General features: G+C 37.7%; 5 protein-coding genes across 6 annotated transcripts in view; 2 read left to right on the top strand and 3 right to left on the bottom strand.

The window, feature by feature from the left end:
- Nucleotides 1–410: 410 nt before the first annotated feature.
- On the bottom strand, nucleotides 411–11,623 carry Pgm2a (phosphoglucomutase 2). The gene is made up of 4 exons (XM_073957615.1): nucleotides 11,565–11,623; nucleotides 10,255–11,479; nucleotides 1,318–2,316; nucleotides 411–670 (listed from the first exon to the last, which is right to left on the bottom strand). Exons 2-3 carry the CDS (start codon nucleotides 11,263–11,265, stop codon nucleotides 1,486–1,488), a joined length of 1,842 nt encoding a protein of 613 aa, XP_073813716.1. The 5' UTR covers nucleotides 11,266–11,479; nucleotides 11,565–11,623; the 3' UTR covers nucleotides 411–670; nucleotides 1,318–1,485.
- A 5,745-nt stretch (nucleotides 11,624–17,368) lies between these two features.
- tsu (40S ribosomal protein S12 homolog tsunagi) lies at nucleotides 17,369–18,227 on the top strand. Its single transcript, XM_073989200.1, has 2 exons — nucleotides 17,369–17,528; nucleotides 17,602–18,227. Exons 1-2 carry the CDS (start codon nucleotides 17,468–17,470, stop codon nucleotides 18,039–18,041), a joined length of 501 nt encoding a protein of 166 aa, XP_073845301.1. The 5' UTR covers nucleotides 17,369–17,467; the 3' UTR covers nucleotides 18,042–18,227.
- Nucleotides 18,228–37,660: 19,433 nt separating this feature from the next.
- Nucleotides 37,661–40,238, bottom strand: Mys45A (SDA1 domain containing protein Mys45A). Its single transcript, XM_073990757.1, has 2 exons — nucleotides 39,920–40,238; nucleotides 37,661–39,854 (listed from the first exon to the last, which is right to left on the bottom strand). The coding sequence occupies exons 1-2, from the start codon at nucleotides 40,109–40,111 to the stop codon at nucleotides 37,830–37,832; spliced, it is 2,217 nt and encodes a 738-aa protein (XP_073846858.1). The 5' UTR covers nucleotides 40,112–40,238; the 3' UTR covers nucleotides 37,661–37,829.
- A 12,048-nt stretch (nucleotides 40,239–52,286) lies between these two features.
- Nucleotides 52,287–60,756, top strand: Snx16 (sorting nexin 16). 2 transcript variants are annotated; one of them, XM_073957610.1, is made up of 3 exons: nucleotides 52,287–53,871; nucleotides 54,338–54,474; nucleotides 59,966–60,756. In XM_073957610.1, the coding sequence occupies exons 1-3, from the start codon at nucleotides 52,714–52,716 to the stop codon at nucleotides 60,000–60,002; spliced, it is 1,332 nt and encodes a 443-aa protein (XP_073813711.1). In that variant the 5' UTR covers nucleotides 52,287–52,713; the 3' UTR covers nucleotides 60,003–60,756. The 2 variants fall into 2 exon arrangements, with proteins under 2 accessions (XP_073813711.1, XP_073813712.1); XM_073957611.1 differs by lacking the exon at nucleotides 59,966–60,756 and having other exon boundaries at nucleotides 52,335–53,871; nucleotides 54,338–54,478.
- A 19-nt stretch (nucleotides 60,757–60,775) lies between these two features.
- The window catches only part of Dlish (Dachs ligand with SH3s), a 6,042-nt gene continuing 5,869 nt past the window's right edge, over nucleotides 60,776–60,948 (bottom strand). The window contains exon 3 of the mRNA XM_073957612.1: nucleotides 60,776–60,948. This exon is cut by the window's right edge and continues 120 nt beyond it. Coding sequence (XP_073813713.1) covers nucleotides 60,904–60,948 — 45 coding nt within the window. The 3' untranslated portion in view covers nucleotides 60,776–60,903.

The raw sequence follows: 60,948 nt of genomic DNA, 5'->3' as shown, positions 1-60,948 counted from the left end.
TTAATTAGCAGCTTTTTAAAAATATATATAATGAAAATATTTTATCGATTTTAATAAATGAATATATAGTTAGTTTTGTAAGATAAGAAATAAAATAAAAACAACAAAAAACACGCACTATATCAATAATAAAGTATTTATATTTATATGAAAGTAAGAAGAAGAAAGATTTTTTAATAAATGCTAATATAATTTTATACAAAATGAAAAAAAGTGAATGTGTTTTTCTTTCCATTGTATAATTTTGTTCCATGTTAAGGTATGGGCTGCAAAAAAATTGTGGGGAAGAATGAGATTATCTATCAAGTGATTTAAAGAAATTACGATTTTTGGTCCCAAAACAACTTAATCAATCAAATAAGCTTAATATGCCCTCCCTCTATTTCTGGCAAAAAAAAAACTGATTTTAATTGTCAATTAAATAAATTAAATGCCTTTATTTGTATTTGGTACTACATTGCAAAGAGATACATACGTATAAACAAATAAATACAGAATAGTCTGTGTGCGTCACTATGGTTAGGGGGCTATTTATGAAAATAATAATAGTTATATAAAATAGCTAAAAATTAACTAAAGTAATTCATTAGAAATATGCCATTTGAGAAACACATACACACAATGGAATGCGTATTGTCAAGTAAAGATTTCCATACATATTATATAGTATCTACCCAGCAAACACAATGTCGGACGTCCGACGCGTCTGCTCAAAGTCGGAAGTTTTTTCCGACGCGTCTGACCGACTTCGGTCCGAACTCTGTCCGACTAGTCTGACGAACTTTTCCCGTCCTCTCTCTCCCTCTCTGAAGGGAATTTTTCTATTTTCTCTTGTGATGCTTTGGCAAAATTAAGTGTAAATAAGCAGAGAGAAAATAAAGTGTAATTGTTGATGCAGTACGAACGAAAAATTGAGTGCTCAGGTTTTAATTTTTGTATCGGAGAACAAATTTGGTAAATAAATCAGAAGTTCATACGATAGTTCATCTGACTTCGGACCAAATTCGGTCCGAAAGTCGACAAACACTTTCGAATGTCATAAGATTTTACTTCCGAATTCGGAACGATATCTGTCCGATAGTCGGTAAATAAATCAGAAATTTATACGACAGTTCATCAGAGTTCGGACCGAATTCGGTCCGAAAGTCGGCTAAAACATCCGATTTTCATCCGAATTTCGGTCAGAGAACACGTCAACCACGCCATATGACTTTCGGACAGAGTTCGGACCGAATTCGGATCCGAACTCGGACGTTTCATCCGACTTTCGGACCGAATTCGGTCCGAACTCTGATGTTTCTTCCGATTTTGGTTTGCTGGGTATGTACAGAGAAGTGCAAAGAAACAATAAGTAGTTTTGTTTTAATTTTGTTCAATATACGTAAAAACAAAACGTACAATTGGTAAAACTAAATGTTGTTATATATATGAGTGGTTGCTTATAAAATTCTGCTAACTTAAAATATTGTTATTTGAATTGATTTTTCAATCACTTTTGGGTTTTAAATCATTAACGGTTGGCTGTAGAAACTCTTCGACAATACCCTCAACCATACGATCCAGTGTGGCACGTAGGGCTGGCCAATTTTTCTCCTCTGGTTTGGCACACAACTCGGCATAGTATTTGATTTTTGGTTCTGTACCACTTGTACGCAATGTTATAACCAAACCATTTTCAAATGTAAATGTTATCATCTGTGTACTGGAACTAACTGGAAGTGTGGCTTTGCCATCGGCCTGAGAGGTATCAACACCTGTCGTCAAATCTCTTACATTTGCTATGGCAAATTCTCCATTGAGAATTGATTTTGGATATGTGTTGGGTTGACCATTTTGGAAATTACGCAAACGATCAAATATCCGTTTAATTACCGGGGCTTTGTCACAGAACAAATACGAACAGTTGGTGCAATGGTAGCCGTATGTTTCATAGATTTCTTGAAGTTTTTCCGTTAGGGTTATGCCGTGAGTTTCTTTGAGGTAACATGACATTGTGGCAAGATGAGTGGCCGCACTTACACCATCCTTATCCAAGACAGAGGTAGAGAACATAAAACCGATGGCCTCCTCAAAGGCAAATAATACTTGTTTGCCTTGTTTCATCAGTTGTATGGCTTCGTTTCCCATCCATTTGAAGCCTGTCAGAGTTTCGACGAAATTATAACCATCCTTCTGGCCCATAGAACGTAATATCTTAGAGCTAACAGTACTGGCAAGAAGATAACATTCGGCCAAATTCACATCAGGATGTAATGCTTTGTAATTTTGAACGGACCACCAGCCGATGAGGGCGCCTAATTCGTTGCCATTGAAAACCTGAAAAGAGTAATTAAAGTAAAAGTTTATTTAAAAATGATTTAGCAGTAGATTTTAGAGCCTTAGATAGAGCCAAAAGTACAAGATTGAGGAGAATCCAATAACAACAAGTCCCCAAAAGAGAACAAACAGTTGGTTGATTATGGGGGGGATCTAATATGGCAAATAATTGGATTTTAGGAGGTTTAAGGAATCAAAAAAAATGAAAAAAACAGGACCATTATCCAAACACCTATATTTCGTCGGGTTTTCGCCGTTAACCAATAAGATCAATATCTTGTCGCGAGCCAAGGTGTTGGAGTGACTGTTGGGACGAGCGACATATATATCAGGCAGTGATCTCCTACCTCAAAAGAGATTCCCTAACACAACTGATCAAGATCAATTTCATGGTGCGGAGAAATTTAAAAGGAAACATCCCCACATACCCAAGATAAACACTGAAATTGACAGTCTCTCGCCCAGGTGACCGAGGAAGCTATGCTGACTTCAACGCCAATATTGACTCCTATAGCCAACAAAGGCCAAAAAAGGAGCGTTGCTGACTTGACTCTGCGTATTACGGACTCACCTCTCTTAGCTACAACACCTTCTTCAAAGCGGGCACTATGTCACTACGCAGACTGGGCAACCCTCAAAGAACCTAACCTAACCTATGGAAGTAGAGGTTCATCACCACCCAATATGCAGCCTACCTCATCGGGACAGATCAATGGAGGAATCACACCCAAATGGCCAAGAGACCAAACCCGAGCCAGGGCTCCAAACCATCTACCTACTCTGCTCGCTGCCAAATGAATGAGATCGGGAAGAACACCACTGCCAAGAGAACCTCCCAGGCCAACTTAAGCCACAAGGTGACGTCCCGATCTTCTCTCACGCGTAGCGGAGTTGGTAAGAAAACCAGTAGATTGCTGGTTCCGGATGAACTCCGAGTAGCGGCAATCGATAGATCCAATCCCGATGACAGGATCTGTGACAGTCGATGGCTGCTGCGTAACATCGTGTTCGCAGACGAAGGGGAACCTCCCAAACATTCTTAGATCGGCAGTGCTGCTCCAAACAAGGGTATCAGGGTCGTGAGCTGTGAGAACTGGTAACCTCTGGATCTATCAGCACAATATATGACCTTAGTGAGCTCCGTGTGAATTGCCAATTGTCGGCTGTGAGTATGAAGAAGATACCCAGCATAAGGTTACTGTCAGCATGGGTTGTTTTTGTCATAGCAGCATAAAAACCTATGCCTGCACGCGCAATCCCACGGCAGCGGGTTCTTTCGTAACGGATTGACCTGGAACAACACAAAACCAATGTTCCGGCCAGCGGCTGCCACCTCAGTGTGTACATGTTTGTATTTGTTTCGTTTTTCTGTATAGGGAGCAGCATATCCCGGAATGCCTGCTCCGAATTCTATTGGTCCGAGCCGGGACGGAGGAAAACCCAGGACCAATATATCTGTGCTCAGTTTGTCACATCCGCATCTTCACCCACATCCAACTTTCGGTGAGATGTAATAGATGTCAGGAGTGGGTGCATCTAAGGGGTTGATCTGGACTCGTTCACGTGAGGGACAACGACAGGGACTATGTTGCTGCATGCTGTATGAACACAGTCCCCAGTGAGTCGTCGTCGGATTACGAGACTCCCTCGTCGTCTGATTACGAAACTCCCCCGCAGTCCCCTCGACAACAACCGCACACGCAGCCTTTAACATCAGCCGTTGTTGTCCCAATCCCCGAAAATGCAGCCTTTTTGCAATTGAATTGCAATGAACTCCGAGGTAAGATCGATGAGGTAGTAGATTTTATGAGTCGGAAGAACATCAAGGTCGCGGCGGTGCAGGAAACCAAGCTGAAAAACAACCACAGCTTAGAGCATTGTGATGGTTACAATGTTCTGAGGAAAGATCGCACCAGAAGTGGAGGTGGGGGATTGGCTTTCCTATTGCACCAGTCTGTCCAATACAGACCTATCTCGCTTGAGCCTGTCTCTAATGACCCGTACATGGAATGTATGGGGGCAGCAGTCAGGTGTGGAGCTGCCGAGATAGAGTTGCTGAATGTATACATCCCGCCGAGAAATAGCTGTATCCCTGATTATAGGCCTGACATTAGCCCGCTCTTGCAAGGTCATAATCGTCTGGTCCTGGGGGATTTTAATGCGCATCATGAGATGTGGCATTCGGCCCTCGGAAACGACCAGAGAGAGGTACAGCGCTGGCTGAGCAGATTGATAGCTCTACGTTTTGCACGGTCAATGAGGACGCCCCTACCAGAATTAGAGGAGAGTGTCACAGTTCGCCTGACATAACCATCGTGTTACCTGGTCTGACAAATGACGTTACCTGGCAACCCGTCATTTCCCTTGGATCAGACCATCTCCCCATAATTGTCTCCATTAGCAGACCACCCGACTTCATCACCTCTGAACGCCGCACGTTCGTCAATCATAAAAAAGCTGATTGGCAGAGTTTCAGAGAGTTCACCAATCACCGCTTCAGAGAATTGCGCAATACTTCTAATGTTCGGGTAGCGGAAAGGACGTTCCGGGACATCATCACTGCTGCAGCCGCTCGCCATATCCCTGCTGGTCGAATACCCGAAATAAGGCCAAATTTCCCAGCAGAGGCGACGGGATTAGCAAATGAGCGTGATGAGCTTCGTCGTATCAACCCTAATGACCCCAGAGTCAGGGAGCTGACACTGGAAGTAAACAGGTTGGTCGGCGAGCATAAGCGGAACAAATGGTTAAATCATCTGAAGAGCTGCAACATTGGAGCCAGTATAGGTGAATTGTGGACAACGTTTAAGTCACTCTCGAACCCTCGAAGAAGGGAAGATAGGACCTCAGCTACGTTTTGCGACGTTACGTTGACTGACCCGAAGAGGGCGCAAGTTATTTCAATCGACAATTTGTCGAGCACCCCGAGAGTGACAGGGTGAAGAGAAGAGTAACACATCGCATCAGATCTCTTCCTGCCGAGGAGGAACCACCACAGTTTACAATGGATGATGTTGCCAATGCCATCAGGAACGCTAAATCATCCAAAGCGTAGGGCCCTGATGGAATCTCCATGGTAATGCTGAAGCAGCTGCATGAGCCGGGAGTGGAGTATCTCACTAAAGTTCTCAACTTGTCGCTATCCACCCTCATTCTTCCCGAAGTCTAGAAAATGGACAGGGTGGTCCCACTACGGAAGCCCGGCAAGGATGCCAACAAAAGTGAATCTTACAGGCCGATTTCGCTTTTGTAGCCCGTAGCAAAGACCCTTGAGACCTTAGATCATCAGCATGGATTCCGTAAGCAGCACAGCACGACAACTGCGCGGCACGCCATTACCACATATATTTGTCAAGGACTCAAACAGAGACGGCCGTGCGATAGAACAGTGATGGAGGCGCTTGACTTATCATAAGCCTTTGATACTGTCAGGCACTCCACGCTGTTTTAGGGGATTGAGCGGACAACCCTCCGATTAAGCTTGAAACGTTGGATAGTCAATTATATGTGTGGACGCCAGTCGTACGTGGAATTCAGGAACAAGAAGTTCAAACCCCGTAGAGTGAAACAGGGAGTTCCCCAAGGTGGGGTGATATTTCCGGAACTCTTTAACCTCTGCCTCTCCTTATTCCGCCCCCTCCAGACGGCATCGAGATCGTAACGTATGCGGATGATTGCACGATCCTGGCGTCAGGTACCTATCCTGATGACATCTATGAGAGACTGAACAACTATTTAACCGATCTTACCACCTTTTTCCATTCGATGAATATGCAGATTTTCGCCACAAAATCAACAGCCACTCTGTTCACCACATGGACAGCGCAGTTTGGAAGAGAATTGAATGTCGTGGTCGACGGTAGCAGAAATTCGACCACAAACTGCCCTAAAATTTTAGGGGTCACATTCGACACTACATATACGTCGTGCGCACACGCCACAGCTATCTGCGACAAGTTGAAAAGTAGGAACAAGGTCCTCAAGTCCCTGGCCGGCAGGACTTGGGGTGCAGATAAAGAAACCTTGTTGACCACATATAACGCGATAGGTCGGTCTGTGGTAAGCTATGCGGCTCCAGTCTGGTCCCCGAGATTGTGTGATTCGAACTGGAAAAAGATTCAAACTTGCCAGAATGCAGGCCCTGAGAACAGCGACAGGGTGCCTCCTCAAATCTTCAGTGTACCATCTACATGAGGAGGCAAAAATTCTTCCTGTAAAGCAACACAATGAGATGCTTTCGTTGCAGTACCTGCTTGGATGTTATCGTGTGAGCCATCCCAATCACCATCTTGTGGGTAGGCCCGGCCCATTCAGGGAGATCAGGAAGGATATCCATGCTCTAGAGGGAGAGGTCCAACGATACAGGATAGAACCCCTAGATCAACAAGCATATCAAGCAGGATTGGATAGCATTCACACGGACGCAGTTGCCAAGGCCTTAAGCAATTATAGTGTGAATAAAGTACTCGGAGTACATCCTCCATCTATCGCAGCTGAGGAGCGTCAGCTGCCACGACAAACTAGAGTAGTTTTGGCTCAACTACGCTCGGGATATTGCAGTCGCCTAAATTCTTATTGGGCGGAAATCGATCGCGCCGTGCAAGACATCTGCCCAGTATGCGGCATGGGCCCGCACGACACAGAACACCTTTTCAATTGCCCCGCCAAACGTACCCATCTAACTCCAGAGGATCTGTGGCTACATCCCATCGTAGCAGCCACTTTTCTGGAACTGGAGATAGACCCAGAGCCAGATTGAACAGAGGAACGAACAAATAAACATAACAAAAACACTGTTACAACAACAACATCTACACATTTTGTTAATTTATAACTAAATCTCAAAATTTGAACTGAATTTATAAAATTTTAATAAAAATTTAAAAAAAATATATGTAAGCTTGTTTTACTATTACATGGGTAAGCTTAAGATAATATTAATTGCATAAGCTTGTTCTACAATTACAAGGGTAAGCTTATAAACAAGGGTTCCGCTTCGATTTTTCTACAATTATGACATAAGCTTTTAACAATAAATTTCTCAAGTCTTTTTTAAGCTTAAGGCTTATGTTGGTAAGCTTATTATAATATAATTCTCAAGCTTTTATGGTATGTTGGGTTGTCGCTGTTCATCATTTTTTCAGAGACAGTAGGGTTAACAAATTTTTGACATTTTTGTAAAAAAGAAGTGAAACTATAATTGATATGTGTTGAATATAAAAGAATATGAACAAAAACAAAATATGTGAACGGAAAACAAAAAAAATCGATGATTTTCATTCATAATTTTACAACTGTTTTTGCAGTTGTCTGGACGCCTACGTCACACAGACAAGTTTTGGGTTTTTGACAATCAATACATGAACTCAACTGTCCTGTCATGTGTAAACGCAGGGTTATTATTGAGATGAAACGTCTTCAGTCAAATCGAATGAGGATTATTTTCGTAGAGCACTTCGACCTTCTAACTCGCTTCCTTCAATGTCCTTTTCTTCCTTTATTTTAAGAGGCGCTATAAAAGTACCACAAGATGACGTATTCAGCTTCGAAATGTTCTGCAAAAATGTCGCTCAGAAAATTGTAAGTACGGCTCTCATTCACAACTAATCGATTTTTTGGATTCATTAACAAAAATATTAAAAGTTCAGGGAAGCGGAAGATGATTAATGCCGAACAAACGAAGATTAAAAGGACGGAAGAAAACGTACATTTCAAGAGTTTGTACCCAGTAGAAGCAAAATAAGCTTTCCAAATTTTTTGGATATGCTGATATTTGGTGCTATCGACCATACGAACCAAGTTTTTTGGGAGTTATGACCTCCCTATTATAAGTTGTAAACAGAATGGGACACAACTTCCAATCCATTGGCACATATACGTTTGTTAGAAAGGCAAGCCAAACATATACTTTAAGACTGTAAAAGTTACTGAATTCCAAATTTGAGTCCACTGCCCACGTAGTTTTGTCTTATATATCCTGGGAATTTCATTTGAAAATATATTTTCGGCATTTTTCTAAAATCTAATTTTTATTATTTGTTTTTATTTTTTCTTGTCAAAACTTATTGTCAGAATGACTTTATGGCTTTACCTAATTAACTGCGTGTTGCGTGTACGTTCAAAAAAACAAAAACAAAATACATGTATTTGTTTTTGTTGTCAATTTGAAATACATGTATTTTGTTTTTTCGAACGCACACGCAACATGCAATTAATTAGGTAAAGTCTTCATAGTTTCTATAACAACAATGTCCCAATTTACATTGGGCGAGTTTACTTGCGGCAATTGTCAGTTTGTAGGTGAGAGAGGGTGCTGAGAGGCAAAGGGTTACCATATGCCTCACCTCTCTCTCCTACAAAATGACAAATGCAGCAAGTAAACTCGCCCAATGTAAATTGGGACAATAGGGGTGTCTTTTTACTTACTAAATGTTGCTGAAACCTTTATACAACTGTCAAAATCTGCATAATTATTACTAATTATCACGTAAAAAGACACAGCTATTGTTGTTATTGTAATGTATTAGCTGTTGTAGCTGATGCAAGCGCCTTACTTAATACACATTGATCGTATTTAATACATACACTGGGTTTTAACAGCCTATTTCAATTCCGTATATGTCAAATTAATCCTCATAAATAAGGTAAACCCTGTAAAAACCTATAATATAAACACGCTATAACTATCCCACAAAATATATAATGATGGAATCATCCATTTTCGAGCTACAGTGGGCACCGCTTTCAAAAATGCCATTGATAGAAAACCTCTCTCAAAACTTCGATCAAATCACGACAAATTTGTCATTTCTAAAACACATATTTTAGCCAATTTTTGTCTGATCGACTCGATTTTTTTTCAACATATTTTATTCTACTTTAAAATGGGCCAAATAAAAATCTATGTTGTAAAATTTGCGATAGGCCATAACCTTTAAGAAAACAATACACAATTTATTCCTTCACAAAAGGAAGAATTTTGCAATATTTGCAAAATTGAATCATATGATTCTTCACACGATACAGAAAAATTGTCCATCATAAAACAAAGCTTTTCATGACTACTAAGTATGTACATTTCAAGAGATAATAAGTTAGCAACAATATTGAAATATAAATACAGACATTGTTATCTCTCTTGAAACCCCCCATGTACCTATCACATATCACATTGAAATGTTTACTTTATGAAAGCTCAATATGGGAGCAGTTATTTCGAGTCATTTGTATTCTAAAAATATGCTGTAGAACTGAATTGCTGATAAAAATATCAGTTTACATCAATGTTTACGTTACCGCAAAATTACGTTTATAATGTCATGTATTGGATTTTTATTTCCTTTTATGAAGCTAATATGAATACAATTGAAACAAACAAATAAAGGTACAAACAATGTACAAATAAGGCAATCAAGAATTGTTAATATAGTTTTATATTGTTGATTGTAAATGATCTTCGTATATAAAATGCCCAAGAATAGTGGTTACTATGGGTCTAAATCCTGAAATTAAGTTTTAACTACATTTTACTAGATACTACTAGTTTTTGTTTATAGGACGTTAATGAACTTTTAAAGATATGAAGTCCATTTCTTATACGTGTCAAATGCAATGAATATTTTATATGAATCATTTTGGCGACAATTATCGGTCATTGAGATAACAATGTTTGTGTTTTTATTGCACTCTAATGGGGATGTTTATTTTCGTAATTATATGACGTCACACCAATGTCAATTGCTAAATATATTACTTTTCAAATTCGAGTAGATTTGAAAAAAGTAATCACTGCAAACACTTGATGTACTTGATGTTGACAAAGTCATTCAATTGGCTCAAAGTATTATTTTTACGACTGAGATACTCAACAAAAATACCACTACAAAGGCAATATTATCTAAGAAAATGATAAAAATATTATTGTTGCGAAATACCTACCTTCCACACCCCCGTTTTATTATCCTTTTCCGCACAAGCCAAACGATCTGCATCGGGATCATTGGCCAAAATAACTGTGACACCTTCGGCCTCAGCCTTCTTTATGGACAACTCCAGAGAACTTTTGCCCTCTTCCGGATTAGGAAATTTAACTGTAGGAAATTCGGGATCCGCCTCCTTTTGTTCCTCCACTGGCAACAGTGCTGGCAAATTAGCCTCTTCAAAGGCCTTCTCAACATAGGGCCAACCAACACCATGCATTGCGGTATAGACAAATTTTATCTCACCCAAATCCTTTTGCTTCTTATTAATATCCTTAAATGACTGAGGAATATGTTGCAATAAAGTCTTATAATAGGATGCGTACATTTCTTCAAATGGATCTTCTAATAAATCACAATTTTTCAAAAAATCCGTATTCCATGATTCCTCCTTGGGTTCGAGATTCTCAAGTATTGACTGTTGTATACCCTTATCATGGGGTGATATAATCTGTGCACCATTTCCCCAATAAACCTTATAGCCATTATCTTCCTTGGGATTGTGGGAAGCGGTAACCATTACACCGGCCAAGCTGTTCTTTTGTAAAATTGCAAAAGGAACAAATGGAGTAGCGACCATACGACTGTAGAGAAAAACTTTAATCCCATTTTGGACGAAAATTGTAGATGACAATTCGGCGAAACGTTTACTATTGTAACGGCCATCATAACCGAAAACCACACCTCTTTGATATTCATCCACGGTGTATTGTTTCTTAATGTATTCACATAACCCTTGGGCGGTTTGAACAATAACCAAATCATTCATGGAATCAAAGCCGGCTCGCATACATCCTCTCAAACCAGCCGTACCAAATGCAAGTCGTTCTAGAAGTCTCTTCTTTAATTGGTCCCATTCATTCGATGCTATCAACTGTTTGATTTCATTCAGTGTCTTTTCATTGCGATCCCACTTCAGCCACATATCAATTTGCTCATCTAATTTAGCATCTCCCGAGAGCTTGGCCATGATTGTTGTTATTACTTATATACTTATATGCTTTTACACACAAACTTTCTTTATCTCCTATCACAACACAGCTGTTTCTGCAAGTGATTTCGAGTAATTGCCAACGAAAGAAATCAGAAATCTTCCTTTCTTCTTTGGAACAATATTTGATTTGGCGAAATTATTTTTAACCGAATATATAGTAGATATGATTTTCACCCAAACAACAGATAACCTTGAAGAGATATGATTTTCTGTTAATTTTCTTGTGCGTATTGAGACTGTTAAAATGAAAATTGCAAAAAATGCGGCACACTCACTGTCGTCGTTTTTTTCTCAATACATAATATTCTCCCTCAACATAGGGGTCTATAAATCGTTAAAAAAAAGCTTTGCGACAAGGCAACACATTAGATTTTCCATAAGAGGTCTACCTAAATACGTCCGTCTACCCAAAGCGTTTGTATCATGGTATTATAGCACGGTTACACTACAGCTTTTTGCCGGGTTAACCCACTTCATGAGGATTTATTGCTTAATCTGGTCAAATCTGACCAGATTTGCCATACAAAAATTAAATCCTCTCACGGCTGGGTTTATTTTAAATCCGGCACAAATCCACCAAAAATACAGTGTTGTATTCGGTATTTGTGCAAAAAAATCCAACTCTACTCAAAAAGTACCAAAAGTTGCAACTGTTTTTGCAACAGAGTTTGTCGTGTTTTACACATTTACGATTGGTCGCATGAGATGTTATGGAGTTAATAAATCTAAAGTTATTAGAAAATCATAAAATTATTTATTTTTTACATTATGCAATTTTTTAACAAAAAGTACGCTTGATACCAAGTTACAAAAAATGTATCCCTGCGTGTAAAATAATCGAATATGACCAAAGAGGGACGATATCTCATACGAGAAATCGTAAAAGTGTAAAACACGACTTTATTAGTTATTTTGTATGTATACGTAAACAAACCACAGCTGACAGTTTATATCCTCGAAAAGCTAAGTGTAACCAGCAAAGATTAACCCACTGGATCTATTAAACCCAGTGGGTTAACCTTCAATAGTGTAACCGGGGTATTAGTAAAGAAGTAATACCCCGGTTACACTTACCCGGATTAACCCAGTGGGTTTGGATTTAAAATGTCAATTCCATAGCGCAAACGTCAAATAAATCCTCTCGAAGTGGGTTAACCCGGCAAAAAACTCTAGTGTAACCGTACTATAATAGTACGTTTATATATAACCGGATTTAACAAACCCAGTGGGTTTCAAATTAGAGATGGCAAACCATCGATATTCCCAATATTAGATATTTTCGATATAATATTTTAAAATATCGATATCTATCAATATTATCGTTAAGTTGTCGACACCATTAGCTGTGTTCCATGGAACAAATACACAGGTAGCCGCATCGGCAATTGTTGGTAACATAAGATGTCAAAATTTGACATCAATTTATAATGCTATATGTATGTTTATAATGCTACCTGTATTATTGTACCATGCTGTGTTCCTTTAAATGGGGGTACACACGATCAGTTTTGACTGTCAGTTTTGCTCAAATAATCGGTTGCTTGCCAGTGTGGCCGCTCATTTTTGTCAGTCATCAGCCAACCACAAAATATTTTGTGGTTGCTAGGCAGTTTGACATTTATCGATATTTCCGAAAAATCGACAGTCAAAACTGATCGTGTGTACCCCGCTTTACTTAGGCGTAGTTTACACTATATGTAAATGTCATATGACATGAAATTTTCCATCATTATATAGTCGCTAATATGTGCAATATTGGGGATTTTCCTTACGCCATTTACTTTGCGCATTCACACCAGCAAAAATATAAAAAAAATTACGTCTCTGCATTGCCTGCGTGGATAGATATGGAATGTTTTTATTTCGTGTCATATGACATTGATAGATAGTGTAAACTACGTCTTATGGGTACTTTACACGATATGTTTTTACATGAGTTGTCACTTCTCCCATACAAAATATATATGCAAAGTGACAGCTCATATGTAAAAACCATATTGTGTAAAGTACCCATTATCTGAGGTTACCATTTGTTACCATTTTTAACCTGCAAAGCGTTCCTTAACCCCAAAAAGTGGCAAAACTGGCAGCAATTTTTAAGAGAGTGAGAGGAGAGAGAGAGCACATATGCCTTTCTCTTCTACCACAGGCTACCAGCAAAATTTCTGCAGGTAAAAAATGGTAGAACTGTAGTGGGATTCTGTAACTCATTTTTGCTGTTACCGACAAAAATCGGTAAAATTAAATAGCAAAATTTGGACTAAAAACATAAAGAAAAGTAGGCATCACTGTTTGTGTCGGTAGAGGCTAGCGACTACTTTTTATTCATCGTTAACTTACCGAAAAATTTCGTTAATTATCGAAATTATAAGCATTTTAATTTTACCGACAATTATCGATAACAGCAAAAATGAGTTACAGAATCCCACTACTGATTTTTCGACTTTTGTTTGACGATTATTTCACAATGAAGAAAAAAATGGACGAAAAACAGAAGAAAAAGTCGAACACTGGCAAAACTAAATTAAAAGCTGTGAAATAAAATACGAAAATTGATTTTTTATGTTTATTTTTGACATTGCTACCAGTAACCAGTAACAGGATTCGGTAACTCATTTTTGCTGTTACCGACAAAAATCGGTAAAATTAAATCGCAAAATTATGACTAAAAACTTAAAGAAAAGTTGGCTTCACTGTTTGTGTCGTTAGAGGCTAGCGACTACCTTTTTTTCATCGTTAACTTACCGAAAAATTTCGTTAATTATCGAAATTATAAGCATTTTAATTTTACCGACAATTATCGATAACAGCAAAAATGAGTTAAGGGGAGTACACACTAATGTCATGTTCACACGAGCGTTTCAATTACGTTGTTCGCATTTCGAATGACGTACATGAATTAGCCCGTTTCCACGACACCATTCGTAATTAACAGAAACATAAACAAAATTTCCTTCATTTTTGTTTCCTTGTTTTCACGAAAGTTTGAACCGAAAACACATAAAATATACATTAAATGAATAGGAAAAACAATAGACTTTCCTTCAAATGTATCTTTCATGTTTATCTACACACATTTCATTCATTTTTTCCATAAATTCTGAATAATTTTCTATTTTCAATATATTTTTATATTTTTCTATTTTCAAAATTAAAGAGAGAGACATGTCAAACCAATGTTTGTGTATAAAGACTTTCAGTTATTTGTTTCCTTTTTGCTTCTGATTTTTTACGCGATTTTGATCTAATGGACAAGAAATGTGTGTGAAATTAAGAAGAAAACACAACCATCTTCCTTCTGCATCTATATTAAATGTTTAGTTAATTAATTTTCATTCATCTTTTTCCTTTTTTTCTAAAAATTTTTGTGTTTTCAACAATTTTTTCAATTTTGAATTTAGACATGTCATAATTAATTTATTTCGATAAATGCTCTCATTTGTTAGAGATGGGACATATTTTATCGTTGTTCGGAGAGTATTTCTAAACGAACAACGTAGAAAAATCGTCGTTCGTTCTAGAGTTGTTAACATCTAGTTCAATTGAACGACCTAGTTCACAATATAGTTCAATGGACACCGGTCATTTCCATAAACAAATTGCGAATGAGTGATTTTATCTCTTTGTTTGTATAAAATACATCATACGCAAACGAACTATGGTACTGAACTAGTTCACTAGATTTAACAACTCTAGTTCGTTCATAGAATTTTGTGTGGGGAAATAAGTAATTTGTTCGTAGTTATGGGTCGAACAACGAATAGAGAACGAACGACGTACCGTGGAAACGGGCTATAACAGTCAAAACTGACAGGCAAATAACAACTTTTATTTAGCTAAAAACGTTTGAAATACAATATTTACGGTATTATTTGGAGATTATAAAAGAAATTTTTCAATTAGGCTTTGATATTCACGAAATAGACCTCGATGACTGTCAGTTTTGCTTGTCAATGTGTACTATACTTTACAGAATCCCACTACAGTAGTGCGATTCTCTAACTCATTTTTGGAGTTACCGACAATTGTCGGTAAAATTAAAATGCTTATAATTTCGGTAATTAACGATGTTTGTCGGTAAGTTAGCGACGAATAAAAAGTAGTCGTAAAGTTCTACCGATAGCAGGAGTGTTGTCAACTTTTATTTGAACTTTTCATTCATAATTTTGCGTTTTAATTTTACCGACATTTGTCGGTAACTCAAAAAATTAGTTAGAAATCCTACTACAATTCCACTACTGTAGTGGAATTCCGTAACACATTTTTTGAGTTACCGACAATAATCGGTAAAATAAAAACGCAAAATTATGAGTGAAAAGTATCAATAAAAGTTGACAACACTGTTGCTATCGGTAGGACTTAACGACAGCTTTATTTTGGTTGTTAAATTATCGAAAAATTTCGGTAATTACTGAAATTATAAGCATTTTAATTTTACCGATTTTTGTCGGTAAGTCAAAAAATTAGTTACAGAATTCCACTGCAGATCTACCATTTTTCCGTTCCTTTACTTTTCTGGTAAAAATGTTCATCAGAGAGCAATTTTGAGAAATTTTGACACTTTTCTCTTTTATAGCCCGTTTCCACGGTACGTCGTTCGTTCTCGATTCGTTGTTCGACCCATAACTACGAATAAATTACTTTTTTCCCTACACAAAATTCTACGAACGAACGACGATTTTTCTACGTTGTTCGATTAGAAATACTCTCTGAATGACGAATAATTATGTCCCATCCCTAACAAATGAGAGAATTTGTCGAAAAAATTAATTATGACATGTCTAAATTCAAAATTGAAAAAATTGTTGAAAACACAAAAATTTTTAGAAAAAAGGAAAAAGATGAATGAGAATTAATGAACTAAACATTTTTTATAGATGCAGAACGAAGATGGTTGTGTTTCCTTCTTAATTCCACACACATTTCTTGTCCATTAGTTCAAAATCGCGTAAAAAATCAGAAACAAAAAGGAAACAAATAATAATAACATTGTTTTGACATGTCTCTCTCTCTCTTTAATTTTGAAAATAGAAACATATAAAAATATATTGAAAATACAAAATTTTTCAGAATTTATGGGAAAAATGAATGAAATGTGTGTAGTTAAATATAGAAGATACATTTGAAGGAAAGTCTATTGCATTTCTTATTCATTTAATGTATATTTAATGTGTTTTCAGTTCAAATTTTCGTGAAAACAAGGAAAAAAAATGAAGGAAAATTTGTTTATGTTTCTGTTAATTACGAATGGTGTCGTGGAAACGGGTTAATTCGTGAACGTCGTTCGACAGGCGAACAACGTAATTGAAACGCTCGTGTGAACATGACATTACCACTTTTACCATTAAAAAAGTAAAGGAACAAAGCTATTAATATGGAGATGAATGCTCTGTTCCAGAACCTGCAAGATGCTACTACTATTTTTTAATACGATAACATTTTTTCCTTTATGTTATCGGAAAAAATAGTAAAAATTAATAGATTCTTGCAGGTTCTGGAACAGAGCATTTAATGGCGGAAATGTCATTGCTTTTCTTGACATTTTGCACAAGTAGTTCACAGGAAATGTAAAGTAGAGTAAACAATTGCTTTTATTTTATAAAAAAAAAATTAAAAAAATACATTTTACTTTTCCCAAAAATATGTACGTGTGACTACGGACTCGTGCCTTGTTCATACTTAGTCTTGTGCCAGACTATGAAAATTTTCATGAAAATGTTTTGAGCTTATGGGTAAGAAGGGAGCTCCTTCACCTCCGCTCTCTCCTAAAAGCTAAAAAAATTTCATGCGTTATTTTCAGTGTCTGGCACAAGAGTAATGCTTGGTTTATATTACAAAATCCCCTCGACTTCAACTGTCAATTCTCTTGCGTATACGTCAAATGAAGACTCATCGGAAATTCATTGGATTTCATTTGACGTTTAAGCAATGGAATTGACAGTTGAAATCGAGTGCATTTCGTAAATGTAAACCAAGCATTAGGTTGGGGGTTTTTGTTCCAATAATATCGATAGGCAAAACTATCGATATTTAATTGTTAAAAATAATCAATTTTATCGATACTGCCATCGATTTTTTGCCAGCTCTAATCAGAGAGCATCCAAAATTGATGCCGACCGACTCGTGTGTTTTCTAATTTTTCATTTTATTTCATTAATTCAGTAAATAAATTAAAAATATGGCCGACGTATTGGATATTGATAATGCCGAGGAGTTTGAGGTCGATGAAGATGGTGATCGTAAGTAAAGCTACAATAAAAAATTCACTGCCCATACGGCCATTCTCACGATAAAAACCCTTTCTTTTTTTAGAGGGAATTGTACGCCTAAAAGAAAAGGCAAAACATCGTAAAGGCAGAGGTTTTGGTAGTGAAACCACAACGCGAGAAGCTATTCACCAATACGAGCGTGTGCGTCATGAAGATGACGACGAACTGGAACCTGGCCCACAACGTTCGGTGGAAGGTTGGATTTTGTTTGTGACAAATATACACGAAGAAGCCCAAGAGGATGAAATTCAGGAGAAATTCTGTGATTTTGGTGACATTAAAAACATCCATTTGAATTTAGATCGGCGAACGGGTTTCTCCAAAGGTTATGCTTTAGTAGAATTTGAAACACATAAACAAGCCCTGGCCGCAAAGGATGCTTTGAATGGCGCTGAAATTATGGGTCAAGCTATACAGGTCGATTGGTGTTTCGTAAAGGGACCCAAACGTTTGAAGAAGTCATCGGAGAAAAGACGTCGTTGAGCAATCTGCAACTGGTGAATTAAAACTTAATGGCAATTTTCTGACTAAAACTGTATTTTTTATATTTAAGAGACTTTTTTTGCATTCACTTTCAACTCTTGATATGTATAAACAAAGTTCATAAATCTAAACGTACTATAGTGAACCATGAATATATCTTAAATATAGTTAAATTATAAAACCGAAGAGACTCTATATAAAGAATTTTGAACAAATACAAACATTTTGCAATGTTTAAACAAATAAAAATGATTTTTGTAATACGAAAAGGAATGACGTTTTGGGATGATGTTGGTGGCCTATAATGAGAACCGATGCTAATAGTACGGTTACATTAGGGTTTCTGCCGGGTTAACCCACTTCATGAGGACTTATTTTATGCAATTGACATTTGAAACCCAAACCCACTGGGTTAATCCGGTTAAGTGTAACCAGGGTATAAGTTAGCCAAAAATCCTATAAATATAAAAAACAACGATTAATTCGGAGTGTCTGAGGGATATCATGTTAAAAAAGACCTTCGAAGGAATATCCCTACAAATATACACTCCGGTTCATCTGAATAGAACCAGCCAATATTTGTCTACAAATACCGTTATATCTGACGAAAGGAGAGGAATTGTAAATTATAATTTTGTGGACATGTAGAGTATATAGTAGCCGATATTTTCAATACCTAACATGTTTCACATATGCGTTATAACGGTACTTTTTAATCGCTTTTGCTCTGTTCCAGAACTGCAAGAATCTACTAATTTTTACTATTTTTTCCGATAACATAAAGGAAAAAATGTTATCGTAGTAAAAAATAGTAGCTTCTTGCAGGTTCTGGAACAGAGCAGTTATGAAAAAATGCCAAAATATTAGCATTTTTTAATGGTTCACCAGGTAAGAATGGTTTGTGTAAGAATTTACACAAATCCTTTGTTAGATGTGGTAAACTTTAACCAAAAACTATTTATTATTATAAATAAATGCCGTTAGTGTTGATTGACAGCAAATAGAGTGCAACAATTTGTATTAGGGTCTTGAGATTTGATGAAAATCGAGGCTTAGAGCTCCAAAAAATATTTTTATGAATAATGTTCAAAATTTTCTATACTACAATAAAATTACAAAAAAGTCACATTTGATAGGTTTATGAGTCCGAAACAGAGGAAATATGGTAAAGATAATTCAAAATCCTCCCTTTCCAATCCAAAATTCGATATTTTATCTCAGGAAAGTGAATGCAAATTGATGGGTTCCACCCAGTTTCGTTGACTGTGGACATCTACAGGTCCAAAAAATAAAGAAAATTCCACCGCCGAACGCTCCATCTCACCATCAAGTTCTTGGAATTTCAAAAGGTTCTAATACATTTGATGTGAAGAAACAGCTTAGCGATAGGGAAAGACAGACGTTTATTTTTTCGAAAGGACAAGGTTTAATTTTGATGGTTCTAATGTTCACACATCTTTTCCTTGTAGTATAAGTACCGAAAAAAATTTTCTGATCCGTTATTACACAAAAAATAGCGCCTATGTTTCTGCGCTTTCCTTGTCATGCGATATCTGCTAAATCAAAGCACTTGATGTACTTGATGTTGACATGAAGCGTTCGACGGTGGAATTTTATTATTTTTTGGGCCTGTAGATGTCCACAGCCAACGAAACTGGGTGGAACCCATCGATTTGCATTCCCTTTCCTGAATTTTGTCTTTATAAATTGTTTCTACCGATTACTTCATAAAAATATTTTTTTGGAGCTGTAACCCTCGATTTTCATAAAATTTCAAGACCCTAATACAAATTTGTTGTCAATCAACACTTACGGCATTTATTTATAAGTATAAATAGTTTTTTGTTAAAGTTTACCACATCTAACAAAGGATTTGTGTAAATTCTTAGGGTGGTTCTATCCTGGTGAACCATTAAAAATGCTAATATTTTGGCATTTTTTCATAAAGCGATTAAAAAGTACCGTTATAACGCATATGTGAAACATGTTAGGTATTGAAAATATCGGCTACTATATACTCTACATGTCCACACAATTATAATTTACAATTCCTCTCCTTTCGTCAGATATAACGGTATTTGTAGACAAATATTGGTGGTTCTATTCAGATGACCCGGAGTGTATCATCCCGTTTAATTGATTTGTATTTAAGGATCAGGAGAAACTCCATCCCCACCTTTAAATCTCTAAAATTAAAAAAGGATCCACGTAAATAAATAAATATATAAAAATATTTATTTTAAATACAAACATTTTGTATTTCCTTTATAGCTTAAATTTAAACTATTATATCTATTTATAGGAATCTAATTATTTCAACATTAGCTGGTATTGTATATGGACCTTTACAATTACCTCTAAAACGTAGTTATTTCACATTTTACTTCATTTTCTTTATATGCAACAAATGTTTACGCATTGCCTGCTGCTTGTCACGGAAACTCTTCTTGACCGAGCGAGCCTTGTAACCATGGCCCAATTATACAGGTCCTCTCTCAAACGAATTCAAACAAAAACAAAGATTTGAAATGTCAAAATTCCATGGTACAATTACTTAGCATGGTACATGGTCCAATAATAGGTCCTCCATCAAGCGAATTCAAAGAAAAACGAAGATTTTAAATGTCAAAATTCATAAACAGAGGCGAAAAAATTTTTGAGGCGAATTTCTTCTCTGTCAATTCAGGTAGACACATACAAAACATTTTACGAGAAAAAGTTGCTACCGTAGTTATTTTTGTTTGACGAAACAGAAAATACCAGCTGATCATGGTACAAATACACAGGTAGCCGCATCGGCAATTGTTTGCAACATAAGATGTCAAAATTTGACATCAATTCAATGCAATTGACACATTATGTTACCATCAGCTGGCATGATAATGCTACCTGTATTATTGTACCATGCAGCTGATCGAACTTGAACTGCTAATATAAGTTATTGTAAATTAAATTCTCATACAAACACAACACGACATTAAGTTTATTTGTTTTCTTTTTTTTTTCGAGATACATCTACCTGTTTCTATGCAGTTCGACATTTCAATACATCACAGCGAATTCAAATGACAAATATGAATTTTGACAGGTCAAATCGAAATCATCTGATTTTGCCGGAGGACCTATAATTGGGCCATGCAAACAACCATATGATTCGGTAAGTAAGAGATAGCATGTTTCTCTTCTCTGTACAAACACAAGTGATAAAAAGAGACAACAAGAAACCTTTCGGCGAAAATTTTGACAGTTTACATTACAAAAAAAGTTGCTTTGTTGTAGCAATTCGCCGATGTTTCTACCTAAGTAATTGTACCATGCCATGGCCCAATTATAGGTCCTCCGGCAAAATCAGATGATTTCGATTTGAGCTGTCAAAATTCATATTTGTCATTTGAATTCGCTGTGATGTATTGAAATGTCGAACTGCATAGAAACAGGTAGATGTATCTCGAAAAAAAAGAAAACAAATAAACTTAATGTCGTGTTGTGTTTGTATGAGAATTTAATTTACAATAACTTATATTAGCAGTTCAAGTTCGATCAGCTGGTATTTTCTGTTTCGTCAAACAAAAATAACTACGGTAGCAACTTTTTCTCGTAAAATGTTTTGTATGTGTCTACCTGAATTGACAGAGAAGAAATTCGCCTCAAAAATTTTTTCGCCTCTGTTTATGAATTTTGACATTTAAAATCTTCGTTTTTCTTTGAATTCGCTTGATGGAGGACCTATTATTGGACCATGGTAGTACCGGAACGAACTAGTTCATTGGAACTATTCCGAGACTGGAACGATCGGAACGATATCCGACTCATTCGTTTACATAGTTCCTTTCGTTCATCTCGTTCCTTTTGTCCATCTCGTTCTATTCGCTCATCTCGTTGTTTTTGTTCATCGGATTCAAACGTTTTTTATTTTGTTTTGTTTGTTATTGACGACGCGTGTTTTTGTGCGTATGTATGTGAAATATTGTGCCGCCTTTAACCATGATGAAACTAAATAGATTTTGCGTTTAACTATCAAAATCTCTAGGAAAATAAAATAGATTTTCAATAGAAAACAAGTGTTTGTTCCCGTAAAAAGAGCAAAATTTTTAAAATGGCCAAAAATAAGAAAATTTAGGGTTTGCAAAAGATCGTTCCTTTAATAATGCGCCTTTATCAATTATAAAAATTTACAAATATTGCTTACTACACTTCAAAATAATAATAAAAAACAATATATGGTAACATGGGGCGCCTTCGCCACTGGGGCGCCTTCGCCAGCACCGATTTTCTTGATAATTATAACTGCTACAGAAATGCCGTTAAAGGGAAAATTGTGAGTTTAACGAAGATCTTTCATCTCCCAAAAATTGGCATGTCTATCAAATATATGATTGCTGATGCACGCGGTTTCATGTTTTTGGGGTATTGAGAAAAATATTCATGGTAGGTATATTTTGTGATATCTTGTATACCTTTTGTGATATCAAAATTATATTTTATACCGTTAATAGACAACTACTGAAGAATATAAATCCAAATAATTTGCATGATAAAAGTAATTATAAATGTCAATATATTCATATTATGAACTATGTAGGGGGTGGGGCGGCTACGCCATGATAGGGGTGTCGTGGGTTAATGTGAGAATTATGTCAGGTTTAACTTAAATTGTTTATGCTATTGATATACCACGCTATAATGTGAAGTTGAAATCAAATATTGTGGTAAACCTATCTAATTTGGCAAAAAATTCATTTTATGCCTAAATGCAAGGTACCTACTTCAATTAACGGCTAGACTATGTTTCTTTTTGTAAATTTTAGAATCATTTTTGATTATTAAATAGAAAACATGTTATTTTTATGCATAATGTTGATATTTGGGGAGGAAGTATGGTAAATGCCAGTTTTAGAGTCCGTTGCTATATGTCCTATGTCGATGGCGAAGCCACCCCATGGGTGGGGAGGCTTCGCCACTTTTTAGACATTTTGTAAATTCTCAAAAATAATATTTTAAAAACAAAATTATAATCATTTATATATCAAAACTTATAGTCGAGACATGCTAATATTCTTACCAAAAATAATATTTGGAAAAACTTTAATGATGTCGATATGAGAACATTTTGAAAAAAACGTGGCGAAGGCGCCCCATGTTACCATAAACAAAAAATGTTTATAAGAGTGATTTATCCAAAAAGAATATTTCAGTTAAATGTCAAACGAACGAAGGAACTATATGGAACGAAGGAACGATATTGTTACGAATGTAACTGATAGGTTTAAGTTAGTTTAGTTTAATTTCCGTTAATTTAAAAATTTGAATTGTAACGTAAAGTTTTATTACGCAGTTACTTTATTTAAGCAACAACAACTACCATGTAGAACTCTCTTCATTATTCTGGATGTTACTTTACCTTTTATTAATGTGCGTTTGTTTTGTTTTGCAACAATCATGTAATTATTGTTAGTTTGTTACTTCCTTATTTCTTAAATTTGTTTGTTGTTGTAATTACGTCACTCGTATTTCACCCATGTATGTATGTGAATGTGGTTGTTCGCTTATTGCGAATGTGCGTCTGTGTGTTCGTTGCACAGATTCCAGATGTTGCCAGATTTCTAGATAATTCTAGACCAAGGAGATTTTGGGTATAAATATGAGATTCCGGCCAAACAGTGAGCAGTTGTGAATTTTATACCGAAGTGTAAACATCGACTAGTAAAGAAGTAAAGTAAAGCTGTGTACTTAGCTATAACAGTCAGTTCCGAATAAGTGTAATAAAGTAAATAAAGCATTGTAGAAACGTAATCTAAAACGAACCCTGTTTTATTTGGTACAAATCGTATCGGGGAATAAAACAACGTCTACACGGAGATTAGTTAAACCTAAATCCGTAACAATTGGTGTCAGGAAGTGAGATTTCGATCATCCTACAATTAAGTTTAAGGATCTACGAGTGGAAGACTTGAAGAAGGAGCTAAGTAAGTTGGAGTTGTGTTCTACTGGCAACAAGGCCGAACTACAAAAACGCTTGTTGGAAGAGTTCGAGCGCCGTGGAATGAACATCGACGCATATGAGTTCGACAGTAAGGAGGAAGTCGAGTTATCGGCAAAGGGCGAATCCTCCGTTGAGGAAGTTTCATCGGTAGCTGCCAGTGGAGACGATTTGAAATCAATGCTGGCTATGATGATGCTGGAAATTAAGAAAATAGAAGGTAGCTCCATGGAAATGAATAAGAAAAATGAAGAAACTTCCAGACTTATGATGGAGAAATTAGATGCTAAAATGGAAGAAAATTCCAGAAAGAGTGAAGAATATTCCAGAAAATTAGAGGAAAAGTTAGAAGAGAACTCTAGAAAAATCGCTAAGGGCATGGAAGAGAAATTAGAGACAAATTCTAGAACTATTAACGAGAAACTCGAGAACATCACGATGGTGATTGAAAAGAGAGTAGAAAACGTGGAGGTACAAATTAAAGAGTTGGATAAAAAGATTTTGTCTGTTGACGAGAAATTTCTGGCTCAAGATGAGAATATTCTGGGCATAGAAAAGAAAATGTCGGAACTGGAAATCAAAGGTGGCCCAGTGAGAGCTATTCATAACACGTTAAAAATCAAGCCTCCTGTGTTCGACGGCTCAACCTCTTTCAATGTGTTCAAATTACAGTTCGAGACAGTGGCTGCTAGAGATTCTTGGAACGACAACGAAAAGGCGGTATCACTCCTTATGGCATTGAAGGGTGATGCTGCTGACGTATTACAGAGTATTCCCGCCGCTTCTAGAAACAGTTATGGAGATATAATGGCTGCTCTTGAACGCAAGTACGGTGGCGAACATAAGCAAAACATCTACCTAATGGAATTAAGGGGAAGAGTACAGAAGCCAAATGAGACCTTACAGGACTTCGCAACGGAAGTAGAACGTTTGGTGCTAATGACGTATCCAGGAGAAAACCATCCATTGTTGGACCGTATGAAAATCGAAACATTTGTGAATGGTATACGTGACGCCGAGATCAAACGTGCAACGTATGCGTCACCAAAATCGTCATTTGCTGAAACCGTGTCGTACGCCCTTACACAAGAGACGGCAAGAATAATCACCAATCCCCAGACTCACAAGGTCCGCAAACTGGATACCGAGTTCGATGAACCCAAATATCGTGTTAACGAGATCGAGGCAGCAATGAAGCGGGTATTAAAAGGAAGGTATACGGCAGCACCAACTCAGGCCAAGGGCAGGTGTCACAATTGCGACAAAATGGGTCATTTTGCGCGTGAATGTAGAGCGAAGCGCAAGCGATCGAGGTCATCGTCACCATCCCCGTCAAAAGAAAGTAAAAGAGTGGCTCAACGTTCTGCAAATGAGTCACCGTTAAACTAAATCGAGCCAGTCCAGCGGGGCGTGAACTGGCTCCCATCGACGACGGTCCCACAATCTCCATAGCGATAGTACAACAGAAAAACCACAACCTTACAACAACTGGTTATATCAATGGCGACAAGCGAATTCTGACCTTGGATACAGGCGCATCAAAGTCCATCATCAGATCAGATCTGGCCAAGGGAAAGATAACGCCACTAAATGGAGTCAGACTGCGCACAGCAACAGGGGAGCCTGCGGCAGTACATGGAAAGATAACCGTGAGACTTACTATTGCCAATAAATCGGTCGATTACGAGTTTATAGTTGCTGATATCGTAGACGAAGTTATAATAGGCGCAGATTTTATGATTGCCTTTGGTCTTAATCTGGATATGAAAGAACGTGTGATGACATGGTCCAATGTGGAAATTCCATTAAATATGGGTTACGAGGAAAACACACCTATTAGACGTCTGACTACGGAGCATCCAGAGATTATACCGCCTTGTGCCGAAACATTGATATGGGTACCAATGGATGGAGATTGTGGAGTCGGAAAATTGTGGGTGGTGGGACCAGCAGAAAACAAAAATAGTAACATCTTAATAGCGAATCCCCTGGTGAAAAGCAACGATGATGGATTGATTCCAGTTAGAGTTTTGAATCTGTCAGACAAACAAGAACAAATTTGTCAATTTTCCGATGTTGGACAATGTACACCGGCTGAAGCTGTAATCAATTTGGAAAATAACACCGAAAAATCTGCAGCCATGGAGAAGAAGCACCTCGATTGTTACATCAAAGAGTGGACACACAACTTATCACCTTCCGAGAAGAACAAGGCCAAGCAGCTGTTATGGAAACATGCCTCTACCTTTGCGTCTACAAAAGGGCATCAAGGAAGAACATCGGTGGTGAAACATGAAATAAACACGGCAGACGCAAGACCAATAAAACAAGCCCCAAGAAGTGTTCCACTGGCGAAAAGGGACGAAGTCCAGAAGTTGATAAGCGAAATGGAGGAGAGTGGTGTGATCGAACCATCGTCGAGTCCCTGGTGTTCCCCAGTAGTACTGGTCAAGAAGAAAGATGGAAGTACCAGATTTTGTGTGGATTACAGAAAACTAAATGATGTCACCAAGAAAGATAGCTACCCGCTCCCAAGAATTGATGACACACTAGACACCTTAGCCGGGACTTCATGGTTCTCTACCCTCGATCTGCAGAGTGGTTACTGGCAGGTAGAGATAGCCACGATCAGGAAGAGGCATTCCAAAAACTCAAAGACATGCTCTGCACAGCCCCTCTTTTGGCGTATCCTGTACCCGGCGGTAAGTTTGTGTTGGACACTGACGCCAGTGCATACGGGATCGGTGGTGTCCTTTCCCAGGAAATAGACGGCCAAGAGAAAGTCATCGGGTACTACAGCCGAACATTGTCAAAGCCTGAGAGGAATTACTGTGTGACGAGGAGAGAGCTGCTGGCAGTTGTGGAGAGTATCAAACACTATCACAAATACCTGTATGGACAGCCCTTCCTGCTAAGAACCGATCATTCCGCTCTGCGATGGCTGCTCCAGTTTAAGAACCCGGAAGGTCAATTGGCCCGCTGGATCGAGAGGCTTCAGAGTTATGACCTAAGTATCGAGCACAGAAAAGGTGGAAAACACGGTAATGCTGATGCCCTGTCTCGTCGGCCATGCAGAATTGAATGTAGACATTGCTCGAAGGCTGAAGCCAAAGCAAGTATCGTCGATGTCCGGCTACTGCAGGTTGAATCCGGCGAGGATTGGTCGGCGGAACAAAGAAAAGATCGCACCCTAGGCAAAATAATTTCTGCTATGGAAACGGGCGAACGCCCTAGTCGCAAAGAAATAGCGCCCGAAAACCCACTTTTGAAATCTTATTGGGCCCAGTGGAACAGTCTACTTCTAATAGATGGGTGCCTACATCGTAAGTGGGAGAGCGACGATGGAAAAACTCACCGCAACTTGATTGTCGTACCAGACTCCAAAATAAAAGATGTCTTGTCAGAGTTTCACGATGGGCCAAGTGGGGGACACCTTGGTGTGACAAAGACTGCTGAAAAGATAAAGCAGAGGTTCTACTGGGTCGGCTGTCAGAAATCCATCGCAGACTGGATTGCCAACTGTGAGAGGTGTATAAGAGCTAAAGGTCCAACACGGAAGAGTCGAGGCCACATGCAACAGTTCCAGTTCAGGAGCTCCATTTGAAAGAATCGCAATGGATGTGGCTGGACCGTTTCCAATAAGCGACTCTGGAAACCGGTATGTCTTAGTGGTCATGGATTACTTCAGCAAATGGCCAGAGGTTTATGCCATCCCCAACCAGGAAGCCAAGACAATAGTGGATGTGTTCAGCAAGAATTGGATTTGTCGCTATGGTGTCCCATCCGAGGTTCATTCCGATCAAGGAAGAAATTTTGAGTCAGCGATCTTCAAAGAAATGTGTGACACCTACGGAATCAAGAAAACGAGGACATCGCCCCTGCATCCACAATCAGATGGCATGGTGGAAAGATTTAATCGCACCCTGGAAGAGCATCTACGAAAGGTGGTAGATAGCGGCCAAAGAGACTGGGATGAGCATATTCCAAAATTCCTACTAGCCTATAGGTCGGCCATTCATGACTCCACATCTCGAACCCCAGCCAAAATTTTGTTCGGGAATGAATTGAAGCTGCCTGGTGACCTGATCTTCGGTGCCACACCAAACCCCGAAATTGATAACGATGAAAACAGTCAAAACTCTTTCAGTGAAGTCCACGATGCAGTACGCCATCGGATAAAAATGGTCAGCAATCGCATGAAGGCGAGGTACGATCGAGCGGCAAATACTGATGGGTTCCAAGAAGGGCAACTGGTACTACTGTTCAACCCACAACGGAAAAAAGGACTATGCCCCAAATTACAAACGCACTGGGAAGGCCCCTACAAGGTAGTCACAAAAATAAATGACGTCGTGTATCGCATACAGAAGAGCGACAGCCCTAGATCAAAGATGAAGGTGGTATATCTAGAACGGTTGGCCCGCTATGGAACGAGAACTGTGCCAGGTCATGAGGAACAGGCTTAAGCGGGAGGCAGTGTGTTACCAATGCCCATACCACAGAGAGGGAACTGTGCCTATTCGGGACGAACAGGCTTAAGCGGGAGGCAATGTTACGAATGTAACTGATAGATTTAAGTTAATTTAATTTGAATTGTAACGTAAAGTTTTATTACGCAGTTACTTTATTTAAGCAACAACAACAACTACTATGTAGAAATCTCTTCATCATTCTAGTTCTTTACCTTTCATTAATGTGCTTTTATTTTGTTTTGCCATAGTCATGTAATTATTGTTTAGTTTGTCACTTCTTTATTTCTTGCATCTGTTTGTTGTTGTAGTTACGTCATTACTTTGTCCACTGTATTGATCATCCCCCATGTATGTGAGTCTTAGTGCGAATGTGCGTCTGTGTGTTCGTTGTACATATTCGAGGAGTTGCCAGACATTTTCTAGAGGACTCTCGAACAGGGAGACTTTGGGATATAAATACAGGGGAACTGGCAATGACGAGTTAGTTGTGTTTTAAGCGTTGAACTGAACAGATCGGTTAAATAAGAGCTGCGTGCTAACTAGAGACTGGCTGTGTGCTTTGTAATTAAAGTCGGTTCTGAATAAGTGTAATAAAGTAAATAAAGCATTGTAGAAACGTAATCTAAAACGAACCCTGTTTTATTTGGTACAAATCGTATCGGGGAATAAAACAACGTCTACACGGAGATTAGTTAAATCTAATTTCGTAACAATATATATATCAAATCTATCTTTGTTTTTTTGAAAGAGGTTCCCCCTGCTCACCGCCAGACTCACTCTCCTCTTCACTCCCCTCAAATGTTGATCCACTATCCGCCAATGCTACAGAGGAAGAAGATTCCTTTCGGACTCTCTGAAGTTCGGAGTCAGCTGCAGAATTTGTACGATTATACAGCTGACCCGCGAACTGAAGAAATTCCAAGAATGGATTCTTCTCATTAGCTCGGCACCATCTTAAAAAGATTAACTTCTGAATATAACCGTTGGAAAAATGTTTCCGACGGTTATATTCAGGAATTGATCTTTTTAAGTGGCGCCATAACCCCTCTATTGTATTGGTGTGATGGCCAATTAGTGGATCAACAAAACTGACGGAATGATTCACGCTATATAACCTTCATTCTCTATGCTGCCATATGCCTATAAAAAATATTAATATATTGTTATATACGAGTATATACATTATTATTACAAGTATAAGTGTAGTTACATATTATGTAAACTTACCCTCCAACTATCGGATATTATGATGGTTCCCGGTTTAATGTATTTTTGTATAAGGGGCAGTAGAGTCTCTCGAGTCCGGGTTTCCACGGGAACAATGAAGCATCTATTGGATCTACGTTCCACCCCTCCAAAAGACCCACTGCCCCTCAACTGCGTGACCACGGTGATACTTCCTTTTCCCCACCTTCGATTCGTCTATCTCAACTATAATACCGGGGCCGCCAATCTGAATTTGAGTTTGAAATGCGCTGTACACGCAAACTTCACGGCAAAAATTATTCCAGTCGACCGCGGCCCGGTACCCGATCGATATTTCCTTCATTATTTCTCCTAAACTTCCACTTCATTTCGTCCACATAAAAACGAAGACAAGTATCTGATATATGGACAGATGCGAATTGTCAAAGAAAGTTCCTTTCCGGAAGGAACTCTTTACATTGCATCTGCCATTTCTTCGACTCCGGTATGTTACGCGACACCTAAAAAAGAACAAACATTAATTAAAACCTTATAAATATATTACCTACCTCCATGCCCATCCATCACACTCAGGAACTGGACATAATTTCATAATATGTCCCTTCTTACACTTCAATCGACCCTCCTCAATACCCACTCTTGAAGTTTTTGGACAATATTCAATGGTAATGACCCTTTTTCACAGCCATAAAACAATTTAACAATCTCCGCGATTTATTTTACCATTTTTCAATGATTTGCTTTTAAATAAAAATAAAGCACACATTTGAAATAACGGTAAATTTCGGCATGTACACCATTTTTAAAATTCAAGAAAATACGATGCAAAATGAACGCTACAATAATGCCAAGTTTACACTTGCGCTCTAAAATCCACTGGATTTCACGAAATCCTGAACTACACCCCGGTGTTTACACTTATTTTTTTGTTGATTTCAAACATATCACACTAATCGAGGTAGATGCATAGGCGCAGCTGATCGAACATGAATTTTCAAAACAAGTTGTTGTAAATTGAATTAGTCATCAAAAATATACGACAATATAGAACTTTACAACTTTATTTCGAAAATTATCTATATATCGTATTAATTGTGTATAGCACTAACAAATGAAAATATAAAAAATGATTTTATCGTTGAGACATCATAATAATAAATTTTGATAGATAAAAGTTGTGTTCAGAACTTGCAAAATATTGCTACTTGCAGCAGTTTTCCCGTTTAGTGCCATGGTAGAACAAATACAAGGTAAAGTTAATACTACAACAAATACAACTCGAACAACAACCACAAAGGAATTTGTTTTTGTTTGTAAACCTTAGTGTCAACGTAAATGTAAACAAAACAAGGAAATGTCTATAAATTATTGGAATTTAAAAACTAATAATTTTTCACATTTGATTGAATATTTTGGAAAACATGAATGAAAACTCGTTAGATTTTCAATTTGAATGTTTCCATATCATTCCACTAAATGCATAATTTCTCGCAGAAAGTAGAATACTTGCAAACATATTTCGGGTCGCTGGTAATTCATTGAAAAAAGAGAAGCTGTTTCAATCATTTGCTTTTGAAAACAAAAAAGCACATGTTTATTAGGGCTTTATTCTTTTCAAGTTTAACAAAATACCACACATATTAAGCGGTGTTTTAGTGTGCGGCATGTCGTTTGGAGGTTACATGTCAATGATATGAAGCCGTCTTTATGGGAAATAGTTTTTTTTCTGATGAATAAATTTGTTCTTGAAAAATATATATCCCTAATATACATCGAACATAGAAATAAATACATAAAATGTCGAATGGAATTTGACACTAACACTACAACCCAGTTCAGTCAGCTGGGTATTGCTGCTACCTTCTCTTGTTCTACCATGGTTTAGTGCTAAAAATGCGTTACCGTACTAAGAAATCTAGCAAGACTTGAACTACTCTTTAAACCAAAAAAAGCGCCGAATAACACCCTATTCTCCTGTTTTCTACCATACAATTTTGGCATAGTAGAAACTAGCAACATGTTCATTATCATCTAAATACGATAGCTGATACGTTGATTTACTGCAGTTTTTGCAATTTCCGTCATTTTTTCGTTCCCGTATTTTTTAAGAAATTTGTATGGGGAAGCAATTTTAGACATTTCGCTCTTTTTTCTAACATTACCATTAAAAAAGTACGAGAACGCAATGAAAAATAGCATTGTAACAAAGTAATCTAATATTTTTTTCACATTGTTTAAAAATTTTGATTCTAAAATTTTTTGTTGCGTCAATTGACCATCTACCTTGTTTATTGTGATACGTGAAAAGTGTTGCAACTTTTGGTACTTTTTCAGTCACAAACAGGGTTGTATATCATGTGTACTGTGATTTCGATGTTGATTTCGCTGAAATCACGAAATGAGATGATTTCATTTTTGTATGCGAAATCATGATAATTTTTGCGTGATTCCGCGCGAAATCACGAAACGCCTTCGAAATCACGAAAAGACGCCGAATGTAAACCAAACATAACACCTGTTTCATATTAACAAAACACAAAAAGTAGTCGCCAATTACTTACCCCCATTATTATAAGTTTCCTTTTGTTATAGTCTGGATTTACCGAACAGATTTATAGCGTTCCAGTTAATTTAAAGTTAAAAGTGATGATTGAATTTCAAGGAGGACATTCTTGGCATTAACTTTCAATGTAAAAATTATATTTATAATGCCTCCAAATTGGTTTATTTTGGGTTTTCAAATCCATCAGATAGTAAAAGAACACATATAATAATGGCCCTTAGCCTAACAAAATTTAAACAAATACACCTTATATATAAACAATTGTCGATTCCTTTTTGTGAATTTTGAAAATGGTGTACATGCTAAAATTTACCGTTATTTCAAATGTGTGCTTAATTTTTTATTTAAAAGCAAGTCATTGCAAAATGGTAAAACAACTCTCGGGGTGCTTTAAATATAATAAATAAACCTAACATAACTTTTACCAAATACTCAAATTTAAACCGGAAATTGAACACTTGCTCCTATGGACAGATACAAATCTCAACTAAGCAAACAAATGGAATTCTTTCCCCAAAATAGCCGACCTTCGGCCGGGGATTTAAGACTTTCTCCTATGGACAGATGCAAATCTCGGGAACGGGAACAACATTTTCTTTTAAATTACATATTTTTCTTTAAATAGCCGGCCTTCAGTCGGGGATTTAAGACTTTCTCCTATGGACATGTGCAAATCTTGAGAACGGGAACAAATTTTTTTCAAATTACATATTTTTCTTTAAATAGGCGGCCTTCGGCCGGGGATTTAAGGCTTTCTCCTATGGACAGATGCAAATCTCGGGAACGGGAATGCTTGGTTTACATTCGGCGTCGTTTCGTGATTTCGAAGGCTTTTCGTGATTTCGCGCGGAATCAAGCAAAATTTATCATGATTTCGCATACAAAAATGAAATCATCTCATTTCGTGATTTCAGCGAAATCAACATTGAAATCACATGATATACAACCCTGTTTTTGCCTAATAAAGTACCAAAAGTTGCAACACTTTTCACGTATCACAATAAACAAGGTATAGCGGCAACAAAAAAATTTATTATCAAAATATGTAAACAACGTGAAAAAAATATTACAGTGAGTGTCAAAAATATTCGGTTTTCTATTTTACCAATAATAACACCTCAGTATTTTAGAAGTCCATACCCGATAACCAAGAAACCAAATACTTAAAAAAATGTTGGTCCTGTGGCTATTAAAAAATGTATGTAGCATGGATCCATGGCAACCCTATTATAAGTGAGAAAAACAAAGAACACGTTGTTAACCCTGTTTTCTATGCGTCAAAAATATTCGATTTTTGTAACTTTTGTTAAATATTTTGACAAAAAACCGGTAAATATCGAACTTTTTCTGCAATATTAGTATAAATTTCAATAATTGCGAACAGAATCTTTGTTCCTGTATGCAAAAATATTATATTTCATAGCAAATTATTAAAATTTAGGGCTAAGGAAAAACGCTATCTTAGAAAAGAGAAAACTGTTTATATTTCATTATAAAAACGGCAGAAATAGAGGGAATTTTTGCTTATTTTTGAAAAATTAGTCGAATATATTTGAAATAATTTGCAAAAGTCACGAAAATATAGAAATAATCGATTTCGTGAAACAAATAAGCCAGCCAAACCAAGGACTGGGAGGGAAGGTAGAGGTATCTCCTGAAAAATTACGGCTAAACCGCCCTTAATTTTCTTGAAATTGATCGATCACCGAGCCCTAAATCACTTTCAGAAGATTAAAAATAAAAATAAAGCCTTTCATGGCCTTGTAACACATCATAAGTCATTAATAAATAGATGTCTCCTAGAAGCTCCTTTGTACTTTTTGTGATTTTCCTGCTTAGACATTCAAAACTAACTCCTTTTCACCAAGTTTTAAAGGTACATCAAGGCGAAATTTATACTTGATTATTGGTTATGTAAGTAAGCCGATGGTGTGTGATGTGTTACAAGGCCATGAAAGGCTTTATCCTTACGATTTGTTTGGAATGTAAGTGCATATTTTCAATCTTCTGAAAGTCATTTAGGACTCAGTGACCAATTTCAAGAAAATTAAGGGCGGTTTAGCCATAATTTTTCAGGAGATTCCTCTACCTTACCCCCCCCCCCCCCCCAGTTCGTGGTTTTGGCTGGCTTATGTGTTTCACGAAATCGATTATTTCTATATTTTCGTGACTTTTGCACATTATCTCAATTATATTCGACTAAATATTCACAAATAAGCAAAATTTCCTTTCATTTCTGCTGTTTTTATAATTAAATATAGCGTTCGAAACCATGGTAGAACAAATACAAGGTAAAGTTAATACTACAACAAATACAACTCGAACAACAACCACAAAGGAATTTGTTTTTGTTTGTAAACCTTAGTGTCAACGTAAATGTAAACAAAACAAGGAAATGTCTATAAATTATTGGAATTTAAAAAACTAATATTTTTTCACATTTGATTGAATATTTTGGAAAACATGAATGAAAACTCGTTAGATTTTCAATTTGAATGTTTCCATATCATTCCACTAAATGCATAATTTCTCGCAGAAAGTAGAATACTTGCAAAAATGTTTCGGGTCGCTGGTAATTCATTGAAAAAAGAGAAGATGTTTCAATCATTTGCTTTTGAAAACAAAAAAGCACATGTTTATTAGGGCTTTATTCTTTTCAAGTTTAACAAAATACCACACATATTAACTAATGTTGTACCGCCTCTATAAGCGATGTTTTAGTGTGCGGCATGTCGTTCAGACCTGGAGGAGGTTACATGTCAATGATATGAAGCCGTCTTTATGGGAAATAGTTTTTTTTCTGATGAATAAATTTGTTCTTCAAAAATATATATCTCTAATATACATCGAACATAGAAATAAATACATAAAATGTCGAATGGAATTTGACACTAACACTACAACCCAGTTCAGTCAGCTGGGTATTGCTGCTACCTTTTCTTGTTCTACCATGGTTCGAAACCGTATTCTAAAACTTCAATACATTTAATGTCAAATATAAAACTAAACGTGCGATTTTCACCAAGTAAAAACCAAAAATGTGTTTACTTTACCTAAGCCCGGATTACGTTTCTTTGCATTTCCAAACGCTGACAACATTTATTTTCATATTAATCCTCGAATATTGGTACAGAAGGACTGCTATTAGCTATTTTCGTCCAAAATTCGGGAATAAACTGCAATAGTTAATCATAAAGTCTGTCTGGTTACTTTCCCAGCAAGAATTGTCCAGCAAGAACTTTCTCAGAGAGTAAGGGGTTTTTATTCTCTTTTGCTAGAAAATTGTAAAAAGTAAACAGACACCTTCCCAGCAAAAACCAGCAAGCAATCAGCTGACTTGCCAAAACAGAACAATTTGCCGGCCAACAAAGGAAGCAAACACGTTGTATTTTATTAAAAATAAAAAAGAAAATGAAACAAAAAAGTATTTTTCCACTTTAGAAATTTGTTCTCCATAAAACAATACAATTAGACTATGTTATTTCCACAATAAAATTGTTTTTAATGTTCACAAACATAAATCAACAAAAAACTAAAAACGGCTGATTGATTGTTTTCAGGAAGAAGAAGAGCTTGCAAGTGCTTGCTAGAAGAAATTTGTCCAGCAAGAATTTGCAAGCTCTCAGTGAAAGAACTGTCAAAATGTCTCTCTCGAATCGCTCTCTTTTGCTGGTTTTTTGTGTTAACAGACGACTTCCAGCAACAATTGGTACAAATTGTTACAAATTTTAGGGTAATCAGACACAGCTATATCTAGCACATTTTTCTTAATTATTTCAAATATTCGTCCGACTTTTTATTCATGCAAAATTTTTAATAAAATTACCGTTAATTTTACATATTTCTATAGCAGAGGCATTCCAAAAGAAGAAAAGAACAAAAATGTGCGGTATTTTGCTTTGAAAATCCTTAAAAATTCCAAATTTATAGTGCTTATATATAGGTGTACGAATACGAACTTTGCCACCCACGCAGGCGCCATCTATACCTAAATGACGGAATAAATTAAAAATTTGTTTTGTTATTCTTAAATCTTTTTTCGTTATGGTAATTCCCATCAATTATTTCATATTTGCACATAAAATATGGAATTAATAACTATTTTATTCATTTTTTAGGGGTGTACGAATATGAACTTTGCATACTGTATGTCAATCAACAAAAATGTTTATACAAACAATTTTCAGGCAGGCTTACGAAAAGTTTGTGCACGTAAAGGCCTGCGTACATAAGCTGCTCTCCCTGATTGCCTTGCTTTCCTGTTTCATTTTTGACATAATAAAAATAAAAGAATAACATGGAACAATATTTGTACCATGAAGAATAAGTCCCAATTTACATTAGGCGAGTTTACTTGCGGCAATTGTCATTTTGTAGGAGAGAGAGGTGAGGCATATGGTAACCCTTTGCCTCTCAGCACCCTCTCTCAACTACAAACTGACAATTGCCGCAAGTAAACTCGCCTAATGTAAATTGGGACTAAAGAAGGCCGAGGAAATTTCGAACTGGGTTGCCCTTTTCTTTTTTATTCTTTTATCAGAAGTAAGCAAGGTAAGCAGGCAAGGCAGCTTATGTACGCGGGCCTTAATAGTTTTCCAAGTATTATTAAAAATTGATTGTGAATTTTCTATTTTTATAATATTATTCTCAAGTCCTATTACATTTTATTTTTATTTGGTATGTTGGGTTGTTTCAATATACAGAGAATCACAGTCAAAAGTATCCACTTAAATTTCTTTCATTAAAACTGAGATTGCTAAGACTTAATTAATGATAGCGATTTCATTCTTTTTTTATATTTTTACATTAGGGTTTCAACTTAAATATAATAAAATCATTATAGTAATATCGTCTGATACAATCCTTGGGCATCAATTGAATCAGAAATGTAAAATATTCTGTTACAAACCTGCTCCCAAAGCATCAAAATGTAAGCAGTTCTAAAAAAGCAACGTCGTTTTCGTACTATGATCATTACCGTCCCTATAGGGGCGACAAGTTTCGTATAATTGTTCATTTCTGATTCAATTGATGCCCAAGGATTGTATCAGACCATATTACAAGACAATTCAAAGCCTTATGTATGTATGTAATTTGCGCCTAGAAATCCCCTGAATCTATTAACTTCCTGAGAAATCTTAGGAAAAACGTACATTTATCGACGTCGAGGAAGGAATATTTTGCACAAGAACAACTACAAAGCTTTCTAGGGTCTCAAGATTTACAATCTGACACTAATCGATTAATTCGGAGTGTCTGAGGGATATCATGTTAAAAAAAGACCTTCGAAGGGTTATCCCTACAAATATATGATCCCGTTTAATTGATTTGTCTTTAAGGATCATGAGAAAATCCATACCCACCTTTTAAATCTCTAAAATTAAAAAAAGGATCCACGTAAAATAAATATATAAAAATATTTATTTTAAATACAAACATTTTGTATTTTCTTTATAGCTTAAATTTAAACTATTATATCTATTAATAGATATCTAATTATTTCAACATTAGCTGGTATTGTATATGGACCTTTACAATTATCTCTAAAAACGTAGTTATTTCACATTTTACTTCATTTTCTTTATATGCAACAAATGTTTACGCATTGCCTGCTGCTTGTCACGGAAACTCTTCTTGACCTTTGAGCGAGCCTTGTAACGCATCATAACAAAGTTCTTATGCTTCTGTTTTTCACGATTTGTTTTGGAACAATTTTCATTTTGTCTACCATCTTTCCAACCAAATTTCTCTCGATCAGTTCGTCCACTACGAACCGTCTCCAAACGACTTTCCTTGTCGTGTTTACGTTTCTTATAGATCATTTCAATGTTATCGAGTTTAACAAATTCTTGACGATCCTTTTCTAAGGGACGTTTACGGGCATTGGTAACTGTTTTCTTAAGATTGGCTGTGTTGATCCGTTTAAAGTCTTCATCGGTAAAGATACGCGTAAGGGCCAATTCTTGGGCAGCCTCTTTTTCACTCAAAATTTTGGCTTGGGATTTTTGCGATTTTTTCGAAGATTTTGATGTGGTCGATGATATTGAATTTTTGCGGGACACGTTGGATTTTTTGCTTTCTTTGTCATTGCTTTCTTTCTTTTCTGAGGTTTCCTCCACTTCTTCGTCTTCAGAATCTTCCTCTTCCTCCTCATCGTCATCCTCCTCGTCGTTTTCACTATCACATTCTTCGTCGTCTTCTTCACCATCATCATCATCGACTTCTTCGTCTTCTGATACATCTTCTCCTTCGCTTTGACTTACATCAACCCATCCTCCATCATTTGAGTCGGTATCATCATCATCACTACCCAAATCGATGGTTTTGGATGACTTGAGTAACGCTTCGGCACCTGGAATTGTCTCATGTACTTCCACCTGACCATATGCCTTAGGCTTGTTCTCAGCCTGGGCCTCAGTTAAACGTCCTCTGTCCTTTTTATGCAATAGTGCTGGCAATTGTTCTCTGTACAACATAATCAAGGAACGTGCAGCCATCATGACTGATTTTTCATTGTAAGCCTTGTACATGGCTAAATCACGCAATAAATCTTCACCCATGGCCAGGGGACATCTCTGGCATATTTCCCGTGTGGCATTTAAACCAATAGCCATGACATCTGAAGAGTTGCGTTCAGTAATGAAATTATTTGCTATTGTCTTGAGTATAGGTTCAATAACATCACCCGGTACCAAGGGATGGGAGGCTTGGGCAGCAAATTGCAAAATACGTGTTACCTGCCTTTGATGCGGTTGAATGAAACGTGTTATATAGGGATAGTAGGAGAACAGGAACAATTCATGGATACCAATAAGACGAGATATAACATCCAAGTGCATAAGCTTTACTTCGAAGCGTTCATTGTTGTTCTGTAACTGCTTGAAAAGTCCTTCTGCCAAGCCCTGGGGATTGTGTATCAAATGTATGGCCGAAAAATTAAATGCAGGTGCATTCTTCTTTTTCTTTTGGGCTTTGACTGCTTGCTTCTTTAACTGCTCCAACTGCTTCTTACGTTTTTTGGTCTTTTTGTTTACACGACTTTGCAGCAGAGCACCTTTCAAGTCGACTTCATTTTCACTGTCCGAATCGTCTGAACCCTTTCCTTCTTCATCGTGTCCCAAAAAGAACTTCAATGACGCTACCAATACTTTGGTAATCTTCGAAAAACAACCAACAGTGGCTATTACATTTACCGTCTTCTCGTCATTCCAGATATTCTTTTTATACAGATCAATCATAATATCCACCGACATTTTTGCCGCCTTGGGATTAGCATCCTTTAGCATGGAGTACATGAAATTCTGTAAGCTAGAATTCAGTTTCATATCTTTATGTTTGGCATTCATGTTCTTTATGTCGGTGATGATGTGATTCTGTAAAAAAATCCTCAAGTGTTTGTCCGGGCAACGCAGCAATTGGAAAAACAATTCCAACAAATCCAAGGCTGGTATGAGATTTTTATTGCGCAGCAATATCAAAGCCTTGACAAAACAGTTACGCATCGCTGGATCCAATGTGGTGGCATGATTTTTCAAGAGATCCACCAAGTGTTGTGGAAACTGTAGACAAACCTCCGGATAGCATTGAGCCACCTGTAAAATGGAAAAGTAAAGTGGAAGTGAGATCTTTTAAGGATTTTAATATATCCATCACATACCTGAGCTATAAACATAACCAGTTCATCTAAGGATTTATTTTCCTCTGTAGGGTTGAGGGCAAACACTTCCAAGCTGCTGAGAAAGTGACGATACTGTTGTTGAAATTCATCCTTGTATGATTCGGGATCGCGTTTAATTAAATTCTGCAGTTGCGGCAAATTATCCGGCAACTGATTGTTGTGCCGCACCATATTTTCTTTGATTTTCTACTTTTTCAAAGGTTTAAATTTTTAAAATTGTTAAAATTTCCTAAGAAAAATAAAAAACGATGTCCAAAACAACGGACACGTTTTTTATGATAGGGATTTAAAGATGGACTTTTAGACAAGAATCGATAACGAGCTATGTAGTCGATAACATTGTTTGATAATGCCTTGTTTACCCTGCGTTTACACATGACAGGACAGTTGAGCACATGTATTGATTGTTAAAACCCGAAAACTTTCCTGTGTGACGTAGGCGTCCAGACTAGATATAAGCTTCGTTCCCGTACTTTTTAATAGTAAAACACGTAAAAGAGAGAACTGCAAAAAATTTGTTGTCACACACAAGTTTTTTGAAATAGTTCGGGAACGGAACCATGGAAAATACGTCAAAAAAACTGGAACAAATGTCAAAGTCGGCGTACCAGCCAATCAGACGCCGGCAACCATGTTACTATTTTTTTACTCGCCCAAATTTGTCGTGTAAAAAGTTTTTAAAGAGAGCGTCATTTTTGTTTAAAGAGAAGTGAACATTTTACAACTTTTTTGTGTACGGGAACGGTTTCTGGAGTAAAATGTGTAAAAGTCGTAAAAATTGTAAAAACTTTTTAGTTCTGGAACACAGCTATAATGTTTTAAAATATCGATTGCTATCGATATTATCGTTAAGTTGTCATCGCCATTAATTTGGAGATGAAAATGGCGGAAATGTCAATGATTTTCATGAAATTATGCTTAGGGGTTTTTATTCCGATAATATCGATGGGCAAAACTATCTATAGATATTGAATTTTTAAATAATAATCGATATTATCGATAGTGCCATCGATTTTTTGCCAGCTCTAGTCCAGACAACTTCAAAAACAGTTCTAACCCTGCGTTTACAAATGCCAGTATTGGCAAGACAATAGCAAAAATACAAACCTTTTTCACAAATAAAAATAGTAGCTTCTTGCAGGTTCTGGAACAGAGCATCTGTGAAAAAATGATGGGCAGCTGGAAGACAGCCGAAAAATGTATGTTTTGGTAAATCAGAGTTGTATTTACACCAGACAGAAACGCCTAGTTATACTGACGGTAATAGCATATTCCCACGAGCGTTTCAACTACGTTGTACGTGCACGAATTAACCCATTTCCACGACACCTTTCGTAATTAAAAAACATAAACAAATTTTCCTTCCTTTTTGTTTCCTTGTTTTCACGAAAGTTTGAACCAAAAATACATTAAATGAACAGGAAAAACTATAGACTTTACTTCAAATTTATCTTCTATATTTAATTACACACTTTTCATTCATATTTTCCCTAAATCCTAAATAATTTGTAATTTTCAATAGATTTTTATCATGTTTCTTTTTTTCAAAATTAAAGAGAGACAAACATGTCAAAGCAATAGGTGTGTACGCATGGCAGAACTACCAGGTAGTGGTATCACACCAGCTGATCGAATATGAAAAGTCAAATCCCTTTATAAAACAATTATTTTTGTTGTAATTTCCCCAACAACATAAAGAAGGTTTTGACATAACATATTCAAAATTTTACGATGCCACTACCTGGGTAATTGTGCCATGTGTGTACGATAACTTCGCAAGTGAAAAGTGCTTGCAAGCACTCAGCAAGTTCTCAGTAGGTCCGTACGATAACTTCGCAAGTGAAAAGTACTTGCAAGTTCTCAGTAACCTCTCCACTAATTTTACTCTCTCGAAGCAAAAAATTTGCAGATTATTATCGAACAGCAATTTTCCAACACTTGCAAGAAGTCAGCTGATTTGATAGACAAGATGAAGAAGTTGGCGGAAAAGATTAAATAAAATAAATAAAAAAATAGTCACCACAAACTACAAAATAATTTATTTCAATTACAAAATTTTATTTATTTTATTTCACTTTTCAAAATTTATTTAATATTTTTTCCCTTTTTTATTTCAATTTATTTTAATAACCAAACGTTTGTTTATGTTTTTGTCAAGAAGTCCGCCATAAAGCATTCGAATTTAAATCAGCTGATCAAACTTGCATATTCTTTCAAGAAAAATGTTCCTTGCAAACACTTGTAAAAAAACTCTCCAAAATTCTCTCAAAATTGTCTCCAAATTCGCTCTCTTTTACTTTACAAGTTTGTTATCGAACAGCATTTTGTAAAAGTTTGTGCAAGTGAAAAGTACTTGCAAGTACTCAGCAAGTTCTCAGTAACCATGATGAAATTATAAGGTGGCGTAAAACGACCAGCTGATTGGTTTCAATCTGTCAATTTTTTTGTTATTGTGAATCATTTGTATGAAAACGTAAGCAAACATTTTGACATATTGAAGAATTTTCGGCCAAAATAGAGTTGTTGTTGTGCTACTTACGTGACCTTATAAATAGATCTTGTCAGTAACCTCTCTCCGTAGGGGATGGAAGATACCAAGGAACGGTCCTGACCGGTTTTAACATGGCAAAGCCCAGGATTTATCTTGGTCCCTCTTTCATCCCAAGTGGACACTGACCTCCCCGTGGTGTCACCTGGGGAACTGCCTTTAACACCCGTTAAAGGTAGTGAGCTAACATGTGCCGCGCGTTCACCCATAAGAACGTTAAAAACTTGGGTTTGGGCGTCGGGTTAGTAACCCTCCCCTAGAAAAAACAGCCTACTATGAAAAAACGAAAGAAAAGAAAAACAAACCCCTCTAAAGTTGACGAACCCCGCAAACGTTTTAAGGACCATGATCTGCGAATCTGCACCTGGAATGTTCGCACTCTTTATAGAGAAGGTGCAGTCTTCGCATTGGCAGACGTACTTGAAAAGTACAAGACCGATATTACTGCCATACAGGAAATACGATGGATTGGGAAAGGCGTCACAACAACACCTAAAGGTGACGCACTGTATTATAGCTGCCATGACGTAAAGCATGAGTTTGGTTGTGGATTCGTAGTTAGTCGGAGACTAAAACATCTTGTATCCAGCTTCACTCCAGTGAATGAAAGACTTGCTGCAATTCGAATAAAAGCTAAATTCTTCAACATCAGCTTTATTTGCGCTCATGCTCCCACTGAAGAAAAGGATGAACAGACCAAAGATATATTTTACGAGCGCTTAGAAGAAACATATGACCGTTGCCCTGCCCATGACATTAAAATCATTCTAGGCGATTTTAATGCCAAAATTGGAAAGGAGAATATCTTTGGCCCAACAGTCGGGAAATTCAGTCTCCACAGTGAAACATCTGACAATGGTATGAGACTGATAGACTTTGCAGCTGCAAAAAACATGGTAGTTAGCAGTACCAGATTTAATCATCTCGATATTCATAAGGGCACCTGGCTGTCTCCAGATCAGAAAACAAGAAACCAAATTGATCATGTTGTGATAGATGGAAGACATTCATCGAGCGTGTTGGATGTACGATCGTTCCGAGGCGCAAACATTGATTCGGACCACTACCTTGTTGCAGCAAAGGTACGCACCCGCTTAAACGTAGCAAACAAAGTACGAACAGACACAACACGAAAGTTAGACATCGGTAAGCTGCAATCACAACAGATAGCCACAGCATATTCCACTCAACTAGCCCAATTGCTTAATCAAAGCCCTCCTCATCCCGATAACATATCAGCGCAATGGCAAAGCATTGCCCACTCCATGCAAACAGCCGCAAAATCCATACTTGGATACCAGAGACCTCCACCAAGGAATCCATGGTATGATGAGGAGTGTCGTGCTGCCACCGAAGAGAAAAATGCGGCATATAAGGCTACTTTACAATCCGTAGCAACGCGTAGCGCACGAGAGAGATACAGGGAGAAAAGGAGAGAGGAGAAACGTCTTTTCCGCAGGAAAAAGAGAGAGATGGAAAAGCGGGAGTGTGAAAAAATCGAGATGTACAGGAGCCAGAATGAAGTCCGAAAATTCTACCAAAGAGTCAAGCATCAAACTGATGGCTTTGGTACAGGCACATCCTCCTGTAGAGACCAGCAAGGTAATTTGGTAACTGATACAGATAGTGTACTCAGGATATGGAAAGAACATTTTTCAAATCTGTTGGTATCCAATAGCAGCGAAGACGACGAAGATACCACAGTCCCAATCCCAGAAGATGGTATTGAATGTATACCGCCCAGCCAAGATGAGGTAAAGACAGCAATAAATCGGCTGAAGAATAATAAGGCAGCAGGGGCCGATGGCTTACCAGCCGAGCTGTTCAAAACCGGAGGCGACACGCTGATAAGGTGTATTCATCAGCTAGTTAGCACCATCTGGCAGGAAGAACGAGTACCCGACGATTGGAACCTGAGTATCCTGTGCCCCGTCCACAAGAAGGGAGATAAGACTGTATGCTCTAACTATAGGGGCATAAGTCTACTCCCTATTGCCTACAAGATCGTGTCAGGGATATTGTGCGAACGACTAAAGCCAATGGTCAACGAGATTATTGGACCATACCAATGCGGCTTTAGACCTGGCAAGTCCACCATTGACCAGATATTTACCCTGCGGCAAATCCTGGAGAAGACCCAAGAGATGCAGATCGACACCTACCACCTTTTTGTCGATTATAAAGCAGCCTTCGACAGTCCGCTGCGCTCAAAGGTATTCCAAGCCATGTCTGAATTTGGTATTCCCGCAAAGCTCATCCGGCTTTGTAAAATGACTTTAACTGACACGAGGTCCTCGGTTAAAATAGGAAAGAACCTCTCCGAAGAGTTTGGTACCAAAAGAGGTTTCAGACAAGGAGACAGCCTTTCGTGTGACCTCTTCAACATCCTGCTAGAAAAGGTTATACGAGAGGCAAACGTCAAAAGAAGTGGCACAATCTACACCAATAGTCACATGTTACTTGCTTATGCTGATGATATAGACATCATGGGTCGATCAGTAAAAGAAGTAACTGATACCTTTATAAAAGTCGAAGGAGAATCTGCTAAAGTGGGTCTGGCGGTAAACGGTGAGAAGACCAAGTTGATGGTGTCGACGCGCAATGCGTCCATTGAGCTCGGACCGACTGTGGAAGTTGGTTCCTATAATATTGAGGTAGTAAAAGACTTCGTCTACCTCGGCAACTCCGTCAACACAACAAACGACATCAGTTGTGAAATAAAAAGAAGAATTGTATTGGCCAACAGATGCTACTTTGGATTAAGTAAGCAGTTTAAAAACAAAGCCACATCTCGTCAAACAAAAATAACGCTCTACAAAACACTGATACTACCCGTGCTGATGTATGGCTCCGAAGCCTGGGTACTTGCGCAAGCAGACATGGCAGTGCTTGGTGTGTTTGAGAGAAAAATTCTTCGAAAGATCTACGGACCAATCTGCGTTGACGGTGAATATCGACGTCGCATGAACCACGAGCTGTATCTGCTATACAACGACATCAATATTGTTAAACGTATCGAGATGCAGCGATTGCGTTGGCTAGGCCATATCAAAAGAATGAGCGATGATGAACCCACTAAAAAGGCGTATGAATACATGCCACATGGCGGTGCACGCAGAATTGGCAGGCCAAGGAATAGATGGCGCAAACAAGTGGATGATGAGATGACAAGGCGCGGTATTCCAGAGAGCAAAGCAACAAATAGAGAGGAATGGAGATCTCTTCTTAGTTCGGCCTATAGAACAAATGTTCTGTAATGGGCCAGCTAAGTAAGTAAGTAAGTAAGTAACCTCTCTCCATCAATTTTACTCTCTCGAAGCAAAAAATTTGCAGATTGTTATAGAACAGCAATTTGCAAAAACTTGCAAGAAGTCAGCTGATTTCATAAACAAGAAGTTGGCGGAAAAGATTAAATTTCACAATTGAAGGTTTCTACCATTTTGTTTTAATTTCCATTTCCAAAGAATGACGCACCATGGATTCGGCACTTTATTCGTTCTCTTTTCGTTGTTCGAGTCAAAATTAGGTGTGTACGATAACCCAATAATTTGTACAAATTCGTACAAATTTTTACTGAATGCTGTACGATAACAAAATTATTCAGCAAAAGAGAGCGAGTTTGGAAAGATTTTTGGAGAGTTTTGTGACTGAGAACTTGCAAATTTTTGCTGGGAAAATTTGTCCCGCAAAAATTTGCAAGTCTGATCAGCTGACTTTTAATCATCTGTTCAATGTAAACAACTCGAAATGTTAACATTTTTGACCAAGAAAATTTCACAATTGCACATTTTTTTAGATTCTAAAACGTTGTGGATAGGATTAAAGCATTAAATAATGCTCTGTTCCAGAACCTGCAAGAAGCTACTATTTTTTACTACGATAACATTTTTTCCTTTATGTTATCGGAAAAAATAGTAAAAATTAGTAGATTCTTGCAGTTCTGGAACAGACCATAAGTAAACTGCAATTTTAAAAATTATGTATTTGTTCCGTTTGGTTTAAAATATCAAAAGAAACAAAAACAAATTTCATACATTTTCGGAAACAGCTGACTTTCTTGCAAGTTTTTGCAAAATGCTGTTCGATAACTTTCTGCAATTTTTCTTGATTAGGAGAGTAAAATTCACTGAGAGAGGTTGCTGGAACTGACTGAGTAATTATTGCTGGGAAAGTTATCGTACACACCTATTAACATTCCATATCTGCCCGCACAGACAATGTGGAGAAGTGCTTTCACTGAATTTTTGCTGGCGAGGACGCAAAAAGTAAATGGCGCGAGGAAGTCCCCAATATTGTAATGTGTGCATTCTACAGTACAATGCAAAAGACCTTGACCCTGCGTTTACACATGACAGGACTGTTGAGTACATGTATTGATTGTCAAAACCCCTAAACTTGCCTGTGTGACGTAGGAGTCCAGACGACTGCAAAAACAGTTGTAAAAGTATGAATGAACATCGTTGATTTCTATTTGTTTTCCTTTCTCTAGTTTTGGTTTTGTTCGTGTTCTTTTGTTTTCAACACATTTCAATTGTTATATCACTTATTTTTACAAAAATGTCAAAAAATTGTTAACCCGTTTGTCTGTGAAAAGATGATGGACAGCTGGGAGACAGCCGACAAATGTATGTATGTGTTAGTAAATCAGAGTTGTATTTTCAGACAGACTGTCTTGGGTAAACGCCTAGTAAGGCCTGCGTACATAAGCTGCCTTGCCTGATTGTCTTCCCAGCAAAATGTTCGATGCCAAAGATGCTATTCAAGAATGGGTGCAAGTGAAATGGAATGTCATTTTTTCAGCATCTTCACTCATTCTTTTTACAAGAGCGTGACCCCCAAAAGATGCAATTCATTTTCAGATCCTAAGCATGTCATCTTTACTAACTCGATGGAATGGCATCTTCAACAATCCTTTGGCATGGCATCAATACCAATCCTTTGGCATGCCATCTTAACCAATTCCCAAGAATAGCATTTTCACTAATCTTTGTCATGTCATTTTCACCAACCCTTTGGCATGTAATTTTCACGTCTTGTTCGGAAAATGGAAAATGCTGTATTGAAAAATGATTTTCATTTTTTTTATTTTTTGAATTCAAAGGAATTAATGAAATAACTATAATTTATTTATCACTAGCCGGCCCGGTCCGCCTTGCTGGCCCTTGAAACAGTTTTATGTTACCTTTTCTTAAGTAAATTAGTCGGGAACTGCAAGTGACTATAAATAAAACATCTTCGGAAATGTTGGCGTCTATATGAAATTTTGGCGGTATGTCACCTGATGACTTGAGGCATGCATTTATTTCATCTGCTGGAATAGTATAACTGAAAGTGTTTGTCTGAAATCTAAACGTGAATTGCTCTTAAATCCTTCAAGAATCGTTCTAAAGCTTTTTGGGAATTTTTATGTGCCATCGTACATTTGTTCCAGATGATAACTTCTATTTAATATTGCACGTGTTCAACTCAATCAAAAGAATGTCCAGTGGAAACATGAGGGTCGACTGTGTCGTCTTTGTACCTTCTTATAATGTATACCTGATAAAGCTATAGCTATCGATATGTTGCCTTCTAATATAAAGACTTGCTTTCCAATAAGATCAAAGCTTCGTTATGCATAACATCTGGTATTTCCATTGATTTGTAACATATTTCAGAAATTGGGAGTGATCGGGTCTTAATGCTAAAATATGTAACACGGGTTGGGAAAACGGACACGTTGGTAAGTTTATGTAGCCTATTTCCGCCAGTGGCCAACCCTGTACATCATCTGAAAATTAATTGGAAATCGGTTCAGAAGTTTTGGAGATATAACGTATTTAAAAAATGGGCGTGCTAAAAGTGTTTTAAAATATGAAGGGCATGGGGGAGGTACCCCGTCCCCTCCGATTCAAAAAAAAAAAATCAATTCAAAACACCCGTGGTGAAGGGTGTTCTTGGTGGGCCATCGCTGTACATTCTCGGAAATTTTAAAGAAAATGGGCTCAGTACTTTCAGAGATATAACATACTTAACAAAATGGGTAAGGTCGGGTATTTAAGCCCTAAATAAGTACCTAGGGTCTGAGATTCAACCACCGTTGTCTCGCAAATTTATTTTCTGAACCATACGTTAGTAAGTTTTGTCGCCAAGACAGAGTTTTAATAAAATAGGGCAAAGTGGAGGTACTCCGCCCTCGCAGAAATTCAACAAAATATATAGCCTATTTTCACCAGGGGTCATCACTATCCATTATCTGAAATTTTCAAGAAAATCGGTTTAGTAGTTTTGGATATATAAGATATTTAAAAAGTGGGCGTGGTCTGGTTCCAAATGAGTACATAGGGTCGGAGACACAACCACCATTGTCCCCAAATTATTTTTCTCACCGATAAGTTCTTCAGTTTTGTTAAAATATCGTTTTCAAAGAAATAGGGCATGGGGGAGGTTCCCGCCCCAGGGTTCAACAAAATATATCATCTATTTTCACCACGGGTCCTCCCAGTAGATTCTGTGACATTTTCAAGAAAATCGTTTAAGCAATTTTTGATATATAAGCTATTTAAAAAAGTGGGCGGGGTCGGGTCTTTAGGCCCCAAATCAGTACTTAGACAACAACCATTGTCTCGCAAATTAATTTTCTCTCCGATACGTTCATCAATTTTGTAAAAATAGAGTTTTTAAAAATAGGGCATAGGTGAGGTACCCCGCCCCCTCCGAAATTCAACAAAATATATACCCTAATTTCACCACGGGTCCTCCCCGTAGATTCTCTGAAAATTTCAAGAAAATCGGTAAAGCAGTTTTTGATATATAAGCTATTTAAAAAAGTGGGCGTGGTCGGGTCTTTAGGCCCCAAATTAGTACCTAGGATCAGAGAAACAACAACCGTTGTCTCGCAAATTAATTTTCTCTCCGATACGTTCGTCAGTTTTGCTAAAATAGCTTTTTTTAAAAAATGGGGCATAGGGGAGGTACCCCGCCTCCTCCGAAATGCAAAAAAATATATAGCCTATTTTCACCACCGGTGTTCCCTGTACATTCTCTGAAATTTTCAAGAAAATCGGTTCAGCCGTTTTTGAGTCTATACGGAACATACAAACACACAAACATACTAACATACACACATTGTCTTTTATATATAAGAAGATAATAAAGTTTACATCTATAATTGCAGTTTGTTCTCGTTGTTGTAACAGTAGTTAATATTGTTACGAATGTAACTGATAGGTTTAAGTTAGTTTAGTTTAATTTCCGTTAATTTAAACATTTGAATTGTAACGTAAAGTTTTTATTACGCAGTTACTTTATTTAAGCAACAACAACTACCATGTAGAACTCTCTTCATTATTCTAGATGTTACTTTACCTGTCATTAATGTGCTTTTATTTTGTTTTGCCATAGTCATGTAATTATTGTTTAGTTTGTCACTTCTTTATTTCTTGCATCTGTTTGTTGTTGTAGTTACGTCATTACTGTGCTTGTCGTCCAATTGTATTCCCCCCATGTATGTATGTGAGTATGGTTGTTCGCTTAGTGCGAATGTGCGTCTGTGTGTTCGCTGCACAGATTCGAGGTGTTGCCATATGTGTTCTAGAGGACTCTAGAACAGGGAGACTTTGGGGTATAAATACAGGGGAACTGGCAATGACGAGTGAGTTGTGTTTTAAGCGTTGAACTGAACAGATCGGTTAAATAAGAGCTGCGTGCTAACTAGAGACTTGCTGTGTGCTTTGTAATCAAAGTCGGTTCTGAATAAGTGTAATAAAGTAAATAAAGCATTGTAGAAACGTAATCTAAAACGAACCCTGTTTTATTTGGTACAAATCGTATCGGGGAATAAAACAACGTCTACACGGAGATTAGTTAAATCTAATTCCGTAACAATATGTTTGTATTCTCATTTTTCTGCTTAATCCGACTCTGGGTCTATCAGTCGTAAGAATGTGGCTATTTCACTATTTATATGGTTTGTAACCACAAAGCTGCAAACTTAAGTTTCTTAGCAGGATTGGTAGGGCAATAGAAACGGAGCAGTGTGTCGTGGGGGCCTGGGCTGTATGCTGGCCAGATGTTTTCCCCGGGGTCATCAGTACTTGCCCTCTGCTAATATGGAGATGGCCTTCAGCGCAGTTGTTGTGCTGCTTACGGATCCTATGCTATTGATCGGCAACTGGAAAGTTATTTCTGATGCTGGAAGAACTATAGCCACAAGGGTCCTTACTACGGGCGACAAAGCGAAATCGGTTTGTAAGATTCACCTTTGCTTGATCCTTTTCGGGCTTCAGTAGCTGGCCTATTTTCCAGACTTCGACTTCGGGAACGATGTGTTTGGCAAGCGACAGGTTGTAAATTTAAGTGAGAAACTTGACTTCCGGCCGTCCCAGCTGTTGCAGTCTAAACACCGCCGCTGCACGCAACAAAATTTGCTTCCTCCGCAACAGGTTTTGATTCATCTTATAAAAGGATTTTACTTCCCACCAGTGCAGTGCAGATTTCGACATTGACTCCAACTGCAGATTACTATTTCGTGAATTTTATTTTACAACGTTTTGGAAATGTTTGTTGTTTTATAGGGATCTACAAATCGACTTGTTGAGCAGGGGTTCTCTAGAGCAGGCAAGGAAACGCTTATAATTGCTCTGTTCCTTTACTTTTAAGAATTGTAATTGTTGCAAAAATCGTAAAAGTGGTGAACTGCTCTCATATAAATTGTATGCTTTTAAAAGTAAGGAAACACTTTGCGGGTAAAAACTGGTAACCTCAGGCACGTAAAGGAACACGACTAATACCAAAGAGTGCAGTCCGACTCTACTTTTAGCTCAATGATTGGGACTTCCTAGCATAATAAATCTTACATTGCTTTAAACGTACATATTTAGATAAATAAAAGAATATAAACATGTGTAAAAATAAAAACACAAAATTCATCTCTATTGGATCGATGGAATGGGTTCAAATGCTAAGGAAAAGATCGGATCTGCCACGACTTCCTTTGAATTGGTTCAAATGCTGATGAAACGATCGGATCTTTCACCACTTCCTTCGAATGGATTCAAATGCTGATGAAAAGATCGGATCTTTCACGACTTCATTTGAACCAATGCAAAAGATCCAGTGAAATCATGGCATCTCATGGAACCACTTCCATAAAATTTTGCTGGGTTGCTTTCCTGCTTCATTTCTGACATAATACAAATAAAAGAATAAAGGAGTCCGAACAAATTTCGAACTGGGTTGCCCTTTTCTTTTTTATTCTTTTATCAGAAGCAAGCAAGGCAACAAGGCGAGGCAGCTTATGTACGTAGGCCTTTAGTCGTTTGCAAGAAGTTATGCTAAGTTTACATTTACGAAATCCACTCGATTTCAACTGTCAAATCCATAGGTTAAACGTCAAATGAAATCAATATGAGATTTCATTTGACGTTTGAGCTATGGATTTGACAGTTGAAATCGAGTGGATTTCGTAAATGTAAACTTAGGCCGCCATCAGACCATCTGCTTTTTCACATGTATGGGATCAGCTGTTCTGTATATTAGTATACCCAAAGTGACTACATACATACATGTGAAAAAGCAGATGGTCTGATGGCGGCCTTAGCATTACTGGGCTTGTACAAATTATCGAGTAAACGAACACACCTATTGATAATTAGTGTAATAAACAAAATACATGTATTTGTATTTGTTTTCAATTTGAAATACATGTTTTTTGTTTTTGTATTTTTGAACGCACACGCAACACGCAGTTAATTAGGTAAAGGCTTAAGAATTTTCTGAACTCAAAGTCGATTATTGTATATTTGAAGACATTTTCATACAAAAAGTCGTAAGTCAAAGTCGGCCTGGGTACCCCTACCTTTTTTCGAGTAGCAGAAAAGAAAAACAACTCAGTGTCGCAGCACAACAGAGCAACAATTTTCATTTTCCTGATTTATTTTTTGGTTTATAATTTTTTTTGTTCGTTTATTTCCAAAACTTATTTTACAAATTTACACATATTTTGGAGCGAGCTGAAGGACCGACCACCCACGTTTCAGCAGCAACTGGAGAAGTTTGTGATTCGTTTTCTTTTGTTTTATTTTTGAGTTGGAAAACAACAGAGTTCAATGTGTGATGCCGTCATCATAACCCGTATCTCATTGTTTATGCAAATTTCTAATATTCGCACTATTATTGTTTCCTAAATAACGTACAACAAACAACATTTCTTCGCCTGAGATATTAATTTGGGGGTTGATACCAAATGTCTTTGCGTGCTATCAAAAAGCGCGAGAATCAATTTTTGCCCCCTTCTTCTGTTTCGAGTGCAAGCGGTCGTACAAATCTATTTAGGAAATTAACAAAAACAATTAAGGGAGCAAAACAGCGACAGCAACAAGTTGGAGTGGGCAACTCTGCCGCCGCAGCTGAAGGAGGTTCCTTACAGACATCCATTAAAAAGCACAATAATCATTCGTTAAGTAATCTAAAACAACAACATAAATTGCTGGGCCGTTTGACACATTCAAACCCGGAATTCGGCGAACCTTCGGAAACGTTAAGACGCTTGGAGGCCGCTCGTTTGGTAAGAACCAAATCAGAAGGTGATATCGACAAACTGCTAAGTAGCCAAAATCAATTGAAACAAGGTGTTTTGTTGAATGCAAAATCCGAGGTTTGCCTCAAAACCATTTCAACACACAACTATCAAGCTTCAACTGCCAGTAACAATAATAACAACAACAATAACAATATTAAACGTTTGTCACAATCATCTGTAATAACACCAAGCCACACGCAACAATCTAACACAAACATGTTAAGTGGTGCAAGATCCCATCGTGACCTAACCCAATCTTCATATGCCTCATCACACCATCACATAGATGTGATGTCTCACTGCCCTGGTGGTGGTGGTGGTGTTCCTGCGCAACGACGCATGAGTGAGGGCAATTACAGAAGAACTCAACGTACAAATTCAATGTCCACAAGTGAAATGACTTCTTCATCGATAAGTGGTCTGGGCCATTCGGTACCACCCGTTGATCCAAATAGCATATTACGCATACCCATTATTGGTTATGAGGTCATGGAGGAGAGAGCACGTTTTACCGTCTATAAACTGCGTGTGGAAAATCCGCATACAAATGATTGTTGGCTGGTGCTGAGACGTTATACAGACTTTGTACGTCTCAACACAAAGCTGAAGCAAACATTTCCCCATCTCACATTGAATTTACCGCGTAAAAAGATATTCGGTGATAATTTCAATTCCGTGTTTCTGGACAATCGTATCCAAGGCCTGCAAATGTTTGTCAATTCTATCATGAGTAAAGAGGAGTTGCGGAAGTGTCAGCTGGTGAGGGAGTTCTTCTGTTTAGATGAACCACCAACATATTCGGAATCAATGGAAGAGTGTAGGGTAAGTACGGAATTGTTTTAGCTTTACTTTTTGGAAAGGGTAGAAACATTTGATTTACTTTAGACAAGTTTTCTTGCAGCAAATGTCTACGAGACAGAAAAGCAAAGTGAACATTTAGTCTTGGCGATACATTCTTGATGAAAAGTGACTTGGTATCTTCTGAAATATTATCTACTTACATATTATGCACAACGAGACGCACTACTTGTCTCGTTTATAATAATAGGGTGTTAATTGTTAACATAAACCATCTGGCGCCGTGCAGATAGTATTTACTTTACAAAAATAGATAATTTAGAAATAAATGAGTAATATTTTCTTTCCAAAACCCTTCGTCACATTATCTGATTGTATGTCTCTGACTATTTGTTTTATCAGATGGCTTAACTTTGTCTTGTTTTTTGATAACTAATTGTTTGTTTGCACGACTACTTATCGATTTCCCTATTTTCTTTTTATTTTGTAGGCAATATTTGAGGCTCAAGAAGAAACAATTGCTCATTTGAAAATGCAAATAAACAATAAAAATGATTTGATATTACAACTACAACAGAAACTGCGTGATGTCCATCAAGAGAAGGAGCAATTGAAAGATATGCTAAAGTAAGTATTTTATAATGTTTCTGTTTTATTCTTTATATCCATAGTTTTATGGCTACAGAGATTTCCTGAAATAATGGTGGTTTGGAGTTTCGAAAAAAACACGCATTAAGTTAACCATTGAAATTTGAATTTTCCACTTAAAAAGTTTGAATTTGAATTGAATTGTGTTAGTGTTTCATAAACTCAAAAAAACTGTTTTATTGATTTATGTCAACCTCCTAGTATATCAGCTGTAGTTCGTTGAGTTTTAGAGCTATCAACATGAAAATTTGACGCAATATAAACGCATTTTTCAAGTTATGCCACTCTTTGAATATATGAGAGATATGTTAAGACCAACTCCGTTTCAGACAATTTGGAGCACATCTAGCCATATGTCAGGTCGGTTAACACGTCATCTATTGAAGGCAGTAACCGATTTGTTGGAAACTTTGGCTGGTAGATGGACTATATTGGTTACCTACCCAATAAAAGCCCAAATATTTTGGATTAAGTGCAGTATAAGGGCTGCTGGAGAATCGTTTTGAAATTTTTACCGAATGTAGTCCTTGTGGATAGTTCCTTACATCCTGACATAATGGCCCGAAAGCTCGAAAATAGTACGTTCACTAAATAAAATGCCTGACTTACATTATTCTAACCTTTACACATTATGATATTGATCTCATACTTAAATCAATTTCGAAGATGATGACTATATCGGACAGCATCAATCCCACGGCAGCGGGTTCTTTGTACCGGATTGACCCGGAACTACACAACATCATTGTTCCGGCCAGCGGCTGCCACCTCAGTGTACATATGTTTCCATTTGTTTCGTTTTTCTGTGTTGGGAGCAGTATACCCCGGAATGCCTGATCCGAATCCTTTTGGTCCGTGCCGGGACGGAGGAAAACCCAGGATCAATATATTTGTGCTCGGTTTGTCACATCCGCATCTTCACCCACATCCAGCCTTCGGTGAGATGCAATAGATGTCAGGAGTGGGGGCATCTAAGGGGTTGCTCTGGACATGTCCACGTGAGGGACTACGACAGGGACTATGTTGCTGCATGCTGTGTGAATACAGTCCCCAGTGAGTCGTCATCGGATTACGAAACTCCCTCGTCGTCTGATTATGAGACTGCCCCGCAGTCCCCTTGACAACACACGCAGCCTTTAACACCAGCCGTTGTTGTCCCAATCCCGGAAAATGCATCCTTTTTGCAATTTAATTGCAATGGACTCCGAGGTAAGATCGAGGAAATAGTAGATTTCATGAGTCGGAGGAATATCAATGTCGCTGCGGTGCAAGAAACCAAGCTCAACAACAACTGTATCTTACAACGTTGCGATGGTTACAACGTGCTAAGGAAGGATCGCACCAGAAGTGGAGGTGGGGGATTAGCTTTCCTATTGCACCAGTCTGACCAATACAGATCTATCTCGCTTGAGCCTGTCTCTAATGAACCGTACATGGAATGTATGGGGGTAGCAGTCAGGTGTGGAACGGCCAAGGTAGAGTTGCTGAACGTGTACATCCCGCCGAGAAATAGCTGTATCTCAGATTACGTGCCTAACATTAGCCCGCTTTTGGAAGGTCATAATCGTCTGGTCCTGGGGGACTTTAATGCGCATCACGAGATGTGGCATTCGGCCATCGGAAACGACCAGAGAGGTACAGCGCTGGCTGAGCAGATTGACAGCTCTACGTTTTGCACGGTCAATGAGGACGCCTCTACCAGAATTAGAGGAGAGTGTCACAGTTCGCCAGACATAACCATCGTGTCACCTGGTCTGACAAATGACGTTACCTGGCAACCCGTTATTTCCCTTGGATCAGACCATCTCCCCATAATTGTCTCCATTAGCAGACCACCTGATTTCATTGCCTCTGAACGCCGCACATTCGTCAATCATAAGAAAGCTGATTGGCCGCGTTTCGAGAGAGTTCACCAATCACCGCTTCAGAGAAGTGCCCAATCCTTCTGTTAATCGGGTAGCGGAAAGGACGTTCCGAGACATCATCACTGCTGCAGCCGTTCGCCATATCCCTGCTGGCCGAATACCCGAAGTAAGACCAAACTCCCCAGCAGAGGCGATGGGATTAGCAAATGAGCGTGATGAGCTTCGCCGAACCAACCCCAATGACCCCATAGTCAGGGTGCTGAGACTGGAAGTTAACAGGCTGGTCGGCGAGCATAAGCGGAACAAGTGGTTAAATCATCTGAAGAGTTATAACATTGGAGCCGGTATAGGTGAATTGTGGGCAACGGTTAAGTCACTCTCGAACCCTGGAAGAAGGGAAGATAGGACCTCAGTCACGTTTGGCGACGTTACGTTGACTGACCCGAAGAGGTGCGCAAGTTATTTCAATCGACAGTTTGTCGAGCACTCCGAGAGTGACAGGGCGAAGAGAAGAGTATTACGTCGCATCAGATCTCTTCCTGCCGAGGAGGAACCACCACAGTTAACAATGGATGATGTTGCCAATGCCACCAGGAACGTTAAATCATCCAAAGCGTTGGGCCCTGATGGAATCTCTATGGTAATGCTGAAGCAGCTGGATGAGCCGGGAGTGGAATATCTCACTAAAGTTCTCAACTTGTCGCTATTCACCCTCATTCTTCCCGAAGTCTGGAAAATGGGCAGGGTGGTCCCGCTACTGAAGCCAGGCAAGGATGCCAGCAAAAGTGAACCGTACAGGCCTCCCCAGTATCAGAAATAGCTATCTAGTTGCCGATCATCAGCATGGACAGCACGACAACTGCACGCCATTACCACACATATTTGTCAAGGACTCAACCAGAGACGGCCGTGCGATAGAACAGTGATGGTGGCGCTTGACTTATCAAAAGCCTTTGATACAGTCAGGCACTCCACGCTGTTTGAGGACAATAAGCAGACAACCCTCCGGCCAAGCTTGAAACGTTGGATAGTAAATAATATGTGTGGACGCCAGTCGTACGTGTAATTCAGGAACAAGAAGTTCAAACCTCGTAGAGTGAAAAAGGGAGTTCCCCAAGGTGGGGTGATATCTCCGGAACTCTTTAACCTCTACCTCTCCTGCATTCCGTCCCCTCCAGATGGCATCGAGATCGTAACGTATGCGGATGATTGCACGATCCTGGCGACGGGTACCTATCCTGATGACATCTGTGAAAGACTGAACAACTATTTAAACGATCTTACCATCTTTTCCATTCGAGGAATATGCAGATTTCCGCCACTCTGTTCAACACATGGACGGCACAGGTGAGAAGTGAATTGAATATCGTGGTCGACGGAAGCATAATTCCGAACACAAACTGCCCAAAATTCTAGGGGTCACATTCGATACTACGTTCACGTCGTCCGCGAACGCCGCAACTATCTGCGACAAACTGAAATGTAGAAACAAGTCAACACTTGTGGTGCAGATAAAGAAACCTTGTTGTCCTTGTACCATATTAATACCACGCGTTATATTTTATGATGTTACTCATACGTTTTGGAACTAGTACAAGGAACTAGATTACCCAACTCGAGTGTGAATAAAGTCCTCGGAGTACATCCCCCATATATCGCAGCTGAGGAGCGTCTGCTACCACGACAAACCAGAGTAGTTTTGGCTCAACTACTCAAAGGATATTGCAGTCTCTTAAATTAATATTGGAGAAGTATCGATAGCACCGTGCAAAACATCTGCCCAGCAAACCAACTGCCATGACAAACCTACTCATCTAACTCCAGTGGATCTGTGGTTACATTCCGTCGAAGAAGCCACTTTCGTGGAACTGGCGATAGCCCCAGAGCCCGATTGAGCAGAAGAACGAACACGCAAACACACAATAATAAACAGTGTTATAACAACAACAGAATATATTCGATATACAGTTAAATCCGCTTTGTTCAAATTTTTATACCCTCAGCATTTATGCTAACGAGGGTATATACACTTTCATACGGGCAAAATATGACTCATCGAAATAATGGTTTTAGACCCCAAGTATGTTCGGACGAAATGTGTTTCAGACAATTTGGAGTTGATTTAGCCATGTCCGTCCGTCTGTCTGTCTGGCTGGCTGGAGCGCACGATAACTCTCGAACGGATCAACCGATTCGGTCCAATGTGTGGCTTTCGTAATATTTTGCCCAAACTTAGTTTAAGTTCGAAGATGGGTTATATCGGTCCACTCCTTCCGGTACCTCCCCCACAAAAGTTCGGAAATGTTCGGAAAATTTGTGCGCACGATAACTCTTGAAGGAAGTAACCGATTTGGTCCATACTTTGCACATCGTGAAATTTTTACAAGACTTAAATGAGGTTCCAATATAGACTCAATCGGTCCACTCCTTCGGGTACCTCCCACACAAAATTTAGGATAAGTTCAGATTAGGAGCTGCTTTCGAATCGCTTCGATTTTTGTTGCAACAACTTGTATTCATTGCCCCCCATACGACGGTACAAGTTTCATCAGGGGCAAGTCCATACTTCCTGAGAAAATAGCCTGAAAGATGCAAAAAGCCCTTATGACACCGTGTGTATTGGATGGAGCGCAAGATAATTCTCGAACGGATCTGCCGATTCGGTCCAAAATTTGGCCTTCGTAATGTCACCATATGTGGCTGTCGGAGAACACGATAACTCTCGAACTGTTCAACCGATTTTGTCCAACATTTGGTCTTCGTCATATGTTATCCAAACTTAGATTCATGGGGCAATACCGGTTCAAATGGTCAAAAATTAGTTTAACTTCTAAAGAGGCCCATATCGGTCCTCCCTAAGGGTACCTCCCCCCACAAAGGTTCAACATTTGTGTCTTAGTGCAGTTAATTCCTAATCCACATTTTTGTCGGCAAGTTCAAATGTCCAAAAAGGGCCACAAAATTCTGAAGAGACCTTAAATACATTCGCTCTGTCCGTAGGTGAATGTTTCACTTCACATTGGCTGAGGGTATATATCTGTTGGCAAAGCCGACTGACACTTTTTTACTTGTTTAAAGTTTTTTTGGCTATCACGGTGTTCTTGAAGCAACTTTAAATGGAAGGTGCTTACACCTGGGAAGTTTTTGCTGATTCTGAAACTACAATGTTCATAGTCTTTTTCAGAATTTGTCCCGAAGTTTGTCAGAGTCTCGAAACAAATCTCCGAAAAGGATTCTATTTTCTATCGGTTTCGAATATATCTTCAGGGTTTTGTCCGAGATTGTTACGAAAATCCAGATTTCCCCCAGAATTTTCTTTTCTAGATTTCTAAACGAATTCGTCTGGAAACCCAAATGTTCTCTTCGAATTTCCCTCTGCGAACTGCTTCACACAAATTCGGACTTGTTTTGCATGCGAAATGGAAACTTGTGCAGAGATTTTGTCCGAAAAATACCAGTGGTAGTTTTAAGAATGTCATTGCTTTAAACAGCTTGTCTATCCACAAAGACAGTCTCCTTTTTATTCCATATTTGTTCCTATTTATTTGTTCTAATTTCTATAATTTTTTATTTAAAAAAAAAAAAATCTTTTCTTTTTTTTTCAGCACCCTAAATATAAATCCCACAAATGGAAATGCCTAAGATAATGAAAATAACGAAACAGTGAATCCCACAAACATAAACACACAAAATGTTTAGATATAATTTTTAAATAAGGATGCTAAGCAACGTTTGGACCTTTTTCGTCCAAATTGATCACATAGTTAATAAAATCAAACGGTGTTTACAAAAAACATACTTTAAATTTACTATGAAAGTAGTTGGGATTGTTTTTGATATACAAACACATTATGTTGAGCATAATTCGTTTGGTATATCATTAACAAAAAAGAAAACTTATATCTTCTTTATAGTTTTTTATAAAAGTATTTAAAATATTTAAGTGATATTATATACATTGCAAAGAAATTGTAATATTTCAATACTTTTTTCTCTGTTCTTTTTAGTTGGTATCTCGAAAATGTACACTTTTTGTTAAGCAAAACAATTCTCGAAACTTGTTATAAGTGTGAAAAATTGTATGCTTTAAAAAAAAACAAAAGTGGATTTCTGTCTAATTTGAATCTTATACAATAATCTTCAATCTGTAATAAAATAAGACTAATTTTAATTTCCCCCCATCTGTAATTTATAAATAGTTAATTTAATAATAAGATTGAAATTTTTTAATTTTTAAAATGTATAAGCAATTAAAACTACAACAATAATAATAATAATAATAATTAAAGTGACCTTATATGCAAAGATAAATAAAATAAATATGTATGTAGATATTTTGTCTCAAAAGACTTTTTTTTTACCACTCGCATACATACAAACATACAAAAATAACAAAGAGAATAATTGTACACACATTATATATTTTTAATATAATTATATTTAGCTGCTGAGAAATATTATATTAATAAAAAGTATTATAAAAAATGTAATAATTAAAATAAATGCAATTTCATTGTAACTTTTTTGTAAGTGACACGTGTTTTTAGAGGCTTGTCATGGCCGGCGGCCTGGCATATGCCTTGGGTAT

The sequence above is a fragment of the Musca autumnalis genome, unplaced genomic scaffold (assembly GCF_047663935.1).
Source record: "Musca autumnalis isolate F117 unplaced genomic scaffold, ASM4766393v1 scaffold_5, whole genome shotgun sequence".
In the NCBI taxonomy this organism is placed as follows: Eukaryota; Metazoa; Arthropoda; class Insecta; order Diptera; family Muscidae; genus Musca; species Musca autumnalis.
This window is presented reverse-complemented; position numbering and strand designations above follow the sequence as displayed.

Excerpts from the sequence above, each read along its gene's own strand:
- Pgm2a (XM_073957615.1), bottom strand. The coding sequence starts at position 11,265 with ATGGCCAAGCTCTCGGGAGATGCTAAATTAGATGAGCAAATTGATATG. Across the intron at positions 2,317-10,254 it reads ATAAAACGGGGGTGTGGAAG|GTTTTCAATGGCAACGAATT; the intron begins GTAGGTATTTCG and ends TACTCTTTTCAG.
- tsu (XM_073989200.1), top strand. The coding sequence starts at position 17,468 with ATGGCCGACGTATTGGATATTGATAATGCCGAGGAGTTTGAGGTCGAT. Across the intron at positions 17,529-17,601 it reads GGTCGATGAAGATGGTGATC|AGGGAATTGTACGCCTAAAA; the intron begins GTAAGTAAAGCT and ends TTCTTTTTTTAG.
- Mys45A (XM_073990757.1), bottom strand. The coding sequence starts at position 40,111 with ATGGTGCGGCACAACAATCAGTTGCCGGATAATTTGCCGCAACTGCAG. Across the intron at positions 39,855-39,919 it reads TGGTTATGTTTATAGCTCAG|GTGGCTCAATGCTATCCGGA; the intron begins GTATGTGATGGA and ends TCCATTTTACAG.
- Snx16 (XM_073957610.1), top strand. The coding sequence starts at position 52,714 with ATGTCTTTGCGTGCTATCAAAAAGCGCGAGAATCAATTTTTGCCCCCT. Across the intron at positions 53,872-54,337 it reads AATCAATGGAAGAGTGTAGG|GCAATATTTGAGGCTCAAGA; the intron begins GTAAGTACGGAA and ends TTTATTTTGTAG. Across the intron at positions 54,475-59,965 it reads CAATTGAAAGATATGCTAAA|CACCCTAAATATAAATCCCA; the intron begins GTAAGTATTTTA and ends TTTTTTTTTCAG.